The sequence below is a fragment of the Indicator indicator genome, chromosome 3 (assembly GCF_027791375.1).
Source record: "Indicator indicator isolate 239-I01 chromosome 3, UM_Iind_1.1, whole genome shotgun sequence".
Lineage (NCBI taxonomy): Eukaryota > Metazoa > Chordata > Aves > Piciformes > Indicatoridae > Indicator > Indicator indicator.
This window is the reverse complement of record NC_072012.1, coordinates 15,213,225-15,285,313: the sequence shown is the minus strand read 5'-3', so window position 1 is coordinate 15,285,313 and position 72,089 is coordinate 15,213,225.

The window sequence follows — 72,089 nt, the reverse complement described above, 5'->3', positions numbered from 1 at the left end:
TATCTTCTTAGAGAGATTATCAATGATTTCCATTTTCTTTGATGTCAATTTGAAAAGGGACAATGAGTTTACAGGCAACTATCATTTCAGCCATTTTGATGACATGCCTTGCCCTTTGACCAGCTTTGCAATCATCTGACCCTTCTTCATGACCTTCGTATAATTACCTATCCAATTTCCTTATCACCATTCTCCTTTTCAGTTCCTAAAAGCAATATAGCTGTGGTCATTGTCAAAGTCATGGTGACCTTGTTAGGACTCTTTGTATAGCCCTAACAAGATAACCAATTAATGACTCATTTCTTTATCTCAAGGTCAAGTAATTTCTAAAATTCCTGTTATGTCTTCTTTTTTTCTTTGACTTAGTGTTAATTAACTTGACCAACTTTTCCTCTTTTATGTTCATCCATTATTTAAAACATAATAAAATATATCTGAATAGATTTGTTCCTACATTTCCTCCTAGTATTCAGAAAATCCAGTTACTTTCCAGACTCATTTTCTTGCCCTATTGTGGACTCCTTAAATAAATAAAAAGTCTCAGGAAACTGAGAAAGTTCTTCCACAAATCATTCCCAAGAATGAATATCAGGTCTTTTCTAGAAAAAAAGGTTTCCACTTCAGCTTGTTTTCAAGATAAGGTTAGGGCATATTCTACCTGCTTTCCCTACTGATTTCCTAAGTCTTTGAAAGACTCCAGGAGACACAGATGTAACAATCCTGAAATCCATTAGAAAAACTTATAACTGGCAAAAAAAATTATAATTTCACTTACAGATTTGCTTTTTTGCCATCCATAATTTCTTTCTCTGCTTCTAAAACTTGCAGAAACTAGAATATATGCTCCATACTTCCCCAAGAAAGCTGCCTTCATACAGAAGTTGCCCCAGTTGAAAATTGCCAAAGACCAAGGCAAAATGGAGACAGGAAAGAAATGATGGGCTTAAAAATAAATAAATAAACAAACAACAACAACAAAAAACCCCAAACAAACAAATAAATAAAAATCTGTCAAGTCCATATAAGTGCAGTAGAGGGGTTTAAGGTGAACTTCATGCCCAGACAATATAAGCTGCTGCTGTATAGCATCAGTCCAGGTACCTACAGCCAAAGCCATGTTTAAGCTGTTTTCAGCTTGAGTTAATAAGCTTTATAAACACACACATACAACTGGCTCAATTAAAGTCAACTCAGATGTCTCTGGTCTGCATTCCCCTCTCAGGTCTGATTCCAGGGGTAACTTGTGAGGAGCCAGCTCAGGTGTATGCAGCCACAGGATACATACGCCTCAGGAGAAGTTGAATCAAGCTGGGAGTACAGGATCCAGCATGTTGTTTAAGGATATCAGGCAAGCTGGCTTTCAGAGAAAAAGAAGTCATGGAAAGCAACAGATTCCAGAGGATGTCAGGTGAGACAGGCATCCTCTACTCCTTTCATCTCAGTCCCAGACAAGCCATTACAGTGAATAACTGAAGTGAAAACATTTGATAGATATATAAATTTTGAGGTCAAAAAGGACTATTCTGATTATCTACTCTGATCTATGAATAGCAGTGTTATGAATTCTTATTACTCTCCTGTGAGACTATTTGCCATCCAAGAATGTGTGCCTTGTAAGAGGTAAGGTCTCACCCACAGAGTTTCTCTGCAGCATGTTCTCCTAAGTTTTCCACAAATCTCTAATAAAACCGCACATAAAGAGACGTTAAAATGTATGATCAATAGGCAAAGGCTGTAACTGAACAGCAATTCATCTCTCCTTCAAAACTGACATGTTCATGGAGGGAATCAGTGCCAAAACACATATAAGCAAAGCAATAGCCTGGAAATACTTTAAACGTATTATTTGAATTCTCAGAAGTATCATTTTTAACTTAAAGTAAACATTGGCATCCAAACCTAACTGTGCGTAATCCAGTCTTGAAGTGTAACTTTATTTGTTATGGGGATTTGCTCAAGGAAAGGAGGAGGGAGGGTGAGGAGGAAAAATAAAATAAAAGCACCCCTCCTTCCAAAAAAACCCTCTTCCTCTACTACTACAAAGAGGAACCAGTTGTTTCTGCAATGCTGCAGACATTTTACAAGGTCATGGAAGTGACTGTCTCAAACTGCTGTAGTAATTTGGGAGGAAGGAGGAATTGAATTGTTTTGCAGTTGGATGTTCATTTGGCACACTGGGATGGGGAGACTTTGTCACTGTTTTAATAGGAGTCAGAGGCTAGGATGTGCCAGACAGATTTCTACCCTCACATGTGCAGGCACTGGGAGCTGTGGGATTGCTCTTATGTGAGGAAGGAAGGGCCATAAGCCTCCCTCTCTGGGATTCTCTTATGTCATGTTGCAGTACCTCAGGGTTTTTTTCTGAAATAGTGCCTGCTTCTGGCAATCTCCAAATAAAGTCTTCGAGTAACAGGGAAGCAAAACTCTCTGAAGATTCTAGCTGGAATGTGATATTAAAGGGAAGATGCTGTGAACACCTTTTCCAGCTGTGAGAAGCGAGGAGAAACATACTGGTAATATTTTAACAAGAGAGAGTTGGTAAAACAGCCCTCTCTTGCTTGGGATCACAGTTCTATGCACTATGGAAGAAACCAAAATCTTCCTGATTTGTCCCATCTAAATACTAACCAATAACCTTAATTAACTAATCAAGTAGTTGAGTCTTCTTGGCTTTACATGCATCAGGTCTCCATCTCAATGGAGTTATCTGATTTTCAGGGCTCAGTATTCCTTGACCTAGCTGCCATTTGACTGTATTATCTTCATTAAAAAGCTAATACTATCAAACTTAATATCATGCCTATTTTCACACTGATATGCCTTTTGTATTTACTACCTAAAAAAACAGAGGGTGACACTGTCAAAGTCTAGTCATTTTAAAGAAAATTGAGTCTCATCTCCATTAACTATATATATCTAAAATTGAAATGTCTAGGTGAAGTTTATTATCTAGATTTTCTCTCTGGACAAAGAACTAGAAACTGTCTGTGAAGAGATTCATTCCATCCTGAGTATCCTTTAAGAAACTGGGTAACATAAACCACTTTCAATAAGTATCCAGCACTTCTAGGTGAAAGAAAGAAGGGTCCTTGCAGACCAGCTTAACCAATACCTTGATTTTTAGTTGACCAATGATGATGTGGCAAACTTGACCCATAAAGACTCATTTTATGCAGAAGGTCTTGTTGGAACAGGCAGTATCATTGTCATTTACCAATGGGAAAGCAATCTGACAGCATATATGACAGATTACATACCCCACAATAGATGCCTGCTTTCATATGCTGCTTCACATGGAAAACTGAGGAGAATTTGTCTCCACTTGTTATTAGATAATTAAATATTCATTGGAACACAGAGACAACCTGGTTAAGTAGTTAATGCTTTTGTATAGATCATATGGAAGATCATACTTTAAGTCTGTGTCCTAATGATGGTTTAATTATTTAGAAAAAGTGGAGGCACTTCAGCAGGAAGTTCTGAGACACCCCTAAGTCCCTACATTCACTGTCACAGGAACTCAGCCAATCCTCTGTTTGCAGCACTTATCTAGACTGTGAAAGCAGGAGGCTGTGTTCTGGACCTAACAGGAGAAGGACTTGAAGTTAGATTCTTTCTAAGCACATCTCAGAAGCCATTGCACATTGTCAAGATGGACATCTATAATTTTTCAAAACACTTGTCCTAATGTAAAATGGTTGTGTGTGTGTGTGCACATAGAAGTCAAAGCCAGAAATGAGAGTTATATTCAGTGTTTTTCACATCCTGGAAGCCACAAGCTTTTAATGTGAGTTTCTCAACTACTTTTCTACTGCAACAAATTTTTGTAGTCGGAATGCAGCCTCACAAAGTACTGATTGACCAGACCCAGCTACTCTGACTAACCAAAAAACTGCAGACACTGTTATTGAAAGAAAAGGGAGGTGGGGGTGGGGTGGGAAATAATCCAAACCCCTCTCCTCTTCCCTACTTTCTTTGAAGGAAAAAAAAAAACAAGGCAAATTAAAAAAAAAAAGTATAAAACAAAAACTCAGTATAACTGAAAGCCAACTCACCTCAGGAAAATAATTTGGCATCAGCCTTTATCGACAGCTGCACTACAGCACCTGTGTATATCATTTCAAGTGATGAATGACTGGGGAGGCTGTTTTGTATTAAAGAAACACGTTGTGGCAAAGCATATATTTATATTTATAAGATGAGTTTGAGCTGAACCTCTTTTATGAGACTCAGAACATGGTGGTGAAGGTGGGATGTATTGGCTGTGTTTATATTATTAGACTTAGGAGTACCTTCAAATTCTGAGTATAAACGTTGGCCATGTCCCAACCTGGTGTTAAGACCATCTCCACCATATCCCAAAATCCTGATTTTCTTTCAAAGTTAACAACATTTCATTAGACAGAAGCATTGCATCACTATCTGCTCTGTGATCATGATGATCATTTAGCTAAAATCCCATGGCATTTCATTTTTCACAAGAAGGAAATCAAGATTTAGCTGTAGCAACACACAAAAAGAAAGCTTTAATGCAAGGGGATACAGAAAAATAAACTGCAAAACCAAACTTAATGCATAAGGAATTGAAATTTTGTAACTTGTTTGAGACAACAGGTTAACAAATACTGAGGTGACTTCAGAGAAAAGCATTGGACACAACAATTTTACTATGTTATCAAGCATTATGTCTATGTGAAGTATGGAAATATATATGTTAAACAGAAACTTTATTCAGTAATAAACTTCTGCAGAAATTAAAACCATTAATGGCATTTGGTGCAAATTTAGAAATAATTCCAACTAGGATAAGGCTGGGGACTGGAAAGAGAGCTAAAGGAAAATCTTGTCAGAGTAAGTGATCTCACTATTGTGTTTCAAAATGTTGCTTTCACAGAGAGATTAACTTGCATCAGGGAAGAATCTTAAAGTAAGGTTAGACAATAAACAAGCCAAACATTTCACAAGGCACTGGACAAAATATTTGTCCACTAAAACTAAAGGACTGTTTCACACACAAAAGAGAAAAGGAATTGTTTTGGATTGGTACAAGCTGGAAAAGTTTCTTTTTCCTGAAGATTTCTGTTGTTTGGTTTGTTTTTTTGGGTTTTTGTTTGTTTGTTTGGGTTTTTAATTTTCTTGTATTTTAGTTTTGTTGTTGTTGTGGGGTTTTTTTTCTCATTAAATTGGAAGCTCTTCTTTGTACTGCTTAAAGATACTTATTTCCAGAAGTTAACTTCAAATGCCATTAAAATCAGCAAAAGACTATCAGGTGACATCAAGTGTTAATTTGAACCTTATGAAGATTCTGTAAAAGAACAGTGCTCTCAAAATCAGGGGGTGTTCTTGTTCTCATTCTTCTTTTTCTTAATAAACATTTCATTTCAGAGAGATTGTATATATTAGTTGTTTAAAGTGCCTTATTAAAAGACAAAACAACCCAAAGCTTTCTTCTTTTCTCTCAGTAGCACTTTTTCTTTTTTTTTTTTTTATATATATATATATATGTATGTATTTGGTATAACATACTGAATTCCCAAATGGATTCTGAAATGATGGAAATTGCAACAATCTAGTTGATGGATCAACATCAGTTTGTACTTCTGAAAAGTCTGCCCCACAACTTCTTCCAAGTCAGACAGCCACAGCACACAGAACAGGCTGCAGCAGGACAGAGTAACGTTTGCTTCATCTAGCAGACGCTGGTTCCAGGAATCAGGAATACATTTGCTATGCATTAGTTTTTTTACCCAAGCGGTTTGCCTAGATATCAATGTTTAGGTAATGCAACATTTACAGTGGGAAAATGTAATCATTGATTAACTGGTATTTACTTTTACTCTTCTGTTACTGAGGATTTAGGTTATAAAATATATATCAGTAGAGTATCAGTACCACCTCCAATAGCTACTGTACTTTTCTCAGTTGCTGACTACTATTAAAAATGATCATATATTAGCTATCAAATAAGAATTAAGGAATTCTAAAAATCTAAAGTCCAGAGGGCATTGTAGTCTTTCACATGCACTAAACTGTCTCAAACTCATCCTGACCTCCACTTATCCTCCATTTTACTCAGCTGACTTGGACAGCTCAGCTTGTCTGTTTCAGAATTTTCTAATGTGCTCCTTGGGATTTGAAAGCTGAGAAATTCTAGCAAAGCACTTTTAACCTCAACCAAAACTTATTTGGGTCCCTTTTGTCTTGTTGCAAAATACTATTAATCATGAAGCAATTAAAGTTCTTGATGACAAGAAAAATCTCAGGTTCCTTAAGAGATAATGTCCTGGTCTATCAGCAAAGCTTTAGGGTTATGCATCTTCCAGGGTACAATGCAATTCTGCCTATGATAAACTAGCTGACATCAGAATCAGGATAGTCACACAGAAGAGTAAGCTAATTTGACCTTAAAAAGATACTTTATGCACATGAGGACATCTTTTTTTTTCTGTCACTGGAATTATTTCCCCAACTTTATGTCCCTCAAGCATGTATACACCTACATACACTCAAAGGTATTTTAACTAGAAATGGTAAAGACTGATGAAGTTATTTTAGATAAGGAAGAAATGGCTTTTTCTGATCTAGAAAGAAAAACCCTCTGGAAAAAAAATATATTTAAAGCTGATCAAAAATTGATTTTTACACTTTATATTATATTGGGTACTTATTAAACATATAATGGCAAGAAAAGAAAATTATTCAGGAATGGTAAAATCCAACAGTTTATATTGTCAGAAAAACATTTATTAAAAAAAATAATTTATGGTGAACTTCATTCTAGTCTGTGAATCATTTTTCAGTTGAAAGGACTGCTTAAGATGGAGTTACTGTTATCAAATACAGTTCTCTCCATTGACCTCAAATTTATATATTCTTGAATAACATATTGCAGTTATAATTTTTTGTCATTATGCCTTAAGATGAAAATTGAAACATTTGAAAATTAAAACAGAATATATTCTCATTAATTATAGCACTATTATTTTTACAAATGGTCTTTGATTTTGTCCATTTTTCAAGGTAATTCCATGTGTTACCCAAACAATTCCTTAGGAGAATGAGATGCATTTGCCTAATTACTACAGGTGCGATATTCTCAAATGAAACAATTGCTTTTAAATGAGTTTGATGCATGCCATTGGTGTCAAGGGGATTATCTATTTGCCTAGATCTAATTATGCTGGAGGGAATCTCAAATGCAATTAGCTGCTTCTCCCTCTTTCACACAGCAAGAGAAAATTAGCTGCTTAATTAATAATGAAAGCTTCTTGATTTTACCAATGGAAATTAAAAGTGTCTGTTGATATTTTAAATAATGACAATATTTGAAGATTGGTTGAAGTTTACTTGCTTGCAGAGTTGCAGTTGCTTTTATTAAAAGCCTTTTAGTCCAGTCTACTCATCAGACATTCTTTTGCAGTCAAAGAAGACAGGCAAGAAATGATGGTGTCAATGGCTCCTGTGCTCTGTTTACAGGATGCATACAGAATGATACTTAACTATGAATTAAATGGGCTTGGGAATGATTTGGACATATTATTTTCACAGATTTGAACTTTAGTTATAGTTAGTGAGGGCAGCTGCATAGTCAAATCTGAAGGACCAATATGTTCTCCATCTGAGCCTCTTCTGGCCACCAAAGAACATTAGCTGAATTGTGATTTTGCTTCATTGTAGGTCACCAGGGAAACTAAGATTCACATAACCTAACTCATGTCAAATCTTCTCTGGAAAAGACGTGAAATCTGATAACACTCATCTACAACATGAGAGAGAAATACAGACTGAGAGGCAACCACTCAGGTCTTATTCTGTGACTTTTTTTTGTGACAGGCATTCAGGGGCTGAAATGCAGCATCTGCTGCATGTGAGACAGAAGGCTTGACAAAGTGATTCTGGTTTCTAACTACATGGTTACTCACAGCACCTTCCTCCCTCTCTGAGAAAGCAATCATGACAATAGTGCTGTTAATATAACTTTGTCTAAAAAAACTGACTTATTTTAACAGTAGTTTTACAGGATTTTCCTCCTCCACATCCTTCCTCGAGACTGTGAACTGCTTGCAGCAGTACTTCTCTGTCCATCACACTAGGAGCTTTTTCTCTTTTTCCCTACATACATTTTCTCCTCATACATTTCCTCTATGTTTTTCTCTTTGGCATGTACACAAGGCTATTATGCTACTAACTTTCATAGTTTGCAATTTTTAACCCTTTTAATGGTACTTCATAAATTTGCCTTGTTTTCAAGCTGTGATACCAAGTCCTCAGGTCATCTTTTAAATTAAAACCTTGACATCTGTCTACTGAAACATCACAACTACTTTCAAATCTCACATAAACAGGACTTCCTCTGGATTACTCTTGAAGATGTAAATAATTTTAGTGGCTAGTTACTGACTCTCAACCGTTCTCTTTTGAAGGGTTCAGTGGAGTATTAGAGTCACAAGATTTCTGCTAAGACCATGTCCTGTGTTCTAGTTACAGGCTTTAAGCAACAGAAAGTCAAGAATCAGTATATACTTTCAAAACCTCAGTCTATCAAGGACACAGTGTACATATGTTTTGAAAAAACATCCACATTATTTCTCTAAGATGTGTCTGTATGAAGAGAACCCTTTCTCTCCTGCTTTACTTCTATCAGATAGGTATAAGAAGACTTTCATTCATACGTTTCAAAGAAAAAAGCCCTGTGTATTCTGCTATTGTGTGTATTTTGCCTGCAAGGGGGATACAGGAGTGAAAAAGTTTCATTACTTGGAATACAGGCTGCACATTGCTCCCAGTCAGTCTTTCTCTTCTGAGGTGTCCAAGTTTGCAAAGTAAGGAAGCCATGTAGGCACAACGTGTAACATGGGAAGCATACTTTGAAACTTACACTAAACTTCACAACCCTGGAATCTGATTAACCTCTCAAAAGAGCTTTTAACATGTCCAGGGTTTACCAAATTTATACAGATTTAGCATATTTTCCTGGAACTAAAGTTATATCTCTTTCACTGCTGCCAGGAATTAGTATTTAAAAGAAGCACATACCACTATCTAACACAATTGCCAGTTTTTCTGATGAAACCAATTTATCTAAAAGCAATAAAACAATCAGAAATAAAAAGCCATCTTGATACATATATCTGGTACACATCATGTGCATATTTCTGTGTTATAATTTCTTTTTTCCGTTTCTTCTGCTTCATCTTCACTCCAGCCCCTTTTGTATTAATTTTCAATTTACTTCACACATTCCCTTAGGAATCTTTCTCTGTGTCATCTTATTTATTCCTTTCTTAATAGACTAATTATGTTCAACTTCAAGATGTATATCCAGTCCTTTAATGGCTCAATATATTTTCAAGAAGACAAAACAATATTGTTTACTGTTACTATTATACCATTATTTTAGTGATTATTTGAGGACATTTACTATGCTGCATAAAATATTAATCTGTTAGTATTTTACTTTTAGAATTGCATTGTCCATCAAGGTTGTTTGCCTTTCCAAGAGACTAGGCAAGCTGCAAATAGGTATGACTCAAGCTGGTTAAACCAGGCAATGTTCTTTGGGATTCTGTAGTTTGTTAAAGAAAACTTTTTAAAAATCCTCCATACCCTGGAGGTAGAATTTGTCAAGATGCTCCCTTAATTGAAATTTTCTATGGCTGTTAAGAACCAGGAGAATAGTAGTTCTTCCCTCCAAATGAAATCTCACTGCCAGATTTGTATGACATTTCATGAGCCAAGCTTAATTTGTTATACATTGTTCCCAGAAGGTGAGATGAGATTACATGGAGCCATATATTAGTTAGAAGATTTATTTTACACTTACCCACTCAAAGTTCCTTTCTAGTTATTCAAACAGAATAGAGCAATCTTGATTAGTTAATCTTTCTACATCAGCATTTTTTTCCATAGAGCACTTCACAGAAATGTTTTAAAATTTCACCACAATTAAAAAAGCAATTAAAAAGGATTATCAAAATCAAAGTTGATCTTTAATTACTGCCTATATCTAGATCTTTATTCCATGATATACCAGATAAAATACTCTTAAAAATGCTTTGTTAATAGCTTTTTATTACTGAGAACATAAGAAATTTCAGTCTTTTGAGGCGCAACCCTTTTTAGATCAACTTCATTTTCAGGGTGTCATCTAAAACTTTATTTCCATCAATCTTGCCTTGCTATAGCTGAGTAAGACATTCCCTTATCTTCTGTCCAGCTTAAGAACTGGCCAACTTGCTATGACTTCAGTAGCATGGTCAAAGTACAGCTGCAATTTCTCCAGTGAAAAATTGCTCTCTTCCTCCGTCTTGGTGAGCAAATCTCTTCTGGCATCCATTCAGTCAGGTCTGTCTATGTGAATGCCAGCAATCAATTTTTGGTCATTTGGACTTTTAGAAACAATCAGGGCCTCACTGCTCTTTTTTCTTTAGACCAGTGCTGGCATAATGGTGTGCTAAATATCTTTGCAGCTTTGCTGTTCTTGCTGTAAATAGATGTTGTTGAGTCAAAGCAACATCACAGGATCATAGAATGTTTTGGATTGGAATGGACCTTTAAAGGTCATGTAGTCCAAAACCCTGCAGTGAGAAGAGACATCCTTGACTAGATCAGGTTGTTCAGAGCTATAGCAGAATAGCAGAAACTTCTCCAATGATGATTTCACCTTGACTAGCTGTATGCAGTATTTGGATGAAGAGCAGAGAAGAGGAAAACAAAAAAGCTGGTACTCTGGACTGTTCTCTTTTGGAACATATTCACATTTAAGATTGTATCGACAGTAAAAAATTCTTCAGCTTTTCATTGCCTTTCCTCTGTTAGGAATAATGGTGCAGGATTCATAAAGGATGTGCCTTTTAATCCATGTTGCTTAATCCACAGAAAGCTATTTTTATCCCTATGGCATTAAAACAGCATTAGAGGACGCTGGTAAAAACATCCAGTACCTGCATTAAAGGCTTTTTGTCTTTGTGCTTGACAATAGCATTGCATCATCACAGAAAAAAATTATCCACCTAACATTTAATGAAGATGTTTTACTTATTAGGTTTTCTTTCACTGAGCCTTTTTTAGAACAGAAGAGCAAACTGACAGCAAAGAAGGATTTTCCATCAGATTAGCCAGACCTCCCCAGTTAAGTAGAATTCAGATGAGAATAACCTAGATCTTACTATTTAACATGTTTCTGATGACTGGCATCATTACAAAACTAGTAATGTGGAAGAACGGGATAGAAAAGAGAAGAAGACAAAAAATTTTCTTACTATTTATACTTCAGGGGAAGCTAGAGGTCCCAAATAATACACAGGATACGATCCTGTGCATAGAGAAAATTATTTTGTCCTGGACAATGCTAAACTCAGCTATAAGTCTCTCACTCTGTACATTCTCTTTACATACTTCATGATGAACATTTACTTCTTTTGAAACTACCACTGATGAGGATTCCCACTGCCATTTTCCAGTACTTACTTATCCTTACATGTAGGAAATTCTTCCTCCCCAATATTTAGTCTTCCTTACATGTAGGAAATTCTTCTTCCCCAATATTTAGTCTAAGTCTTATTTGGTAAAATTTAAGCCCATTACCTCTGATCATAGTGGACATGGAGAACAAGCTATTCCCTTTCTTATTATTGTTTGTTTGTTTTTGAATTGTGGATCACATTGTTTCCAGAACTTGCTTGGTTGGTTTTTGTCCTTTTTTTGAGTAAAGTGTATAAAGACTAGTTCTCTCAGTGTTTTATCAAAAGTTAGATTTCTTTTCTTCTTTTTAACCACACATGATACTCCTGTTCTTGTTGACCTTCAATAACTTCAAAAAGATAATTCCTCAGTTCTGGACCTTGCTTCAACCAATTCCAGAAGTAGCCCAACAGTTTGAACTTCCTGAGGTCCAACTAATTTGAAAAGATGCATGTACTCCCTAACCTGTTTTTTCCTTACTTATTCTCAGTTATTTTATACTCTGTTAGTGGTATTAACTACATTAGCTGCTTCATTATCATTCATCATTTTAATTCAGATGTGAAAAATACTCTGATGTTCTCAGCATCATCTGTCTATTGTTTTCATTCTTTACTGAATTTCAGATGAACTTTCTTTAGTTTGATTGCTGTAGTTAGTGATCTTATAGAACATTGCCTTCTGCTTACTCTTTATATCTTTGCCAGCAATATCTCAGTCTGTCACTCACTTTTTCTAATTTTACCCTTACACAGTCAATTCTTTTATTCCTGTCCAACTCCTCAGCAAAGCAGGACCACTTAGGACAGGTCACACAGAAGCATGTTCAAGCAGTTTTTGAAGATCTCAAACTTAAAGGACAATAAAAATATTGTGGGTTTGATTTTCTTTTTTTCTGAATTGCAGTGTAGCAGTGTTTGTACACAAGGTCTTGTAAAGGTGATGCTTATAAGGATCACATTTGCACTTTTTAATTAAAACTCTATGAACATATGGGTATGTCTAGATAAATGTAGCTCCAGCTTTGTGGCAGCCAGCACATCCATCTTTCTGGAATCATTCCAGTACCCCTCCGTTTGATGAGAATGTTGGACCAAACAGCCCCTCTGGATTCCCTGTTAAGTCTATGCCAAGTGTATTGAGGACAATTTTAGAAGGTATACTTTATAATGTATTCTTTTGTCAAAGTCACTAAGTATTCAGCTAACAAAATGTAAGAGAAACCTCAGCTGCTCCTGACGAGTCAATGAGAAATAGAAAGTGATTCAAACCACTAGAATGCTAAATAGAGGTATTTTATTCTGAATTTTGGGTAAAACTTCATGTAATCCGTGCTGTAATGGGATAATAGGGAACAAATCGAAGCTTTCAAATGTGGAAAAATTAGTTGTGGCTCCTAGTTTGGGAAGAGTTGTGTTTGAACTTTGAGATAAATGTTTGATGTGTATTAAAAGAGTACATCCTTCACCAAAAAAAAAAAAAAAAAAAAAAGATGCATTTATTTAGACGTAAAAGAAACTCCTGGACTTCATGAATTTTAAAACTAGCCTTCTGAAAAAATATTTCATCTACATTTAGGATTATTTTTATGCCAAATTATCTCAGTCACAAAATATTAATATTTGAATCACATGGATCTCAAATATGAGTTAGTTAAGGTTAGTTTTAATTATTTTTAATTATTTTAGGACAAAATATTATTTTCTTATTTTTTTCTTCCACTCTAAAAATTTGTTCTTCATCAGCAATTGAGAAAATTGTTTATTCTGAACAATTCTTTGGAGAATTTCTGCAATGGATTAAAGCCTTCATGACGCTCAGTAGAACTGATGTATCAAGAAATGATGCAACCATTTCCTTACAGGTCATCTTCTGACTGTTTGACAGGACAGTTGGCCATCATGTCATCGGAGTGAACACTGGCTTCACTCTTGTCAGGAATAGAAGCTAAAACAGCCACTTTCAAAACCCTGTCTACAGATTCTAAGAGAATGTCTAATGTCCAATAAAAAAGCGTGCTTGAGTCTAGGATGCCTGATTCTTGAGTTAATGGCTCCATGACATAAGTTGGATTTCTAATTTCACAATAATTTCTTTCCTGAAAGCGGGCCTTCATTATGTTTTATCCTAATACTATTCAAGATAATTTAATTTTATTTTCAATTAAACACGGTCATTTTCAATTTTACATGTGACATCACTATAACTCTAGTGTATGTATTATGTAGAAATATTTATATACCTAAACACATATATATTTACACAGTTAATTCTAAGTGAACACGTTAAATACTTTAAGAGTGTGTGTGTATATATATATATATATATATATATAAAATATCCAGTTGTTTATTGTGAATAATAAAAGAAAGTTTCTGAGTAGAAAAAAAAATATTAAAACCCTAAAACATAAGGATGTAACTTGAGTGAAATTCCTTCTTCATTCAATTAAGGATTTTTGTTGTTGGTTAACCTCTAATTGTCAATAAATTCTGGTATTAAAAGCAAACAAACAAACAAGCAGATTACACACCTCTTGTGTGAAAGATAGTGATGGTGATTTCAAAACACAATACTGGGCATGTGGTCTAATCTGTCATCTACTCACATGCCTCAGTGTGTCACCTGAATCTCTCTTGGTATTTAGTATCTACCTGGCTTCCAATTGTTTCTCTACAGACATATCTCTTGCATGTCCTGTATCCCACCTACCAGCCTCATGTGGATATTTCAGATGTATGGGGGGCTTCCAGCTGGCACTAGACACTTACTTCAGGCAACCTAAATGCATGCTTTGATTCCAAAATATCTCTGGCAAAGTTGTACCAAAGATGTAAAGTCATGAGTTGTTTTATCTGAATCAAGTATTCACATGCCAGATCCCCTAAATTTTAGATGCCTATACATACAAACTTTAATGTGAGGTAAATCTCAGAGGTCGGTGAAAAGTTAGATAAATGCCAGGGAAAAGAGCAGAAACAAGGTCACTATATAATCATGAGTATAATTGTATTGAAACTTTTCTGAACTTTTTCAGAATGGAAAAGACAAAGAGAGTAATTATTCTCAAATCCCCTCCCACCCATTTTGAGACACTAAAAAAATCCCTGATTCATTACATTATACTACATCCTAGTACACTGAAGATCAAAAGCTCAACTTTTGCCCTGCAGCCCTTGGAGTTTGTGGGACCCTGAACCCAAGTCGTTTGCACTAGTGCAAATTGATATATCTAAATCAATAAATCTCTTGTTGGCCTCTTTAACTCCATCTGAACTCATTCAGATCCCCACCACACTGAACCCTTACCAAGAGAGTGTAAGCATAAGGCAAGTAACAAATCTCAGGGCCAGGTGAGGCTTTTCTGAAGTGACAGTTGAGTGAGGACTTTGTCAAGGAGCTTTATTAAAGTCATGCTTCTTTTCAGCAAAAGTGCTAGTCCATCAAGCAGGGCTCTCACTCTCAAATGAGAATTTTATACTGCAGTAAGACCTGAAATCCTAATGTTCTCAAAATCTTTCTTTTTTAGTATCTGGATTCTTTCCTAACTATTTTAGATTAATTTCCAGCTAATACATAAGGATGAAATTTGGCGCATGACCTATAACCCTAAGCATGTTGTAATTCTGTTGCCAATCTCCTGATTTCATGGGGGGCTTAACAAGCACCATATGTGAAACACTGGCCTCCTCTGCATTAATACTGCCTAGCAATCCAGGGGATCTCTCTGCTACTTACTATCCCACTTACTCACACTGTCAGCAGCTGAACAACGGCAATGTGGAGGTCTGACAAAACATTTTTTTTCCCATGTCAGTGTCCTCAAGGCTGCAAAGGTCCCTAAGGCACCACATAGCCATGCACAAAACTGTCCAGGGCATGCTTAAACTGAACTATGTTGAGCAGGATAGTGGAAGGAGCAGGAAAGGACTTCAGTTCTACAACTCAGTGTCCTGTTGACTGCCTCCTTTCAACCAAGGCTCTGGATCCACAAGATTTTTGTGTTAGTACTCAACCTCTTACACACCCTACCACATTTTCTCTTATTTACTTCATGCTCCCACCTCTGGGACACTGTATGGCAATGTAGTGAAGCTGACCACACTTAAAGCTAGTGAAGTTTAAAGTGGAAAACTGAAATGTTGGGGGTTTGATTAAAATGAAGGTATCTTTAGGTCTACTTCATAAAGTGTCTGTGGTAACCATTATGTTATTGTGGGGTTAGGCTTGTCTGCCTCTTGTTGCTGCCTCTCCTCAGATGATGCACAAAGTAGATTTCATTTGCTCTTAATCCTGGTGATCACTATGGCTGCACAGGTCAAATCAGACATAACTAAACCTCGGCACAACAGCAACAAATTTGCCCTGAACTGGCTCACACTGGAGAGGACAAAAGACACTCATGGGACCAGTTTGGAGATTAGAGCTTCTCAGCTCTGTTACTGGTTCTGATTTAAGACAGGAATTATTAAGATCTGTAATGAAGAGGTCAACATGTGATATCTTGTCAATGGGGAGAACACATCAGGCATGTTAGCATTTGAGTCAAAATAAAAGATCAGCATTTAGAGCTGAACTGTCTACTGATCCAGACACCTCTTTGAACCTAAACCCAGAGATGTTCTTAGGAGCATTTCTACCAGCTTCGGTAGGCTTTGCGGAATACACCTGATGGGCATGAAACATTTCAAATGCTGGAAGATAGTTTGGTCTCATGCAGTAGAAATGGCTATTAAATCACAGATTATTGCTCCAATGGATGTTTAAAAAGTGTCCCAAATAAGCTCTGCTCTTTCCTGAATCTGTTCCCTCCTTCAGGAAGGACTCCATTTTCCATGCTTGCACCATAGAAGAACTTATTTCCCCTCTCCTCTTTCCCATTTTACCAGATGTCCTCCTGCTAATCTCCTGTCCCTGACATCAACCTATAAAACTCTGCCACCTTAACTATCCCACTAACGTTCTCTTAAAACCGTATATGCAACAGCTTTCAGAAACTGCCACGGATCTAGAGTATTGTCTGAAAATGAGCTTCAAATCTAAAGGTCTGCAAGCTTGTGGGGGAGAAAAGCCATTATATTTGATAGCTCTCTGCAAATGTGGGCAATTACAGACAGAAAAATCCTCCTTAGCACCACTGAAACTCTCTGTGATCAGCTGCATTCACAGTTTCAGCCTATAGACTGTAGGACTGAAAGGCTTCATTAATGATTTCTACATTGGACCAAATGATATCCTTGACAATAATGTAATCCCAAGAATCCTCACTCACTTCCAGTTGTCACCATCGGGGCCAGAGGCATGCACAGATCAGCCAGCACACTCCTCCAGACCTGCACTTCTGTTTCAATAATAAAAACCCAAATGCAGAACATTTTTCTCCCTCTCCTCCCTCCCAAATGCTACTGATCATCCTATTACCATGGCAACCAACTCCTGCTGGCATGATCAAGAAAAAACCTGATTTGGGATTTTAATTAATTGCTTGGAAATGGAAATGTAACAGTGACTGGCAGTTCAACTAAGCACGTTTGCAAAGTGAATAAAAATAGAGTTTCTGAAATACTTGAAATTGTTTCACTGGATGTAACCCACATTTTTTACGAGACACCTTAATTTATTCTGCTTCATAAAATAAATCTGCCAAATGTACTAAGCCATTTTGTCAACACAAATCATTTTGGCAAATACTTTAATCCTTCTTCTTAACAAAATGTATTGTATTTAAAAAAAAAAAAAGAAAGAAAGAAAGAAAGATAGAAAGAAAGAAAGAAAGAAAAAATCTAGCCCATCAGTAAAAACCCATAGGTTTCATCTGAACACATGCCTTTTTCACCAGTAGGTCATATTTATAAAAGGCTTTCATCTTGCCTTCACAAAAGAGGATGTGTTTCTTTCAAGGCATGTGATGGCTCATCAACATTTGTGGCAGCTACACCCCATATTCAGCAGAGGATGGAATAGAAATGGCTCTCGATCGATTTTTATGACCTCAAATCTCCCTATTTCCAAAGAAAATTAAGTAGTTATTGTTTGCATATGCAACTACCCTCTCATGGGTGCTGCTAGCACCTCTTAGGTGGGTGTTGTAAGTCCTGTGTTGCTCAGACAAGAAATAGCTCAATTTCTTTCCTGATTTTTAGGAACAAGAGGATCAGGAAGATGCCCTTGTTGTCTTTGTGCAGTTCTGGCTGCCCAGTTTTCAGCATCATGCTGGTATTTTAGGTCTTCTGGTTTCACAATATTCGTTACATTTATATGCGTGTGAATGGATTCACATACCACTTTTTTGTTTAAGAAATTATTAGAGGTTCTGACAGATTCAAAAGCCCTACATCACGCCTGAAACTAGAAGTAAACATCCTTAGTTTTTTCAGGGCCTTCAAGTAGCTCTTTGCCTTGAAATACTGGCTTGGTGAGAAACCTACACAGCATAAACATCATTGTACTGTTAACATTGACATGGACAATTCTCAGTAACAGCATACGGCAGTACTATATAGATACAAAAAACATTCCATGATATCATTCAAGGACCTCCCTGTTCACAAGAAAGGGTCAGGTTACCTGATTGCAAGCAGAAGCCTTCACCACCAATCTCTCCTACCTTCTTCCTTTCAGATTATAGCTGACAATTAAAGGTAAGTGTGAGCAATTCTGTGTTAACTTTTTTTTATTTTCACATTTTCCTCCAAGCAGTTTTTGTCAGGCTTCCAGATTTAAAATACCCTGCAGGTCCCACTGCCAGCTTGGGATCATATCACTGACCCAGAAGATACCAAACTTCCTTACTCACAGGTTTAATTACATTTGAGAGGTGACTGTTCCTTCCAGTTTTCACAGGTTTTCAGTGTCACTCTTTAGTGAATGTTATTCACTCATCTCCTGAACTGTACTGCAATTCATGGTAGACAAGCTCGTGAGCAGAGAGCTGTACTGGATGATCTGAATTGAGTTTAATGAACTATGTTTAAGGATTATGCATCACACAGTTGGAGGAGATCCTGGAGAGGTCATCTCACTTTCACTCTTGGACAGTATTTATTCACCATACTCCGCTGCTTTTCCTTTCTCCCATGACATCCTTAAAATGTGGGTAATAATTTCCATTAAAGGACATATTTTAGGAGCTAAGTGTCATTAAACCAGTAGAAATTGTGATGCAAAATGAAAACACCAAGAATCTGGTGGTTATCCATCTCCCCAACTCTCTATCATCTATTGGTATTTCTAAGGCAACTATCTCTGTGTTATCTAACACTGTAATATAATACAATCACTTGCAAGTTATACCAAGTGCAATGGGTTTTACTTATTAATAACGTAGCACTTATCTTCAAAGTGCTTCACAAACTAATTAATGCTGACAGCACCTTCTCCCTGTCAGGCAGGTGAGACAACAGTTATTCCCATTATACTTATCATTACGATTATTACTTGAGGAAACAAGGTTAAGTTACTCATTCTATCTCCCCAAAGAGGCAGAGTGTTAGAAAGAATGCCTGAGCTCAGTTATTAGGGAGCAAGGTTTCCTGACCTGTTTTGAGAGACCACCTCATTGTGCCTCATGCCTGGGCAACATGACTGGTAACAAAATAGTCATTAAACATTAGCATGACAAAACATGAGAGGATTCTTTGTCTGAGACTGAATTCTCCTTTCTTTTTTTTTTTTCTTTTTTTTTTTTTTACCAAGATCCTAAACAACCAGCCTGCTCCATGCTATTGCATGAGTCATCCAGATTTATCAGGCTTGTGAAATGACTTACTGACGTGGCTGCTTCAATTTCACGTGCTTCATTGTGTTGGCATTATTCCTCAGACAAGTAATTGCTGCACTCAAGTTTCTGCATCTTCAAGTCAAGGAAGACAAACAGGAAGGAGATTTAACCATCATGGAAAATTAAAAAATGAAAATAATAGAGCCTACTCATTCAACCATTCTGATTATTTCATAGTGCAAAGGCATTTCTGCCTCATCAGACCACTTACAACTCTATCTCTTAAGTTTATCTGAAGGTATTGACATCTAATTCCATGTGAATATGCATGTAAGAATGAATACCACTCCTCCCAGCTTCAATGGTTAGCTGGGATTTAAGATCATCCCCAGGGATATTGCATAACCATTGGTAATAACTAATGACATTCATTATATGAGGTAGTTAGAGGAGGTAAACAAAGATAAAGGCATAACAGTTGCCCAAGCAAAGGAGGGTTTTTATTAATTAGCCCCATACTACAAACTAGCCTTATCAAGCTGAAGGATGGCCTGTAAGCTACTTAGGCTCCCACTTGTTGTGTAATGATTATACAGTGGGCAGAAATTTACCAGCTGCCTCCTCATAGGAGAGTAGCTTCTCTGGGGTATCTGCCAACAAAAACATTATGCACCAGGATTAAAATGCATTTTCATTATTTGCTGAAGGTCAGCATGATGGTGTAGCCATTAACTATACACATGCACACACACAAGGACACACATAACTTTATTCCTCTAGAATTAAAAATATGAGAAACTGGATATTGGCACACCTGTGATCTATAAGGATGAGGAGAGAACTTCAAAAGGTTGGTTTGAGTTTCAGGAAAGCACTCCAAGTCTTTGAGGTAAAATTCATCTGCCCTAACTTGGACATCTTAAAACTAAACAACTAAGTCTGAGCTCGTCACCCCAAGCTCCCTTCATGGAGAGAAATGGTCACCTCTGGAGTGTTATTCATCTTATCCCATCACAGGTGTTTGCCATAGATTGGATGACTCACTCCCTGGAGGTGCCCACTTGTCTCTGTTGATTCTGAAGTGAATTTAGCTCAGATTTAGACATTTAACTTTTCGATACAAAACATGAATCGCACACTTGTATCCTCTGCTCAGATTTTGTTTAAAGCCTTTCACAGTTGGTGTGAACAGGGAAATGTAGAACAGGGTCAAATTGGGGGATTTTAGCTACTTTTCTCTCTAGGTATGACAGAGTTTCAGAAAAAATGGTACAGGAAGAGGAAGGAAAAAAAAATACATTCTCAAAAGAGTCAGGCAGAGTTTGTGACATTCTGTAGTTTAATAAATGAGGGACTTACTGGCAGGATGCTCTCCATGTGAGATTTCTTTACTGAACCACAATATGCAGACCTCTATTTTAACAGGTGAGTAATATATTTGACTCCAGGAAGATCACATGGTCAGTGAAAGTTGAGTACATATATAAATATTTTCAGGATCAGGCACACATAAATTAATTAGAATTACATATTTAAATACTTTTGTGGATCTTGGCCTTTGTTCACAACCTTCCTCAGTTAATGCTTGATTCTGTAACCTTCACAGAATGATACCAGACTTACATTTTCTGTTTGGTATAGCTAATGCTGAGGTGGAGGGGAGAGGGCAGGAGGACAGGTTTACAGTTTTAGCTGGACAGTGTGACCATGATTTATTGACACAAGGCTGTTTATTTCAGGGGAAAAAAAACCCAACCCAAACCAAACAAACCCAAAAAAACCCACAAACAAACAAACAAAAAACCCCAGTAGTAAGTATTTGCCAGAGGAGGTCTGAGCCTTGAAATGAGATGAAGGTACTCTTTGCATTTCTATGCATTTTTTGAATAAAGACACAGAAACCAGCAGAGGGAATGATGACTTTCAGCCTATTTTTACTCAAGCTGCTAAGTCACTTCTGAATCTGCTTTAACTGTACAGAATCAGCTTTGCATAGAATTTTCATGTAAAGACTGTCTTTCTGTTCTGTGTTTGCACAGCACTTAGAACAAAAATAATAAAAACAAGAGCATAATTTAAAAAAAAGTCTGTGCCCAAATCAGTCTCCAAAATAACTCATCCGTATTCATCTCAGGGCAAACTTTTCTTCACATTTCAGAAGAATCAGGACTTGGAAAGAGTCCTCCATTACCACTTTATTATATCTCACTTTTAAAATGAGAACTTCAAGGCCAGTGGAAAGCAACAACATAAAAGCAAACACTTCTTGTTAATGTTGCCTGGAATAGTGGGTGGGCCATCTCTCAGGTGAGAGAAGGCAAGCTGCAAAGCAAATACCTGAGGTGACTTCTGCTTGTTTGAGTCTATTACCCTTAGGGCTGTGTTCTTTTGGCTAGGGATATCTGTTGATCTTACCTCTTAACAGTAATTATGCCAGACAGCTTTTTGGCTTTCAGTACTGCTCTATAGGTAACATAAATCATACAAATTATTGCCACTATTCTAAACTATAATTACCCACAGACCCTGACATGCCAAAATGTCTATTAATTTGATAATATAATAAATACTTTACTGCATAAAACTATAATTATTACTTCAAAATTGACACTTAAAACAGCTTGATTTTTATTTTTTCCAGCAGGCAACTCAATTGTCTATTGACCAATACCAGACATTATATTTAAATTCAATGATAGGCATTAGAATGTAAATTGGAAGCATGTGGAGGGTGTTTCTTAAAAGAAAATGTTACTAGAATTAGGTTGGGGTTGGGAAATTACAATTCCATAAAGGAATAAATTACTTAGCAGTTTAAGAGGAAAGACACATCTCAAAATTAGCCCAGGAAATGGGAACAATATCAACAAAAATCTGAATGTTAGCCCAGAAAATGGGAACTCAACATCAACAAAAGATCTGAAATATTACCAATGGTGAAAATAGTTCACAGATCAGCGTAGTAAAACCATCCTTACTTATGTTGCTTCAGATGTTATTAGGAAAAAAAAAAAAAAAAGTTACTAACACTATAGGAGAAAGTACCACTTTTTTTAAGTGAAAGGACCAGCTAACCATATCTGTGGGAAAGACTGCAACTCCCTGGGTGTGGACAACTCCTGGCACAACTCCCAGGTTTGTTTTATTCAGTGACTGCTGAATGCAAAATACATAAACAAGCTTGGGAACAGAGGTCTTAATCCAGACCTGTTCCTTCTCTGGTAGGCAGCCTAACTGCTGTAAGATTAAGTTAAGATCCTGTTTCCTTTTTTATATATATATTTTTTCTTCTTCCACATTGTCAATACAAACTTGTGAGAAGTGTTAGACATAGGAACCTTCTTAAACTCAGGGAAGAGATGAGCTCCCTTCTCCCTCCTTCTGATTGACCAGGTTGCTGTACAGAAATCACCTCTACTGGGCTGTATTTATACTTACATACATACAGAGTGTTTTCATGACAGTTGGCTTCAGTTTCTTATTAGTATTTTTAAACTGTAGCTAGCAATAGAAATCTTCTTAAGTGTTTGTTTCCTACTTTTCTTGAAAAAACTGAATGCTGATGATTTTTCACCCCCTTCCCTCATTTTTTTCCCCATTTTTGCTTTGACTTGCAAAAGAAGGGTTAAGGGGTGGGGGTGAGACATGGGGAGTGGAGGGGGGAAGTATCAAAGTAAAAAAGGATATCTAATTTATTTCAAGTTTTCATTCCTGGGTGGTATTGCTATCATTAAACTTCACATATTTACACTTAGATGTTTGAGTGTGAACCATGTTGGCATAGGCATACTCTGTATTCAAAGGACAGTTATAGGTGTCTTTGGAAGAGATGGCAGCTAAATCATAAGATCTTCTTTTTGCAGGTGCTTCCACTAGGAATAAGGGAGATTACAATGACTAACTCAGCATCAGAGCAAATGAATCTCATCCAGAGTTTGTGTTTATTTCCATTGCCAAAACAGAAATAAAAGGAAGGAAAGAATTACTCAGAAGGAAGACCTAAACCTAAAAAACTAACTTGATTAGCCTGTTAGCCTCTTAGTGAATGGCTACTGCACACTGTCCAATGCGAGTCTGAAAGTGAACTTCTTTCTAATAATTTTCCAAAGTTAAGGTAGATAAATATGGATTTTTAACTAATTTCTTTCATTCCTTCTGCCTAGAGATAATCTTGATCTCAACAAATGGCTTGTTTGAATGCATATGATGACAGTAAATATGGTAAGTAACTGAAAGTCTAAACCTATTTACTTATCTATCTTAGGTTTTTCCTATGTAGATGATTATGGCTGTCACTTTGATGTATCTTACTCTTTGATGGAAATAATCACCAAAATACAGAACTGGAAATTTGTTTTCCTATTATGGCACTTTTGGGGAAGAAAATTTAAAAAGTAGTTGTGATTACATAATTTTTTCCTTTTAATAACATGGTAGACAGTCAGCAATGACAATGTGATTCATTACTTGCCTATAATGTTAATTATACATTATTAGCTGTTTCACAGTGTGATAGCTGGCAATGGTGATATGATTCATCGAGTGCCATTGTTAAACAGATCTGCAAATCTATTTGATTTAGGTGAAAAGAAAGGGCGATAGGTCATAAGTTAAAAAAAAAACAGCTAGAAGAAAGAAAAGACAGACATAATTTGCGGTTCTATTTTTATATGAACAACAAGGTTTACAGTGAAGAGCTGTTGGATACAGTTTCGGTGAGCAAGGATTTTGCAGAGAGATTAGATCAGTTACAAATTGCTAAATCTGATGACTTAGATAAAAATTTAACCAGAGGCTTTGAAAGAGGTAGAACATGTTTCTGTGGAGAAATGATTGCCCCGTACTTCCGAGATAGAGCTAATCACAGCAGGCCGCACTGACTCTACCCATAGTAAAAACTAAAAAGGGAAGAAGTCATTCATTTGAGCATGGAGATCACTTGCTCCTGTAACAGACTGAAAACTATACTTTACTTTGCAAATGCACCCTATAATTTGGGGAACTCTGGGAAGTCAGTCTCTCAAGTGTACTGTAATATGCTGCCTCTAAATGTAGCTCTATCGTATCAGTGTTACCAGCTGAATACATTGAGTTATTTACCATGATATTTGTAAGATTCCAAAACCTTTTCCCGTTTTCACAAAAAAAAAAAAAAAAAAAAAAACAACCAAAACCAAAAAACACACCAACCTTAACCAAACACTTAAAAATGAAAGGCAACGGATTTTGCCTAGAGATTGCAAATACTCTCAAGGTGAAATGTTCATTCCAGACTAGTTCATATCTGCACTGTATCTGAGCTAGGAAAGAGAACCGAACCTTCATTGTCCTTGCTCCAGCATACAATGACTTGTTCAGAGTAGACCTCATCCTTTCACTCATGTAAATCAAAACTGAACTATAGATCTGAATTTCTATATTCCAGTAAGTGTACTGCCCATACAGGCAGATCTGACAATCATATTTAGTTTGAAGAAGTCCTGAGTGAGCAGACCTTTTTTTTTTTTTTTAAAGAAACAAACAAGCAAAAGAAAAAATAAACTACCCAAACAAATAGTTTTTATTTGTCAACTTTAATATGTCTTTAAATCTTAGGGGAAGGAGTAAAGATTGAAGTCACATCACCTTGTTTGTAAAGGGTTTTATGTCTTCTCCCACAAAACACTCTGAAGGCATAATACAAATGCCAACAACCACACACAGTTCTTTCAACCATCTCCTCATATAGTCAACTCATCTGTGCAGTGATAAAACTCATCCTAATTCATTCAGAGAAAGAAATCGAAATACCATGCAGTTGCATTAAAATACATGACCAAGAAATAGTTCATAGAAATCTTTAAAATCATGTCCTTTTTCTCAAGACAATGGTTTTGTGGGACAAAGACGGGCCTGGAGCTAGGAATTCCTGAGCACTGTCTTCAGCTCTGGCTTGACTGTCTATTGCCTACATATCACAGTGATTGGGTGATTTATTTATAAAACATAGATTAGATTAGCTCCAACAAGATTAAATTAGATAGAACAAGTCACTTAAACTTTCACTGTCTGTTTCCTCATCTGCAAAACAGTGATATCCATATTTACCTATTACATGGTGACTGTGAGGATTACTTAATCTCCCTAAAGAATGATCATGATTATCATTAATCTGGAACACACGAAACAAGTCCCGATAAGGAAACCATCTTGTGAATCAGCTGAGGTGGAGTAAAGGTACAAAAGCAATTCTTATGCTGATCTGATAGTGAAGCATTCTTGATAAAGGTATTGAGATGGCTTTATTCTATGCTGGGAATCTAAAAGTGTAATGTTTAGTATAAGATCATAGAATAATAGAATTATAGAATGGCTTAAGTTGGAAGGAACTTTAAAGATCATGTAGTTTCAAGCTCCCTGCCATGGGCAGGGAATTCTCCCACTAGACCAGGTTGCTCAAAGCCTCATCTAGCCTGGTCTTAAATACTTTGATGGATGAGGCATCCAAAACATCTCTGGGTAACCTGTTCTAGTATCTCAGTACCTTCATAGTAAAGAATTTCTTCCTAATGTCTAGTCTAAATCTACCCTGCTCTAGTAAAGCCAATGTCTCTTGTCCTGTTGCTACATGCCCTTATGAAAAGCACCTCTCCAGCTTTCTTGTAGGCCCCCTTCAGGTACTGGGAGGCTGCTATAATCTTCCCAAAGCCTTCTCTTCTCCAGGCTGAACAGACCAAACTCTCTCAGCCTGTCCATGTAGGAAAGGTGCTCCAGCCCTCTGGTCTCCTCTGTCTCTCTCTTCTGGACCTTCTCCAACATCTCCAACATCTCCAAGTTCCATTTGTAGACCAAACATCTAAATGGATAACATGCATTAAATAAATCAATAACCTCATGACTCTGGGATGAATTATCCTATGGATTTTCTTCTTTATCTGTAGAGAGAACCTGAACAACTGGACAAGTTGCATTTTAGATAGTGAGCATTATGTGAGACCAAACTGAAGGATTTAGCAACTCACTTGAAAGGCTACAGCCACGTGTCCTGTTCTTCCCAGGAGCAGAGTAAAGTAACGACCAATGCCTGTCTGCTCCTAAATGCTTGTCACTGCCTTCCCATGTCTTAAAAAATTGCCATTCCCTTTGAATAGTCAAAGAACAACTCCATTTTGTTTCAGTATTAATCTAAAGGCAGAAGATCTTGCCACTGTCAGGAGAAAGGAGCATTTCCCACTTCATCACACCGTCCCAGATCTGCTTAAAAGCAAGAGGTATTTCTCCTCCAGAACACATTAACAAACCCCAGTGAGGCAACAGCTGTCCTGACAGAATGTTTTTTGTGTACATTTTTGAGTGAGAAATGAGAAATGCCTTCTTGGTGCTGCAAGGGAGAGGACTGGAAGAAAACAGTGTATATAAGCACATGGGAGGAGGGTAAGGCTTACCCCCCCTTAGCAAGGCTAGGTTGCATAAAGGCTTTTAGGTTGGATCTAAAGCTTTTCTGAGTCAAGAAGAGAGCTTTTATGGATATAAATCAAAATACATGGGTGAAGAATGGGAAAGGAAAGTTCCTTATGAAGGGAAAAAAGAGCAAAAAAACCTACAAATATATATTTATGCAGTGAGAAGCTGTTTAAAAACTGTTTCTTCTTAAGGACTATGACAAAAAGAATAGTAGTACTGAGCAGACTTTAAGAAGTTTCAGAAATTTTAGAATTCAGAACATGGCTGGCCTTTAAATTGTTCTAATCTTAGAATAGGAGAGAAAATTTTCCTTTATAATCCTAACTTTTTTTTTCTTAGAAAAGGGAAAACTATTTCAGATAATGTAGAAATCACCCTGAAAAGCTATATAGAACTTGAAATTCACCCAGACTACCTGTGAGGAAGATCTACAAAGAAGAGTCTTGTGTCTTGTATGGAACTAAGCATGCTGTCAGAACTTAATAAATAGTGTTAATAATAATACTTCTTTTCACACACCTCTTCACTTCTTGGTACTGGCTGGGACTGTAAAGAGCAAAGCATGTCCAAATGGAAACAGAGTACTGAAAATCACATTTTGAAAACAAAACCCAAACAAACCAAAGTTGTGCTGAAATTTTTTAGTCCTTCAGTCCAACTTTGAAAACTCATTAGGGGTAGATAGTTGAGATAAAGTATGAATCCAGATGTGTCTATGTTTCTCTTCAGCAAAACAGAGTCCAAAATTTTGCTAAAGAAATGGCTAGGCTCCTAAATTTGAATTTAAACATGTAAGAAAAATGCCTCTATGAGCAAGAGCATGATCACATGAAGTTTTTCTTTACCTTAATGAGATACTCAACGTACTTAACACTTTTGAAAATCAGGCCACAATTTAGCAAAGCATTTCAACATGTGTTTAACATTAAACACATATTTAATCAGATTAAAGCATATAGTTAAGCACATTCCTGAACCAGGATCAATTTAAACATATGCTTATGATCTTTGCTAAATAAGTTTCTCACTTAAGTTTCTAAATATGGGTTTGGGAGCCTAAATTTAGTTTTTGCTTTTATAAAAATTTTCAATCTGTTCTGAATGAAACAAAACCTTAAGTTAAAGGGAAAACACTTGATGCCCTTATTTATTTTGCTGCTCACGTTCATCACTGCTTGACAACTAGGTAACTAAAACATATTTGAGTCAACTAAAAATGTTGTCTGATATTGATTCCTTAGAAGTTTTTTTTATGTCAGATAGTTTGACCCAATGTTATTAAAAATTAGAGATACAAAAGAAATTTCCCTGTGGTTTTATTTTTTTTTTTTTTTACTTTTTCCATAGAATTTCTACTGATACTATTGGCACAAAGAACAAAAGGGGTTTTCTTCCAGTTTTAATCTTTCTTTACTTCATTTTGCTTGTTCTTGTAACAGAACAAGCCACATTCTGTCCCTTTCTGTTAACACCTCTGCGCCCATTTGGATTATTATCAACCTCTCATCAATCTACCAGTTGTGCAATTACATCTGTTAAGACAAAACCCGTGTTGAATGCCACCATTTCGATTAGGGTAAGAGTGACTCACTGGGTCAGCAATGATCCAGAGCGTGTCTCTGCACACATTTGCATAGATGTAAGTCAGCCAAAGCAGCATACAGACATATAAGCAAGAATGTACTAGAAGGGTGAATTTGCAGTTTGTTAGCAGTTAGACACATGTTGGATGGCAACCACCCTCCCTCCATCCTCTTGGACATTCCTGCAAGACAGAGGACTGCAGTCCAAGCTCTGGGATAGTCCTTGCCCATGTATCTTCCCTTTTCTCTATTTCACATTGTACCTGAACGCTTTACAGTACTTAGTATGTGAGTGTTTTCATCCTGTGTTAAACAGGGTGGCAATGGGAGGTAGGTTATCTCTTCATGAAAATTAAGGGGTTTAGAGAGGAGGTGCTAAGGGATAAGTGCACTTAGCAGGTGCTGTGTAATCATTTGCAAGCTGTAAATTCATTTTCAAGCTTATGCTACTATTACTTGTATGCACATTCATAGCCTTGGTTAAAATAGAGCAAATCCCTGTATGGACACACTAATTTCAGTTTTAGGGTGGCTTATCTCAGTTTATCGTAAACTTGTTCTGAATCAGCTTATGTTGAACTGAAATAAGCTTAATTTAAAATTGAAATAAAAGGATTAGGATAAATTAAATTGGTGTAAAATCACACCTTTATTTAAGCCAATACTACTCTGTAGGCAGATAAAACCCTAGGCCATGTGTGTTTATGTAAAAGCGAATGTTAGAGAAAATAGAAAAAGACAATGAATGGGGCAAATATTTCCAACCTATGTTGAGAGGATATTAGTTGTTAACAAAGAGTTAAAAATAATGCAATTTGAAAAGAACTATTTTGAAATTGCCTAATCTCTATGGTTCAGAGCCTCTCCCATTCAGCCACATTAGACAGCAAGACCCTGCAGGCACTTAATAATACTTTTATATAGTAGCACTTTACATCTTCACTGTGCTGTGAATGTATTAACTAATTAATCTTCACAACAACCATGAGGCTGAGAAATAAGGACTAATATCCCTTTCTTAAAGATAAAGCAGATAAAATACCAGGCATGTCAAGGGCCCCTCATCCTGAGTATTATGTGTTTTGCTTTGCACGTGAGAAGGCCTCTGACACCAGATGTGATGGCATAAAGTTGGACACCCAGAGTTGCAGTCTCCTCCTTCCCATATGACAAGCTTGTTGAAAATTTGGCTTCAGATGTATTTTGCAGACTCCAATCTAGGAAGGTGCTTAAGTAGCATGTGAGTAGTACGTGAAAGCCAATATTCTTCTGTGAAAAATATGTATGTAGTTTAGTGCTTCAATGGCTCAAGTCCAGAAGCATAGATTTCAAAAGAGACTTAAGGGCCTATGTCTAACTGAGAAGGTGGAGATTCAAAATTTCAGACTCCTGGGTCTTAATTTCCAGAGCCTGATTAGAAATTCAGAAGATCCTGCTTCACATTTTAATTAGCAGAACTTGGACCCTATGAACTCCTATGGCAGAAGGAGGGATCCACACAGGTCACAAACCAAGCACTCTAAGGTGCTGGAGATATTCTTAACCACCTTGAGGGATTCCTGCCATGAACCATTCCGTGGATCAAATTAGTGATTCAGCCTGCCCTACACAGTCTCCAAAATATGCACTCATAAAATAGTGAATTTTCATAAGCTAGTGGGTGGAATTTTTTTGTTTTTCTACCATAATATTTCTGTGAGCTCTCTGTAAGGACTTATTTCCCTGTACGCTTGCATTTCACTTAAGGAAAATGGACATTCTCACCATCAGACAACACCTGTCTCAAAATCTAACAGCTGATGGTTCATATGCTTCATAACCACAACTTCATGAGGTTCCCTTAGCTCAACTTTAAAACTAGGCAAACTGTATCTCTGGGCTATTATGACAGATACACCTCACTGGCCTTTGGTCAACTAGATGTTTAGTCAACTACTAAAAAGTAACTAAAATACTAAAGCAACTACTTGGTTAGGGTTCCTTTCTTGTCCTTAGAGACTGGCACCTCCAGTTAAACCAATTGAAGTCACTGTCTAGATAGCCAGCAAGGTGCCCGTCTCTCACTCTTTCTCTTACCTGTAGAAGAACTTTGCATAGCTAGTTTAGACTAAATATCCAAATTTAAGATAGCTAAAATTAGATCAAGGAAATATGGATATGAGTCATATATCATTTTGTGCTGTACGAGGCTAAAATAAACACTCCTTATAAACTGGCATGGTGGTTTCTAATGTTGCTTCTGGTGAGAATAAAAGGTTATATGGTTAAGCAGCTCCCAGTATCGTTTGGAGTAGGGCTAACACGAAATCTTGCTCTTCTTGGAAATAGGCACATATACGGATTATAATATACAGCCTCAGTTTAATCCTAGTATAGCATTCCAATTACTTCTCTGTGAACTTTGTCCTTGTCTTGGGTTGAATATTTATTTTAAAACATATTTCAGATACAAATTCTCATTTTGGTATCAGTTGAATATAACAGTAGCATCTTGTCTAGCAAAGTGAAGGTTGCTAAGGAGAGCTATGATCACGTTCTAGCATGCCAAATTGAGATTTTGGCTGGCACTAACAAGTGTTGCAACGTTTATTAATTCATTACTTGGGAAATTGTCTCACCCAATTTCTTCAGGCAGCACCTCACTCATTGCTACACATTTGGAGAATAAGTTGAAGATGCCTCATGTTATTTCAAAGTCTTAGTCACTGTTGTTTGGGTGTGGGCACTCCTTATCCTGGACTTCAGAAATTGAAAATAAATGAGAGGTGGAGGTACAGAAACTGTTCTCATCAAAACCAAAGTGAAATGAAGAAGCAGAACCTTCCAGTAACATGCAAAACTAAAATTGTCTTCTTAATTCACAATGTTTAAAAGGACCAATATTGGATAGTGAAAACACTAGATATATGTTATCCTGGGAGAGCTCAAGTAGTTATTGACATGTAAAGCAGTATAATACACATGGTATCTGAGATAAATCATATCATATAATCTGATATGGTTCAGTGTTTTGTCATTCTTTTCAATGTAGACCTTATGTACAGTGAAGAGACATGCCAACAGAAAGCATACAGACAGATTAGTAATAAGGCAGATTAGGCCTCCAAAAAGATGCAGAATGTTTTATTTTTCTGATGTTTATCTTGCGTGTCTTCTTCTCTTACCAGAGTCCAACAGATCTGGGAACTTTTTATCCAAGAATCTACCTCATCTTGAACTGCTGCAAGCTTTTTCAGTGGTTCACAGCCTTGACTTGTAAATGGCAATGTCTTAACTTAGGACAGATATGGTGGTTCCTATCATTCTTCTCTCCTCCCTATTATTCTCTGAAGATAACCTCCCTTTCATACTTCACTGCTGTTTGCTTCAGAGTCTGGTAACAAAGAACAGCAGTGCCTTCAGGTTCTTTTTATAAGCCAAGCCACAAATGGTGGCTCTGTAAACAGCTGAGACCTCTCTGAAACATTGCTGACAAGCAGGAGAAAGTGCTATATGGACAGATAGGGACAGGACCCACTGCAGCAGTTACAAGACATCCCCACCTGTAAGTCCTAGTCCTTCATTGTCCTTGCTCTGTGTTTTAGACAATAAAGGTATTGTGACTATAATTATGATGCTCTATAACAATAGCCAAGGCAAATTTAATAGCCTGAGTTATATAGAATGTTAAAATCTTGTTCTGAGTTGTCCTTGGCCTCTTACATCTTATGAAGCTATTTTTTTTCCTATGTGATTTTACAATATTAGTAAGATTTTGAAAGTCTGTTAACAAAATAAGTTGAGTACATGCAGAAATTATATTCTAACAGAAAAAAAATAGCAGCTAAAAATATAAATATAAATGGTTTTCTATAGCTAAACAGCACAGTATGTAAATTGCAGAACTAGCCTTAGTCTAGACTAGTCTATGTTAAAAATAAATTTTACGAAACTACACACATTGTTAATTTAGCATGAAGGCAAAAACATTGCTGAAAGATTACTGTAATGGAGTATAGTTAATTCAGTTCAATTCTTTTTCATGGTTTTTAAGGATAGGTCAAAAAAAATTATTAAATCCACAGGAGATTTATTGCTTCCTTGGAAAACCAATGTGCCGTGAATCAACATTAACATGAACTTTGGACATTCTGTACTTTTTTTTTTTCCCTGGGAATATTTTTCTGAGTCTGACTCTATCTGTTGAGATTTCGACCACAACTCATGAAAAGTTCTCTAGCATCATGCCAGCTAATTGTGATTAATACGGACCTGAGATCTGAGAACATTCTTAAGCAAGGTGGAGAATCGAGAGCTAAGCCTTGAATGCAGCTGAGGTTGGTCTAAACTGACTTGAAGTCATAGTCAAGATTGTGCAAGAGACTCAGACTTCACCAATGTGTTAAACATAGCCAACATTTGTAATGGAGACTGCCCCACCTGCCCAGCCTTTGCTACTATTGCAGATAATTATATGCCATCAATATTACCACCCTCCTTTTATCATATCTCCCTTTTCATCTTCTCTTTCTGCCTGTTGCCATCACTGATGGAAATTTTGCTTAGATGCTATCAGAACATAGGCTGGGTTTGTGTTGAATTCTTCAGCATTTTGTACAAGGTTGGCAGTCATTTTTAACCTGTTTGGACCAAAAGTCAGGAGATTTGGGCAATATTTCCTCTGGTGTACTCCCTGCCTGATTGATTAATGCTCCAAGTCTGATTTTGGTTCTATTTGTTTATTTGGCTGTTGTTTTTTTCTCCTGAAAAATCTACAGTTTTCTGTCAGAGGTCTTTTCAACACAAGGCCTCATTAGATATTATTCAGCTCCAGCTTCAGATACCTAAGTTTAAAAGTATAATTATGTGAACATAGACTTGAGTCAGTTGCCTATACAGGCATTTTGTGCTGTTTAAGACACCATTGCATGTTTGTAGGACTTGCTTATTTGTACATAGAAGGAACCCTAAATTTCTTTTAGGACTTCCCTGACATCCTGGGGTATCACAAATGCCAATAAAAGCCTTTGATTAAGTAACTGGATCGCATTCATACATTTAGTCAGCTGAATGCTTCTGATATGAATGAAAATAGGTATTCAAACACCATTGTTATAAGCAGATGAATGGAGGCATCTAACTTGGTTATGTGAGTCTGGAGTCAAGATATTTTTCATCTGGACTTCTTTCTTTTGCTTAAATAAAAATGTCTTGAGATATTCAAGGGTATCCCACCTGATGCCCTCCGTCCAGCCTGATATGTCACTCAGGTTATTGCCTCTCACAGATTCATTCGCATACCTGCTGTTCATCTGCCATCCACCTTGAACACTCTATGGCATCTCAAATATCAGTAGATATCTGTGTTTAGGAAACAGAGCTGTGTCTCTCCTGTCTTCAAGGCCCAGCTGTTACAATGCAGCTTTCCTGTCCCTCTGCCTTTCTCATCTTTTCCACGTGAGATATCAACACACACAGCATCTATCCTTGTTTCTATAATACATGGATAGGCAGCTTTCCAGACCCTAGGTAAGACCCATGTAGCCCACAGACCTTTTTATCATGCTTCAGGTGAGTGCTTTACAACTTTGCTCCGGCAGGAAGATTCTTGTTATCAGAGGTAATACCCTGCAAAGCATGATGAGGTTCCTGCAATAATCTCACTGTTGTATCTTGTTATACAGAAATGAATCATGTATAGGAATAGATCTACTTACAGGTGGAATGAATGAGGAGGAAGAGAGAGCAGAGAGATATTTAGCTCTTCTAACTAATGTCTCTTACTCACCCATCACACCACTGATCCCACTCATGTTCCTAATCCAGTGCAGCACCAAAGCTTTCAAACTCCTCAGACAGATGCAGGGAGCTAGGAGAAGGCTCATTACACAACAAACATGAAAGATCTGCCAGGGCAGCTGGAGGTTCAATCTCTCTCCAGCCGATGTCTTGGCCATCTCTTCCCCACTTGAATCTCTTCCTTTTCTAGGTATTTTCTGATTGTGAAAACCATGCCAAACTAGTTCAAAGGTTAACAAACTAATTATGAAACTGCTATTGGCTCGACTGAAACTGAATAGGAATAATTTAATCTATAACTAAATATAAACTGGAATGGAATTGAAAAATGCTTTAATAATCACTCTGGGGCAAGGTTTACCTCTCACTACTGCAACGTAAAGTCATACAACAATTAGCCTTCCAGGTGTGTCTATGTTGCTAGTAATGACCAAAATAATAAGTAAAATGGTGCTGATGTTGCTGATGAGAGTGTAATAACAACAATAGACAATATGATTACATTAATGTTGAGAAGACCAACTGCCTGAAAGTACAGAGCCTGACATTCAGGTATCATTTTTCTTTGTCAATGTAATTCAACAGTATTAAAATGACTATTGGCTTTTTAGTTATCCGTCAGCACATGGTGGGTGGAAATAACTTGAGGTGTGACTGATGGAACTAGCTCTTTTTTTTTTCTTTTCTTTTCTGTTTTGTTGTTTTGGATTGCCTTTTTTTTTTCCTGCTGAATTTCTTGATGTGTACGCTTTTCCATGCAGATGGCACCTTTGGCAACAGCCTGTTTGGCAGGATTTCAGGGCACCATTAATCTATCAAAGCAATGCTAATGAAGTTGGACTCTTAACAGTTTACTCACCATCTGCTTCTAACCGTCATCCTTCTCTGTGTTTTCCTTAATGCTTCCCTCGTGGAGGATGGGAACTCTGAACAACACTGATTAATGTTCCTTAGCCTGGTGCAGCTACTGACTTCCTATAACACTTTTGCTCAAAACCAATGCTAAAAAGTCAAAACCACAGCTACTGAAAAACTTTACAGAAGCCAAAGGCCATGTTTTAGGCCTCCAACACTGGCTGTTTTGCCCAGTCCATCAGTTTCTAACTTTCCTTGAGACTAGTTTACTTAACAAAAAGTTATAAAATTTAGAATAATCATTCTTTTCATTAAATTTTCCCAGGTTAATAGTAAACCTGAAAACATTTCTGGCTTTATTTGCCTAAAACAGCTATCTCTTTTTTTCCAGTGATATTGGTTACTTTAAATAAAGACATTGACTATCCACAAATCCACCTTACATTCTAACCCTAGTCCAGCAGATTTACTACAACTACCGTTCTTTCCTTAAAATCCCTTATACTTCTGCAGCAGTCTGGTCTTGCCAAGGTGTTACACTCTTCATTCCACCACAGATGGGGTTTGCAAACTAGGTGGTTTCCCTGACTATCTGGCCTGCAGGACCTAAGCCAGAAACATTTGCAGAGCAGAGAAATGCATCCAAGAAAATGAGATTTATAACCCTCTTGTTGACTCCGTTTTGTTCTAAAGTCTTATAGCTTTACCTGGAACAGCGCAGTCCCAGGTGCAAGTTTCTCTTGTTCCTGAGGGGATTTGAAACCACATCTCTATTTCTCTACCTCCCAGGAGAATACCCTAACCACCAAGAGATAGTCCAAGAGATTGTGGCTCTCACAATCTTTTCCAGTAAATCTGTTCTACTTTAATTAAATATTCATTGTGCTTATGGAAAAGATAATAACTGTAGACATAGACATAATGGTAAAACTTGGGGTCTAATCCCATATTTAACAGATATGCACATCATGATGCACTGGGTTTGTGAAACTAGTTTTTAGGAGATGCATGCCTTACTCTGTGTGTTTGCCTTAGGAGAATATAGAGTCCCTTTGAAGCTGCATACACAAGTCAGCAGTCAAAGTTAGACACAGCAGCAATGAACATTGTAGTGTTCTAGTTTTTCTGCATCTATAGTTGCTAACACATCACTATTTGAATTATTTCATTTTAATTAGAAAAAGGAAATAATAACAAGTCCTTAATGTCACAACTGTAGATACATGGTGATTTGTTAATAACAATTGCTTCATGCAGGCTACGCAACATAAGACAGTGAGTAAAACCATTAATTATAACCACTGCAACATTTATAAGACTAGTCAATGACAGTGACAGATGCAGCATTGCAATTTACATGATTATCAATAAAACAGTGAGAAAAATGGTAGGATTCTGACCCCAACATTGTTGCCATCCAAACAGCAAACCAAAGCTTGATGGTAGGTCGTGGAAATATTTGAGGCACAGAAAACGTGCTTATAAAGAAGCATGGATTAGAAAAGAAAGAGGATAAACAAACAAGAGGGATGTGATAGAGATCACGAAATTGGTTGTTCCAAATTACCCTGTTTCATAAAACAAGAATAATGAAACATCCTATGGAAGTGGATGGTAAGACATTCAGAAAGGATAAAGGGAAGACATTTTTTCACAATGGGTAATTGACCTGTGGAACTGATTGCCACATGATAGCTGCAAGTCCAAGAGCTTAGCAGGTTTTAAAAAGGATTAAACATGTATAGGGATAATTAGTTCATCCATTATTAAACAAGATAAGTTTTATTAGTCACTAGTTACATTAAACAAGATAAAGACCTTGTAGGAAACTTTAATTCTTACCCAGAAAGAAATTCCTGAATTTCAACTTTCAATGGAGTTTGCACAAAAAAAACCCCACCACCAATAACAAATACATAACAAAAAAAAAAACAAACAAAATTCTATAATTCTGTTCCTGTTCCATGTAAAAGTTTGAACTATAGTTCCAAAAAAGTCTGCCTCTGCCTTTTCTTTTTTTAATATAAATAGAAAATAATGTGATTTCATCTTGTCTTAAAGATAGATTAGCATTTGTATCTGCACTGAAGTATCCCTTATAAGATGAAATAGATATCATGGTTTTACCGAGGAAAAAAAAATACAACCAAAAATACCCAAACCAAACCAAACCAACCAAAAAAAAAAAAAAAAAAAGCCCACAACAAAATTTTTCAAGGTGTTCATCACTGAGATTAATTTCAATTTCCAGAAAACATTCTACCCTAAGAAAATCACATTCTAGATACTTTTACAGTGATTGGATGTTTGCGTTCTAGAGTGACAGCAGTCATCTGAGGACTCCACCTATGTGCAATTAGCCATCTTTATTTCTTACTCATTGTGAAAAATATTCCTTTTTCTTGGCCTGGGTTCCATCCTGCTCTTGGAATTTACCAGAAGCATCTACAGGAAAACATTCCTCCTCAGCTTTCTAGACAATCAGTTGACACAGTTACTATATCAGGATGGCAGTTTGAAGAATCACAGGATCACAGAGAACTTCAAGTTAAAAGTGGCTTTTGGAGGCCATCAGGACACAGCAGGGCTAACCATGAAATTAGATCAGGGTTTGTAGGTGTTTTTAAAATCTGAATCACTCTATGGAATCATCAGTATCTCTTCTCCTGTAGGAAACTCTGTGGTGACTACAGAGGGAACCCACAAGAAGCCTACATGAATACCTCAGTGTAAATGAGTAAACTCCAGCCACCACATTAAACTTCTCGTATTTGCTCCTTCTCTCCTCAAATCATATCTTTCCACACTCATCGTTTATTCATCCAGATGTCTCATTGGGCACTCAACTGGTAATTCCCAGTAGTTAGAGCAAAAGAAGTGCCCTGTCCTGAAATGGGTACCATCTATGACACCCTTGCTCTGTCTCCTGCTACTTCTGCAAATTCATTTCAGCTTATTCCTGAAATAAATCCTTTCCTTTGCCTTTCTCTCTTCCTGTCACTCAATCAGTTGCACTTTTCCCTCCCTTTATCTGACACTCTATTGCTCATAGCTGTGACATATCACTGAAATATGCAAAACAGATTTGGAAACAACTGGTACCAAAGATGTTCCTTACAAGAAATGTGGCAGCATTGAGAAACTGTATTTTATTTGATCATTTTCCTACCAAAGGAACATTTTTTCAGAACTATTCACTAGGCAATATCTTGCACAGATCTCTATGTTAAAGTGCACATATTGTTTGCCTGCTTAAAGCTAACACAGGCATCTCAACACTATGCTTGAAACTACAGTATAGACATACCTTATATATAGCTGCTGAATATATATGGCTATCCTGTCAAACCACTAGTGTGAAAAAAAAAAATCAAACACAACAAAACAACAACAAACAAACCAAAAACCAGAATCCCATTCCAAGAATGTGTGAGATTGACATCAAATTATTTCCTTCATTTGGCTTTTGATTATTGCACCCTCAGGGGTTTTCAGGTACAGGCACATTATCAAGCTTCATTTCATTTTTCCTGTCTTAATAATTTATTTTTTATGGTAGTCAAGTATGCAACAGATTATTGGAGCACTACATGTTTTTGAATGTATTTATCTTCACATCATTCGTATGAGGAAATCAAGTACACTCATTCCCATTTCACAGATTGGGAACTGAAGCACAGAAAGGAAAAACAATTTGCTGAAGGATCATGTCCATGGAAGATCAAGAACTTGAAAAACCAAAACCATCTTCATATCAGAGATTCATTCTTTCTTTCGCACTGAAAACTGAGATCCTTCCATAATCCCATGCTTCTGGGAGCTGAGACTTTGTGATGGTTCAAAACTGCCTTTTTAAATTTTCTTCTCAAAGTTCAAGCAGAGAAGGTTAGAGAATGTAAATAAATCACTATTGGGTGTAAGAAGGCAAAATAATGATTAGTTTAAACACTTCTATTGGAGAGATAGAAATGTTTAGGAATCACTACTCAAAACAAGGTTGGGGAGTTGGGCAGTTCGCAGCTTGCTGGGCTTCTGTCTGGCTGCTGCTGCTTCTTTTCTGGCTGAAGATAACACATTGACCTTGACGAGCTAAGTCTAACAGCCTCTCTGCTTCTTGACTCTTTGCCTTCTGCCAGGGGGGTCTGGGGGATTCTGTCTGGGGGAGGAAAAGCCCCTTGGGGGAAGGAAAGGGAACTTGGTTGTGCTTTTCTGTTGACTGTACATATTTGTAAATGTTGTGAATAGTGTATATTTGTACATATTCATTGCATTTCATCCTAAAATGTAGATTTGTTTGTAAATACAGCCTTCATTTGCTTCCAGACTGAGCTAGCCTGGTTATTGTTGGTGGGGGGGGATTTCATCTCTCACACTGTTACAATGTGACAAAACTCAAACCTCAACAACAATTCCTCTGAAAAAGAATTTACAGCTGAGACATCCTTCTTCTTCAATTTTCTTTTTGGTCCAGCTCAGTATTCCCTTTTAAGAACTGAATGCCACATATCTATCCCCAAGACGCCAACAACAAAACTTACATCTTGCTCTAAAATATGCCTCTGTACCTCAGAGTGTCACTCTCCCTAATCCTTAGAGGGGCAGCTCATTTTCCCAGAGTTGTGCCTCTTATTCATTCTTACTGCTTTATCCCAATGAGCCATATCAACCACATTCCTCATGCTCACTTTCCTGTTCCAGTTTTGGGGGATCTTTTTTTATAGAATCATAGAATGGCCCAGGCCAGAAGGTAACTCCAGAGTTCACCTAGCCTGACCTCCCCGCAGTCAGCAGGGACATCCCCAGCTAGATGAGGCTGCCCAGGGCCTCATCGAGTCTTATGTTGAATATCTCCAGGGAAGGGGCCTCAACCATCTCCCTGGGCAGCCTGTTCCAGTGTTCCTCCACCCTCATAGTGAAGAACGTCTTCCTGCTATCCAATCTAAATCTGCCCTTCTCTAGTTTGAAGCCATTGTCCCTCATTCTGTCATTGCAGGCCTTTGTAAACAGTCTCTCCCCATCCTTCCTGTAGGTCCCCTTTAGGTACTGGAAGGCTGCTATTAGGTCTCCCCGCAGCCTCCTCTTCTCCAGCTCCAGGGGGAGCTGAACCCCAGCTCCCTCAGCCTGTCCTCGTTGCAGAAATGATCAAAGCCCCTGATCATTTTTGTGGCCTTCCTCTTTTCGTTGTTGTTCATGGTTTTTTTTTTTTTTTTTATCTCACAGTGCTGTTAGCTATTCTCCCAAGCTCTGGAAAGATCTGTCATACATTACAGGATATTTGAGCAAATCAGCCAGAATGTAGAGCAGCAGCTCTAGAATAAATAATGATGTGTTCCTGAAACACCTGTTAAATCTTTCCAAAACGTTTGGAGAGCTTGCTACAGTACCCAGAGACCTTTTAAGACACATGCTTACCTAGGAACTTCTTGGTATCAATGCTGTGACTTTCAAAAGTAATAACCAGCTCTTTGCAATGCTAGTCTTTATCTCTGAATGCTCCAACAATGACGTACAATACTAAAGAAAAAAAGAAAAAGATGAAAAATCCTGAATTCTGTTGTTTAGTTTTAAATTATTTTTTACAATAGATGGGTTGTGAATAGGTGCATTAATCTGGAGATATCTCCAGGCAGTTGGTAATACCAGTTTAGCATGGCTCTGTCTGCATTTTATCTGAGTTGAAATCCTAAATTAAACACGTATTTAAAAATAATGGCATCTGAACTGGGCGTCTCATTCAATTTTAGCTGGCTGTAGTGTTTTGTTATGTTTGCATGTTACTCTGTAAATGTTTGTGTTCCTTATCCTGATTGCAGATGCAATTTTACAGCCTGTTTATTGATTTTAAAACTTTAGAATACCATTGACATCAGCCATAAGGAACCCCATTTGTCTGGCAAGAGATTGCAGAAAGAATTCTAAACCTGATTAATTTGGTCTTGTGTTGCTTTTCCACTTGAACTTGTAATAGGAAGTCTACATATTCATTGTATTGTTTGTATTTCTAAAAAGCCAATGCATCACATTGGTGTATTTAAACACATGCAAGATTTTTTTTTCTTTCTTATTCGTTTTAGTTATCTTGTATAAACAGTTTGAAATAAATAAGTGTACACATGGAAATAGATAAGAATTCACAAGGTTCTGTTAAAGGAAAACACACAACTAAATATGTTCTGTATTTCTCACTGTAAATAACAAACCCAAATAATACTGCATTTTTTATATTCAGTCATAACCACAGACATTAAGTCAGTTTAAATTTCACCTAAGTAAAGAGTTCATGATCTGACCTAAGAATTACCATAATATTTAGCACTAACAGCATTTTTTAAAAAAGAGGCTTCTTCAAGGACACCTCTCAAGCTGGAGACAGAGACAAGAATAACAACTGATTTAGGCTTCACAGCAAACCCGTGAACTAAGGAGCATCCCACTTTACAAAGACGAGAGCTAAAGCCCCATGGCTAAAAGACTCCTTAGACAACACCTATAAAATCATCGTTACCATTGAATAAATGAAGAATTCACACATGGTTTACAGGGACCACAAAAGCAGCAAACATCATGTCACAGCCAAGAAAATTGGTCCAATCCTGAATTGTCATTGAAGGGTATTTGGTATGATGCATGACAAATAAACATGCGTCTGGAAAACTTTTATGTTACATTAATCCCATTATTTTCCAAACCACAGCTTGGACTGCATCAGTATTACAGACAGTTACAGATGGAAATCCGTAGGGGCAGGGGTGTATGGAATGTGCAAGATCTCTTGGCTATCTAGTGCTAGAAAAGTTCTCCTGCGGATGATAACACTTTGGGAACACCATTACTGATAAAATACAGTGGATTAGATATTTCCCCAAATTTTCTTAGACAAAACTCTGTGATATTTAAAATATTTTGTATTGATTCTGCACAATATGGCTAACTGCACTTGGCCAGAGGAAGAAAAATAGATCATAGAGTCATAGAATGCACTGGGTTGGCAAGGACCCTAGAAAGTCATCACCCCCACTACAATGAGCAGGGACATCTCCAACTAGATCAGGATAATGTAAATAGTATGAACTCTAGTAAAAGACTGGCAATATTTTCAATCAGTATTACCCTAGAAATATTTAAAATCATTGTATGAAAACATAACAACACTGATATTCAGTTATCATTAAGAGAAATTAAAACTTTCTGAAGGAAAAGGGGAAAACGAGAGCGAATTATTTCAGAAGGTAAATTTGCTGTAGGAATTACTGCAATAACTTTCTCTATAATCTGAGAAAAATTATGATTTCTGTGATGTCATTCTAGAACTTAGTCTAAAAGGGACTGACATTTCAAAGGAAAAGTAAAATTTATTACTTTGTAAATGGAGTGTTTTCTTTGACTATAACCAAGACATATGTAGATGACACCAAACTGGGTGGGAGTGTTGATCTGCTCAAAGGTAGGAAGGCTCTCCAGAGTGATCTGGACAAGTTGGATCAATGGGCCAAGATCAATTGTATGAGGTTTAACAAAGCCAAGTATCAGGTCCTGCTCTTGGGTCACAACAACCCCATGCAACACTACAGGCTTCAAGAAGAGTGGTTGGAAAGCTGACTAGCAGAAAAGGATTTGGGGGGACTGATTGACAGTTGCTTGAACATGAGCCAGCAGTGTGCTCAGGTAGCCAAGGAACTCAACAGCCTCCTGGCCTGTATCAGGAATACAGTGGCCAGCAGGGCTAGAGAGGTGATTGCCCTTGGCTTTGGTGAGACTGCACCTTGAATACTGAGTTCGGTTTTGGGCTCCTCACTACGAGAAGGACATTGAGTTTCTGTAGCATATCCAGAGAGGGGCAAAAAAGCTGACAAAGAATCTGGAGAACAGTTCTTGTGAGAGGCAGCTCAGAAAATTGGGATTGCTTAGTCTGGACAAGACAAAGCTGGAGGGACACCTTAATGCCACTCCCTGAAAGGAGATTGTAGTGAATCACAGAATGAACTGGGTTGGAAGGGACTTCTAGATGTCATCTAGTGAGATGAGTGATGGTCTCCTCCTAGTATCAAGTGACAGAATGAGAGGAAATGGCCCAAAATTGTGCCAGAGAAGGTTTAGATTGGATATTAGGAAAAAATTCTTTACTGAAAGAATGGTCAAGCACTGGAACAGGCTGCCCAGGGAAGTGGATAAATCACCTTCTTTTAACACCTCAAGGCGTTTAAAAGACACAGCTGTGTGGTGATGAGGGACATGGTTTAGCACCAGACATAGCAGTTATATAATGTTTGGATTAGGTGTCTTTTCCAACCTAAACGACTCTGTGATTCCATGAGTCTGTGATGAGGTAGGATTCCATCTTAACCAAGTCTTAGAGAAATTAAAATCAATGTATTGATCAGCAATCACAGAATCTCCTAATTACAAAATATTAGAGGCTGGAAGGCACCTCAGAGATCATCAAGTCCAACCCCCTTGCCAAAAGCAGGATCACCTAGGGTAGTCCTCACAGGAATGCATTCAGGCAGGTTTTGAAAGTCTCCAGAGAAGGAGACTCCACAACCTCTCTGGGCAGCCTGTTCCAGTGCCCTGTCATCCTCACTGTAAAGAAGTTTCTCCTCATGTTGAGGTGAAACCTTCTATGTTCAAGTTTGTATCCATATTTCCTTGTCTTATTACAGAGCACGACCAAAAAGAGGTTGGCCCCATCCACTTGACACCCAATCCAATACGCCTCTTCATCAAAGATGAGAAAACAGGTTTGACCATTTAAAGATGTGTTTTGAAAATCATCTTACCTGATTAAATCAGTAACTAACTGAGCCTTCCATAAAGTCCAGCTGCACAGTAGTATGAAGTGATCAGCTCTGTGCAAAGAGAAATGTAAGAATGACAGTGTATCTACTTTCCAACACCTAGATGTGCACTTGATCTAGAAACAAATACATCACCATGTACTGATTTTCAAATGGTTACATGCTTAAGTGACAGCTTTAATGAAGGACATAATGTGACATTTTGGGGATAGCTGAAAGTCAGTATTCTCAATTTATCAACAATTTCTTTTTAGAGAAGGGTTCATGTATCACCCTTATCTTGAGCAAAGACCATTTTGAGTCATATGAGAAAATTATTAGGCTATAAATGAGGGGTCATTGAGGCAGTCCGGGGGGAAAAAAAACTACAAAACAAAACAAAACAAAACAAAACAAAAAAAAAAAAAGAAAACAAACCAAAACCAAAACCAGATGAAATTACTTCAGAGGGAAAAGAGGAAGTACCACAGAGAGTGATGGGAAAGAATAAAATGATAAATAGAGCATAGATTACTCAAACCTAAAACTAAACTAAAAACTGTCTTGGGTGAAGCACTGGGCAGAGTAGAGCAGTGAGCAGAGGAATCATTCATATTTTGAGGTATTTTAGGAGCCTAGAGAACAACAGACACCAGCAGAAATATGTAGCATTTGGGTTCAGGGCACCCAAGGTCAAAACCCATAGTCAAAATAGAACACAGTCAAAAGGGATCCAATGGTTGCAGAGCCTTCATCTTTGGAGATATTAAAAACCTGAACGGACAAGGCCCTCAGTAATCTCTAACTGATTCTGTTCTGAAAATGAAGATGAATACAGTCATTTCCAGAGGCCCTTTCTAACCTCAGCCACTGTTTGATTCTGCAACTGATCTGTTAAGTAGAAATGTGATATTTCTATTTTGTTTATCATCAAGATCAGTCTTGCCACACTGAAGACCTCCATTCTTTTTGGACCAAAATGTCCATCTGCCTTTAAATGTATGACCAGGAGGTGTGTCCTTTAAAAGTCCTGCAAAATGTATATAGATTTACAGTTTGCTTGTAAAAAAACTCTGGAAATTGGTCAAGGTATTCTATAAGCAAACTTGGCTTCATTCTGTTCTGTGGATGTAAAATGATAAAAGTGACACCAGTAGATCAGTATCAGGCTTGGCATGTTTTCAGATAGTCTGTAAACCAAACTTCCTCCTGGTATAACTTCAATGAGATCAATTATTTATATAATACACAATCCTGTGGGGCAGAGTCTCAAAAATCTTCGTGTGACTTAATCTTTCTGATAACAGGAATTAAAAGAAATGGGTCCAGCTTCATACAGAGAACTTCCCCACTGCAATCACAGAAGATATTTCTTTGAAGATGGGCTAAGACACTTCCCCCCCAGAAACGCTCATGGTCTGTAGTGACAGTTCAGTTCTCAAATGAGACACAAAATAATGTCACTGTCATGACATATTTACTGTTCTGGTGTTCGAATATCAGATCATTTCAAAAAGGAGATACTGCTACATTCCACATGATGGCAGGAGATCTGTTTTTTCTTATTTCAAAGCCAGAGCTTACAGTTTAAGATTGTCCTATTAAATATAGCAAGATAAGCAATCTCCCGTATTCTCCAAGCTGTTTTATAATAATGCATTTTCAAGACATACTCAAAAGGCACAATTCTTCTTTCTAGATATTAAAAAAAAAAAAACCAAACATGCTGAAGTAGTTTTGCAAAGTTTGCCTAGATGATAAAATAAGTGCCTTGTAAAATAATACAGACAGGTAAACTGGTATTTCAGGGCAGATTTACAATGTTTACTTTGGTTTTGTTGAACATATTTAGGTTTAGTACAGAGCTTTTTTAGAATGTAGATTTTGGGTTTTATGCCTGCTTTTTCTTAGTAGAAAGGGACTTTCAAGCAGAATTTGACTGTTTTAGTTTGTTGTTTTGGTTTGTTTGTTTTTTGTTTGTTTGTTTTATCCAGTACTTATCTGCTTATATTTGCAACTGAAGAAATACTAGAAACATTAGGGCTGTCTTCTCCTCAAGGTTGAGGGGTTTCAGCATGTCTTTTCATGGAGCACTTTAAATAAAAAATCAAACATGGGATTTCTTAAAAATATATAACAAGGATGTTCTGTGTCCAAGTGTTCAGCAGGTGGTGGAATGTAAATATATATATTTTTAATATTAATTTCAAATCTTTAACTGTCTGGAGTTTAATTATGTTAATTTTTTTTTAATTATTCTCTACTAGCCAGCTGTTATTTGAATAAAGGAAAAAATGATAACTAGATTTGTATATTTGACACGTTTCATTATTTACTGCTACATCAAAACAAACAGAGCAGGAGAAAAACTCACATGATTTCTTGTTTTTCTCCTGTATGTAGCTCATCTTTAAGCAATATACATGAATCATTAAATACTTATGCAAGAGTATGTTCTGCTAAAACAGTGCACCGAGTTCATCCTGTGTTGTTCTCTACCAGGGAGTGCCCAATTCTTCTGGAAAGCTTGTCTTTATTATCTTGGGTCAGAAAACAATCCTAACACAATATCCTGATATCACTTCAGGCTTCCGTTACCCACACTGCACTTTTTCCAAGATAGTGAATGGCACAACAAAATTAAATGATGGGCAGCTGTTGGCAGAAATTACTTAGACATTAAAGACACTAAAAAATACATGCTAAATACATGAATTCTATCCCTTTTAAGCATGAAATTGATTTTTATGGACATTTTTTTTCTCCATAAGCTTCCAAAGTCAACCCCATATGTGACTGAGCTCAAGTGGAGGATGCAGCCTGCAGGGCTGAGAGGCTGGAGGTTCCCCAGCTCCTTCTGATTCAACACAACAGAAGAGAAAGTCTGCAGATAGTGTCCAGGTGAAACACCCAGAGTCAATATCAGCAGCGGTTTGGACAGGGGTCACCAGGAGACAGACCCCAGCTTGGAAATCATGCTTAGCTCCATGTTGGTCAGGAGCTGCATGGTGGTCATTCTTTCCCTACAGTATCCTCAATTTTTCATCTATGGAAATGAATACAGTCCTGGGGATTATTTGGTGCTTGGGAAAATGTGCAGCCAACATGCTTAAAATTTAACTTTAATGGCTCTAAATCTATCCTTTAAAAACCAACAAAAGAGGAAATATTCCCCTTTGGTTTTATAATGCAGCCAGCAGAGAGTGAAGCACACTGCTTAAACTGTAAGTCCATCAAAGGCTGGCAGCTCCTTGTTTAATAAACGTTTCTCTTTGTGTATTTGACTTGTACTTGATCATTTTAACTGCATTTTAGTAGTGTTAGCTCTGGGGAGACAACTCAGCTTTTGGCTCAGATATCAGGAATGGAACTGTAGGGTAATTTTCAATTATAATATCTCTCTTATTGATGATGAATGATTCTCAAGAAAGAAAAACAAAAATCCGAGCATGATAACCTAGTTTTACCTTGTAATCTAAATAGATGTGATCTGTGAACTTTGAGACTTGATAACAATGGAATGTCATATTTTTATTTTCCAATAATTTCTGAAGAAAAGTTTCCCTGAATGAGTGCTGATGAGAATTTTAAAACAAACAAACAAACAAACAACAAACTCCTAACCAACCAAACACTTCTACATTGATCAGTGTTTAAAACACAGTATCAGGCCAAAAAAAAAAAAAAATTTACTTTGTAATTCTTCCTTGTTTGGTACTCTCTAGCTTCTTTTCATCATGTCTTTATTCCGGACAAAACCCAGAATGATTATTTTCATTTTAGTTTCTAGCCCATTTTATGTCCCAGCACTCATAAGCCTCTACAAAATTGCTATGATTAACTTGTAAACACCTGAAGGGATTTTTTAATTATGAGCTTCATTTCTCATTTCATCTCCTTTTTTTATATATCTTATCTATATTTGCTTTTGAAAAATTGCACCAAAAACTCCTTAACAAATACTTTGAGCAAAAGTAGATGCATCTCTGCCCCTTTAATAAAAGGGGGGTGGTGAATTTTGGAGAACCTGAAAAAGCTGCTTTGTTGTTTGTTTTGTTGTTTCAGTGTGGGTTTTTTTTCAGTACAAATGTGAACTTGAAAATCCACAAATCAAAATGCTTATCTTGTGCTGGTGCCAGCACATAACGCATGACTCCTTGGTAGATGAATGTCTACCCTTAAAATGCATTATTAGTCTATTTAGCTTTGCGTGCTGTGCTGACCTACTTTAACTTATTCTTAATAATGCACAGCACTGGAGCAATATTGACTCATATACTCATTTCTCATTTACTATGAAACATTAATAATGCATTGCATTTTTTTCTTCCAAAGTGAAGATATGGTTAAATCACATGGATCTTAATGTGAACATCAACAAATGAAACAGATTGGCTCTTGTACAAGCAAAATGGCTTTTTATAAGGAAAGTATTTCATTTTGCTTCCCCTGACAAATGTTTCCTTAAATATGCCATTGCTATTTTTATGGTGGGCAAGGTGGGGTTTCTGGTTTTGTTAGGTTTAGTATAACATTTTACAGTGGTTTTTCTTCCTTGCATCTACAAAAACAAACAGTTGAGTGTGTTTTAAAAAGCATTGATAAAATCCTCCAAGAGAGAACTTACCAAAATCCTTTTAAAGGAAGTAAAGTTAAAAGGGAATTATATTAGAAACAGAAGCAGAGTCTGACAATACAAGCAAAAATCAGTAATAATTATTAAATTCTTTCAGGAGTTTGACACCTCCTCAGCCTTAATGAAACTAAATTCCTGGTGAGGGAAACTAAAAAGAGACCAATTAATATAGTGAAAATTTTGTTATTGTTACTTGTGGCCAACTACAGGACAAATATTTTTCCATATTTAAGACTTGCCTGTGAGCTTGAACATTACAAGTCAAAATCCCAGACCACTGCATTATTATTTCCAGGATGAACCAACAGGTTCTAGTTGATGACTGGACACATTGCAGCACAGAAATGCTAGAAATCAGATAGTTTCTCTTTTCCCTCAGTATGGGGATAACTTGCATCCAAAGAACAACAGCAATATATACTATCAGTTCCTGGACCTGCAAATACAAATATTTAGCATATAACATTCCACTTATGAATTTGTAATTTCAAAGAAGCTATGCTTCTTTTCAAGAAATACACTGCAAATGTCATTAGCTGCTCTATTTCTACTGCGAAACTCAGACCTAAGAAGTTATATTAGCATCCTTAGGTCCAATCATTTTAGTATTTTTATAATTGTGAGGCACAATTAACTCAGGTGAAACAGCAGTTTTACACTGTTTTCATTATTTTAAAATAAGGATGCATAGGACAAGAACCAACTGAGATAATCTATGTTTATATTGGCTTATTTAAAACTACTGACTGCTTTATGACTGGGTACAACAGCTCCACCATACTGAAATAATTAATAAACTCTGTTAAGTGTTAATAATTTGGCCTTTTTTTTAATATATGAAGCTTCCCCAAATTTTCAGCTTTAAGCCTTGAATAATACTTCAATTTGCTATGGAGTTTTAAGAAAATTAGTTAATTAGTTTTCCAGAGATCTAATCAGTTCAATATTGCCCTTCAGAAATCTTTGTACATGCAATATCTTGACTTTTAAATTTCCACCTGTTTTAAAAGCTAACAATAGCACAGAGCATTTTTTTTTTCCAAATACCAGAAGTACTTCTTCCTGGAATATGGGAATAATTTCTTAATATGGAAAAGTTTCTAGGATTAATTGAATATGTACTTCTCAAACAAAGGAAAATGAATTTGACCGTTTTTTCCAGCCCACCATAAAGAAATGTTTTGAATAGTTTTAATTTTTTTTTCCTTAGGAGGAAAACAAAAAGCGTTTGGCATTTTCCTGCACCAATGCTTAAAAATATAAAAAATAGGTTTGGATGATTTTTAGGAAATTCCAAAGGATAGGACAGAATCTTCGTCCATTAATTGTTTGTGTTTTTTTTTTTTTCTTTTCAAGACTGAGCTTTTGACTAAAATTCCCTGTCACAGAATTAATGATGCAGAAATAATTGATACCTTTGTGCTTGCACATCCTTGCCAAATACTGTAGTGATCTGTGTAACCGGAAGGGAGGCACCCAGATCACAGGGAGAAAAGGTGTGCTGGAAAGCCTGTCTATGTGTATGTGACTTGCACGGCACCTTCAGCATCTCTATAATTAATTTTTTCCTGCCTTTTTTTTTTTTTTATCTCCAAACATAAAAGCATTTTGGTTTTTCTTCCATGTGGTAAAGTCAGTGAAAGAACCAGGTTCTTTGAGATAAATCCTTTCCTTCGTGAAACATGACATTGCTCCCTTGTGGATTCAAAGAGAAAACCTTGGGAATAAAAAGCTTTTAGGCATTAGCTTTAATGTTAATTAAGCATGATCTATCATTGGGCAGTAGCAACCCCCAAATTCACCATTAATTCATGACATTTTTTCATAGATATTACAGTTTAAAGTCAATTATTGGAATAAAATGTGGCATACTATCTGAAAGTTTGTGTAGTTTTTTACTCCTGTGCAGAAAATATCAGGTTTAACACAGAGATTGAAAAGTCCACAAATGAAAGACAAAAAGCTACCAGAAATATATGTTTCCAGCCTGTTTTATTGTCCTCCCGTGCACAAACATGTCCACTAAGTAGACAACACTCATCCACTGAAAGTCTTGAGACTGGATGCCATGCTTCCCCTGCACCATGTCCTTACACAACTAGTGGACCAAAAAGTCAATAAAGGTATGTGAAGATCCTTGGGACTCAAGGAATGTCTGTCATGACACACTTACAGCTGCACAGAGAACAGGCATGGTCTCAATGGGAACAGGAGAAATTACTGAAGATCAGAAGACGTGGATTATACTAGGACTTGGTCACCTTCTAACATCCCATTAAATCTATTCTATGTCTGGTTTTAGATTAATTGTGTGGTATAACTATACGTCTTGTAGGATGCTTTGACCTGTATATGCTCACAGAAGCATATACTTATAGAAAGCTCCTTTTCCTAATATCATGTGAAAAATATTGGAAAATTCTTTTTTTGTGGTTTATTTCACAGCAGATGTCTTCAGGTTCCGTCTCTTTTATAAAAAGTTCTTGAAAACCTTTTGCTTTGTGAATCTCTTCGAGTTTTAGAAAAATCTGTGAATTTCATGGCAGGCACTCAAACAAGCATCTTCCAAGTTCATTGTTGTGAGTAGCATGCAATTGGCATTCTCCTTGCCCTACCCCATCCTCCCTTAGATTGATAATTCCTGTGACAAAAATAACTTCTCTGAAGAAACAAAGCACTTGTATGAGTTGGCACTTTTTGCACGGTAAAACAACCCATTAAAAAAATTCCTAAGCACCTCCCCCTATAGATGCAAGTGTTATCAGTACCTGTACACAGTTTATTTCATTGTACCATTATTGACATTGACAAAGAATTTCTTATCTCTAGCTTTCAAAGATCACCCAGACATCAACAGGATTTCTCTTCCATGAGACACACTAGAATATGATGAAATTAGGTTGCAGTACTGAGAGTTCATTAAAGGTGCTGTTGTAAGAAAGATATATAGCTATGGTTTCACTAGCTAATAAATTACACTGGATTTTTCAGTTATTGTATATTACATTTGGAATAGCTGCATAAATTGTGAGGACCCATTTTCATGTGATATAAGTATGTGCCCTCTTATTCTCCATTTCCAGCAGACAATATCTCCAGGTCACAGTGTATTACAGGATCTCACAGTTTCAATATCCTTTGAGGTTGATATAATCTACCTTTCTCGCCATCATGATCTGCAGCAGAAAACGCAGGATGTGCTGACTCCAGGTTTTCACAAACCAAAGCAAATGGCATTGATAAAGAAGAGTTTTAAGCAAAAGCTACAGGATCAGGCCCATTCTGGTTCATACGACCATAAATGGGTGCATCAGGGATGGATTTAAATAGGTACGGAGACAACTGTATGGTTATTCCATATTGTGTGTCCCAGAGCATATGCAAGTGCCTTGTTCCCCTCTCTGCAACAGTCTGAACTTGAATTTACATAATCTTCTAAACAAAACCAAAATAAAATACTGATGAGAGAGGCATCCACACTCTCATTGCTCTAAGTTCTACCTACAACTCAATCGCATAATGATCAAGAAAATTCTCCAATATAATAACTAAATTAATTTTTCCTTCCTTGAACTAAACACAGTTACTAAAGCCAGAAGGAGGGCAATTCCTCCGAGCTTGCACTGTAAACTAAAAATGGAGTTATCATTACACGATCAATTAATGTTCTCAATGCCCAGATACAGGATAGATTTACCTTCCACATGAATAACTTACATATAATATTGCTGTGGCACACTTTATGCTCTTGTAGTTCAAGTGCACATCACTAGCTCAACACATCGATAACCTTAGTGTCAGTACAGCTATAAAACCTGATTCTCCTTGAATTTTGCAGTTTTCCATGTATTCATCTGAAAATGGGTCCTCACTGATGTTATGAAAGTGGCACAAAAATCGGAAGAGATGGATGATATAATCTCATCTAAATCAGATTTTTTTGGGGGGGAAGGAGGGATGTGGGGTTTTTTTGCTTTTTTGATTTGTTGTTTTTTTTTGTTGGCCTTCTTTCATCTTGCTGAACAACAGACTTGAGAAGTATTAAAGAATTTTGGACATCCAAATGCAAACAATTGCTTTCACTTTTCACTGCTTGGAATTCTTCCTCTCTTGGCTGAACCAGTGACTTCCCAACTCATGTCAGGCTTTTATTAGGTTCAGTGTGACATGACTGGACTGAAGACAGAATATTAATTATTAAATTAACATATATATATATATATGTATGATGTTATCATATAACATTATGCTTAAGATATAATGTAAACTGCTAACATTAAAAACTAGTGGGTTTAGAAAAGAGAAGAGAAGAGAAGAGAAGAGAAGAGAAGAGAAGAGAAGAGAAGAGAAGAGAAGAGAAGAGAAGAGAAGAGAAGAGAAGAGAAGAGAAGAGAAGAGAGAAGAGAAGAGAAGAGAAGAGAAGAGAGAAGAGAAGAGAAGAGAAGAGAAGAGAAGAGAAGAGAAGAGAAGAGAAGAGAAGAGAAGAGAAGAGAAGAGAAGAGAAGAGAAGAGAAGAGAAGAGAAGAGAAGAGAAGAGAAGAGAAGAGAAGAGAAGAGAAGAGAAGAGAAGAGAAGAGAAGAGAAGAGAAGAGAAGAGAATAAGAGTATTTCATTTGGAAGAGACCTGCAACGAACATTAGCCCAACTGCTATTATTATCTTCCATTTTAGTTCAAATGGCTAGAAACAGTGCAATGATTAGTGCACAACCCCTCAGAGAGCTATTTTTTTCCCTAAGGTGATAAAAGTGTGATTTGAATGCTTTGGAGAGCACTCTAAAGACTAGTGAAGAGACTTGGGATGGAGATGAAGAGGGTCAGAGGTGGCTCTGACATGGTTTGCTTAGTGTCAATAACAGTGATTTTATATTTACAGGTTTGAAATTAATTATTTCCTTTTTTATTTATTTGTTTGTTTATTTTTGTCCTAAAGTGGACAATATTTTACCACTAAGGAATCTCATGAGTAGATTTCATGATTTCTATGGAGAAAGAAGGAAGACATGAATGTGCCTCTAGCTCTAGTTACATGGTAATATTGCACCAGCATAATCTTTCAAATATTTGGAGCTAAGTGCAGTGAAACTGGTATGTCATCAAATTCAGTTCTACATTTGAGCAACCTCCTTTCCTGGGAAGCTACAATGTCATATAATTTGAAAAAAAAAATTATAACACCAGCTTTAAGGAAATTGGTGTTAATAAATTTAGGAAACCTTTTTGCTTTCCTAGTAGCATATTGTGGTACTTATTTGATTTGTAAAATACATAGGTTACAGTATGAACGGTGTTCTTTTACTAAAAGCAAACAAACAACAACCCTCCCCACCAAACCACTAAAATATAGCATATTCCAAGTAAATAACGAATGTTAAGGCTATAATGATATCTCATTTTTATATATGAGACACCGAGGAACAGAGAAATAGAATATGATTCATTTCAGCAAATTTCAGACATACATGTGCATTTTTTGATCTCTGTAAGTGAGTGTTTCTTCTCTGGCTCCCCTGACATTTAGGGGAGAAAAACAAGCACAACTAGTCATGATTCATTTGACCTAATTGAGAATATTTGAGAATGTGGTGTATAGTGCTCTGAACTTCACAAGATATGTCAACCAGATTTCCCACTCCAGAAAAACTGGAGTGACTTGCAGAGACATAGATATCTTCTCTGTCAACATCTATACTTGCTCAGATCAATCCTATCCATTTTGAGTCCACAATAAAACAGTTTGCCCTGGGTCAAAGTCCTGACCACCTTCCAGAAATCTGAAATGCAGTTTTTGACAAAGGTCCCTCCATACCTCCCAGTCTTTACCTTAGAATCATTCAGTTTGGGAAAGATGTCCAACTGTTAACCCAGCACTGCCAAGTCTACCACTAAACTAAGCACCACATCTACACATCTTTTAAATACCTCCAGCTATCGCACCTGTCTTATGACCCTCAGCAGGAGTGCTAAAATAATAAATGAATGCTGACCTGCAAACTTGCATTATTCACTACTTAACCAGTAAGGTTGCTGTACCACTTGTTGAATGCTTACAAGAGCAACAAATCCCATTGTCACAGTCCTTATGCTGAAAGCTGAGCATAAAGAGTGCAAAACCAACTCTGGCTCATGTCAGATTCTTCCTCTACATGCACTTAATCTCTGTTGAAATCAGCATGAATCATTGTTATGCATTTGGTCCACGCTGTGCATGAAGCAGCTAGACAAGGATGTTCAAGTTTTGACTCTTGAGTCACATGTGGCTCATCTATGACACTTTGTACCAGGACACTGTCATGGCTGAGGAACAAACTGCACATGGAGCACACTTTCCAAGCTAAGCCATAATCTTGGGTATGGGAGGAAGTTAGGCACAGCTGCTAAGGTAGGATCACTCAGTCCACATTCATTAGACAACAGCATGAATTTGTCAAGAGCTGTGGTTCTTTTGGCTGTGAGATACATCAGGAATTCCCTCCATCACTGCCACCCCATGATCTCTACCTCTCTCCCCAGTATGAAGATTATAAAATGAGACCCACAGAAACAAAAAGGTAGGATGGGAACAACAGTATCCAAAGAACATGGATAATTACTTGCAATTAATACTGACAATTGCACAATGACATGTGAAAGAGTTATATTACACAATCTCTTACATAACACCCAGTCTTAACCTAATTCTGCTCCACTATGTATGCCTTATACTAAACTATTGTTGTCATTTAGGAGGAACAATATGCCTTTATAATTAAAACTAAAAACTCAGTGTTACAGCTCTTGAATCATTCAAGAATCTGGTGTGGGAAAAAAAATAACCAAAACATTCCTGGTTATACTGAGTTTGATTTTTATTTAAGACATTTTTGCCACAAAATCATATGCTATCTTAACTCCTGGGATGCTGATGTAGATTATTAAATTGTGCCTGAAGTAATTTCTAGTGGTTCTAAAAGAATTAAAAAATGAGCTCCTTAACAGAAAATGACAGTACATTTTCCTTGGTGTAGTCTTTGATTTTCTTTTTCAACAAGATATTCCCAAGTGACTTAAAGGCATTTTATATTTCAACAGGCGTTTTTCCCAGTCTCAGCAACCCCAAGGGTAGTCTTACCGCCGCACTTTTAAATGTTTTCATGAGCCCCAAATTTTGTGTCACTAAGACACAATTGTGTGCTTTAACAGAATTAAATGTCTTTTAAGAGAAAAAAAAAAATCTGTCTGGGTCAGTTTCTGATTCCTGATATTATTATTATTGTTGAACATAACTGTTAAAATGCATTATTCACATTTCACAAGCACTCATTCCCTTAAGAACTGGAACCACTTATCTGTTCCTAATGTGTATCATGCTTTTTAATGGAATCCAAGGTCCTCTCTGCCTTCTGGTGACAATTTATCAATAAGAGAAGATTACGAGGAGGACAGATGGGCTCCCTAAGAAATTGCCCATATATCTCACTAAAGAGGTAGCTGTGGAAAGAGATTTGACCATGGTCAGATTTAGCTGAACTTCTGCTGAAAAGTCAGTTTGTAATTGTGACGTCTAAAGCTCATCACCTGAAAAGTGCAACCCAGAAGAATCTGACAGTATCTTCCTGAAGAGTCCTGCAATATCCAACTTCTGCTCTAGAGTTTAGAGGAGTTGCTCACAGAGATGTAACATTTTTGTCATCCAGGAAACTGTAAACAGTCACTTCATTGCTCTTGTCACAGGACAATAAGCATGAAGGCTTGGTGTAATATGGCCTCAGTGTTTGTCAGGCTTCTTGTTGACTGCTCTAACAAGTTAAACATCTCTCTAGCTATCGTTAGATATAATGTAGTCTAGAAGTGATAACAAGGTAAGTCTTTGTGGCTGGAGCATCCTCTTCCTTTCAGTGTTAGAAACATAATATATCATCCACCGAGGCTCAAAAAATCTATGGAAGTACTCAATCAAGTAGCACTCTATCTTGGAAAAGAGACTGCTGAGGATTCTTATGATTATTTACTAACTGTGTGCTTCCTTAACATGAGGAAAATATATTTTCTTCATGCTACTGTAGAACTTATTTCCACAGAATGCTTAGTTGTAAAGAAAAAAGGAAGAAAATAATCAAATTAACAGAATAGTTTATCAAAGTTGTCACACATCATGATACAGATAGTTTCAGATAAAGACGCTGTAAATCACTGATTACCAAAGGATGATTTATTCCTATTCTCTTTTCCACAGTGTCTTCAATCAGTCATTGCTAAAAACTGGAACCTGAGAGAGATTGATTTTGATTTGACCTGAAACGCTGGGCTCATGTTCCTGTACTTCAGATTACTGCCAGTATCTGAGAAGATGTCAGCAAACAGAGAGGAGTCCTGCATACTGGAGAGAAGTTAGATCAGGATTCTCCTGCAAGGGAGAGTGCACCTCAAAAAAAAAAAAAAAAAGAATGTACAATTCTTCCATTTTAGTGCCAGCCAGAATTTGACTTGTGTTTAGAAAAGACATACGAGCCTGGAATGCTGAAATGGATTTTACTGTGAAAAAAGGAGTCTTATATCACAGAATCACAGAACTGCAGAATTTTAGGGGTTGGAAGGAATTTCTAAAGATCATCAAGTCCAATCCCCCTGCCAAAGCAGAAACATTTAGGGCAGGCTTCACAGGAAAGCATCCAGTTGTGTTTTGAAAGTCTTCAGTGAAGGAGACTCAATATTTCTGGGCAGCCTGTTCCAGTGTTCCATCACCCTCACCATAAAGAAGTGTCTCTTGTTAAGGTGGAACCACCTGTGTTCTAGCTGGTACTCACTCTCCCTTGTCCTATCACTGGGCACCATCAAAAAGAAACTATTACCTTCATCTCAATGTCCACTTCTCAGATATTTATAGACATTGATAAGATCCCCTCTCAGCATTCTCTGCTCAAGACTTAACAGCCCCAGTTCTCTCAAGTGTTTCTTCACAGGAGAGACATTCAAGTCCTGCAACCACCCTTGTACCTCTCTGTTGGACTCTCTCCAGCAGATCCCTGCCTCTCTTGAATTGGGGAGCACAAAACTGGACACAGTATTCTAGGTGTGATCTCAGTTATTGAGTGTGTCAACTCTATTTTACCTGGCTCTTCTCAGCTGAAGGTGTGCCAAAAGACTACTAGTTCTTCAACGTCCTTTTCTAGCCACCACCATTTCCCTCATGTTTTTGCAGCTACAGCTGGCATCTTCGTAAGCATCCGACAGCATCTACTAGAAACCTCCATATTCCCCTGAGCTAAAAGCAATAAGGATTCCTGTACCAGTAATTTACCAGTAACAGCTTCATCACTGTTTACTTATTGGAGGGCTGTAAAGTACCCCAGACATTTCTTGGTTAAATGTACATTCTGTGACTTAATGTGAATACATCTTAATTTAGTTTCATGTTGTATGAATTTATGTAATTCAACTACAGTAGCAAAACAGGCTTGGGTTAAGAAAAGAGGAAAAAAATAAAGCATTGGGACAGCAGCTATCAAAAGACACATGCACTATCACTGTGCCTTGTAGCTTATTCTAACATAAAGGCAGGCTTCAATTAGCTCAGCACGATATTCAGGTCATAACTGTCATAATGAAAGAATGAATCATTTTCCATTTCAGGAGAGAGGGTAACAAAAAGTGGCTATAGTCAGTGACGTAAGTTTAACTTGTTGATATACTGAGAAGGAATTTTGATTGAATTGTTTAGGTTTATATCAGCTTTATTACTTTACTAATCAGGCTAAATCAAAGTTATTACTCTCTTAAATCATTTAAGTTCTCTTGGTACCTGTTGAGGGACTCATGTGAGAGGAAGGAAGGTGATAATTCTAATATTATTTTTTTTCACCGAGTCCTGAAATTATCCTAATCATGTTGCCAAGCACTGGAAACTTGAATTCCCAGTTTTTCAAGAAAAGGTGGCCCTGTTTCAACTGTAGGACTGTATGAGGACTCTTTCCATGACATTGTATTTTATACCATTTGGCAAGAGTAATCATACACCATTTCCCTTTACACAGCAGAAGGAAGGGGAATACATGTAACTCAGAATTAAACCCTGTGATTCCCTTTGTGAAGCCTAGCAGAAAAATACTCCTTGTCAGCATTCAGAAAAGCTCATCTTGCATTGAGGTGCTTCACCTGCCACCTGTGATTAATTTCCCATTCTGTCCAATGTCTCACTTTTATTATTAAAGATAATGCTCTGATTGATGATGAGTGCCTGCTAAACACACTATTGCCAAACAGGCAACAACACTCTTGTCCGAACAGATACATGGTGAAGGGGAGCAGTGCAACAGGCAGATGAGCCCATAGCTTCTTAGGCAAGGGCTTGGATCCAGGTCATACTGGGATTTCTACCTCTCAGCAGATATATCTGTGGTAGTACCTTTGGAATGGGCTATTAATTCCTCACAATAAGCAGGAAAGCTCATCTTGAAAGTCAGTCTGTGTGGTAAAGTTCATGGAATATCAGACCAAGAAAACAGCCCTCTGTTCCCTATTTGAAACATTCCACCATTGTCACCAGTGAATAGCTAACACATGTTAATTTTCCCATCCCAAGACAATGGTGGGACCAAACATATTAATTTTATCTTATGTTAACCAAGGCGAGGTCAACCCCCAGCTGCAGGGAAGGGAGGGGCAAAAGCTTAAAGTGCTGACCTCATTTAACTACTTTGCAGAAAAAAAACAACAGGTGTCTACTTTCCAATCAGATTTTACATTATGATGATCATTATCATATGTTAATTATATCAGTATTAACAAACAAAATATGTTTGAAAGGTTCCTATCCTAAAGCTAATCAGTTTCTTACTATTATCTCTGCTTATCACTGATGTTCATTACTCTTTTTACTTTTATTTTTACGAAAGAGCCTAGAAGTCTAAACTGGGTTGTATTTAGACATTGTACAACACACAAAGAGTAAACAACGTACCTGTCCCAAACAACTTGCAATCTAAAAGGCAAGATGCAACAGGTGGGTGAAGCAAAGAAGCAGGTGGGAGTGGGAAAATCATAATGATAGGATGTGTTAACACTAGTACCATTCACAGATGAATCATCAAAATAGTTGGTTAGAACTATCTTTCTGTAGTATAAGACAAATCTTGGAATTGTCATTGAGGTTTTTTTTTTTCTGGGCTTTGTTCAGGCAAAAAGTCCTGTACACTTCAAAAGTAGATTAATCTAAACGACGCCTAAGCCTGTCCAAGGAATCAAAAATGGGATACTTGAAACAGAGTCAAGTCCAAACCCAAGACTTCTAGAACTTCCTAATTCATCTGCCTCCATACAAGGATTCTATTGATTAATTACTCAGCACCAATTTGGTGAAGAGATGTACAGTGATCTGAAATGGAAACCCAAAACATGGCAAATCTTAGAAGAAAGGGAATGTGAATAGCTCATACTTGCCTGATATCAGGTATATCTTTATATCAGACATACCTCAGTTTCATTAAATACTGCTACTAATTGCCCAGACATATAGTATACTGATCCAGAATAACCAGGAAGCAGAGAGAAGAATGCAAATAAATTCAGAGGACTGAAATAATGGTAGAAATAATGGTAGAACGGCAGAGGGAAGGGAAGGAAGGGAAGCTTTGGCAACTGAAGGACTTCTGAGGGGAAGACGTACTTGAGATTTTAAGAACCTGCCAAGGGAGATGTATTGGTGCCAAAATATGGCTCTGCACAGACATATTTGACTTCATACAAGAAAGATTTGATGTTGTCATGCCATTTTTTCTCAATATATGGAAAGTTTCTCAGTGCACCCATCTCCCTTTGCACCAAAAAACAGAACTTAATGATCCTGTCATAGACAGGATGATTATGATGCTAGTGCCTTTCAGAGTTACTGAACAAATGCCTAAAGCCAAAGTTCCCCTGATTTTTTAACCCTGACTATAGTGTTCAACTCACCTCAGGCTGGAAAATCACGCCTTGGTGTAGTTAATCCCATAATGTCGTAGAGTCCCTATTGCCCAAAGTCTATGAATCAAGATCTAAAATGATTGAAAACAAATTTCATTTTGACACAGTTGCAGGGTGAATTCTCCAGCTCATGCTATGCCTGGGGTAAAATCAGTTAGTCATCAGCAAGTGTTTTTTTCACACTTTGCATGGTAGGAATACAATCTGTTCCCATAAATAATGATTAAGCTGCGATGACTCCAGTAGCATAATCCATGAAGCAAAAGCTGATGCTTGCATTTGTTTTTTTTGTTGTACAGCTCAGTTCACAAGCAACATCTACAAATAAACCTGTAATAAATACTTAATTTAAACCTTATCACATCCCACATAAATAGTTGCAGTAGGAAATGGAGGAGAATTTGGACTGGAATTAAGAGGAGGACCCCTTGAGACAACAGGGTTAGATGCTGCTCACAACAGCACTCCCAAGCAGAGAAATCCCCAACACATTGTTCAGTGAAAAACGCTTTTAATTATGCTGTTGCAGATTATATTTTTGGGAATAAAATGCTCTATCTTCATGTTTTCATATTTCATAATGAACATGACCCATGTGAGAAAGCTGTAGGTTGTGGGCATGCATGTAATGAATGGTAGACAAATTAGAATTAAAAAATTAGTACCGCAAATCTCTCAGCAAGCCACAGAAACGCAAAAATACTTTTTAATAAACAAACCTTTTGTAGTCATGTGTTGCCTTAGAAGGAAATTACAGATGTCATCAGAATTTATAAATGCAGTGTTCAGAAATGGGTTGTAAGATTAGAGATAATTTTTGCATCTCAGAGGGAAAAAAAAAATTCTTTGAAACTAACCCACAACTTAGTCTTACTCTGATATTCATATTTTATCGACAATCTCACTTGACGCACATGTTTTTGCTTGGGATTTTGACAAAGATAGTTATCATTTTTGCAGCAGGCTTTGTAGATCTTCGTGGGTTTAATCTCAGTTTGACATCTTGTGCATTGAGAACATCTTTCTCTTTTGGGGCCTGAATAATCACATGTTTTGGAAGCAAAGCTCTAAACTGCATGGATACCAGGGGGCCAAATTAATTTGTATTAATAACTGAAGGTTAATTGTGAAGTACAGTCTGTCTGAAGTTTTAAGCAAACAATGCAGTTAAACTCTCTTGAATTCTTCAATGATACTGCCATCATTCCAGAGGCTATTGATAAGATTTTACTGTTGCACCTCATATTTCAAAAGTTAATTTCCAAATATCTCAAAATTATGAGGAATGCTGGTAAAGCCTTAGAATGCCCTAAGGAGATAAGAACTGTATTGGTCTCTCTTCAGAGCTGCCTAAAAGACTGGTTGTGTGTTATTTACAGGAAAAACATGAGGAGAAATCATTGTGCCTGTTGTACAGGTGGGGAAAAGCAAAAGAAAAGTGAAAAAGTTGGCACAGTAAAAGTGAGGGAAAAGTGAAAACATGCATCACAGGATTATTAAATTAAACTGGAAAAGATGAATGTCACAATAAGCTGTTACGAACATTTATCATTTCTTGCTGGGAGACTCTGAAGGACTTTGTGATCCCACATGAGAAATGCTCAAGTAAAATGCAGTTAGTTTCTCTGGAGACATCTCAGGTGTGTTTTTCAGAAGGACAGGCACTGAGGTGGGTTGTCACAACAAAACTGCTTTCTGTACATTAAGCCCTGGCTTGGAGACAACATGGTATACCTTCATGCTCCAAATCACTCCTAGATTTTCTGGGTCTTTTCAGGAAAAGGGATCATTCTACTTGAAAGGTTCACTTCTTCATAGAATTGTGGAAGCATAGAATGGTTTGGGTTGGGAGGGATCTTAAAGATAATCTAATTCCAACCCATCTGCCATGGGCAGGGCCACTTTTCAGACTAGATTGCTCACAACCTCATCCAACCTGGCCTTGAACACCTCTGGGGAGGGGGCATCCACGATCTCAGTGAGCAACATATTCTGGTCCTCCTTGTTTCTCACAGATATTTACTAAGCTATGAGTGTAAAAACCTGTAGCTCAAAGACTGCTCCAGCTTACCTGCCACTGAAGACTGTGGCAGTAAAGGTAATGAGCACTAGGCAGGTATCTCCAAGAGCCAAACCTACGTCCATGATCAGGCTGAACACAAGCGACATGTGAGAACAGCCTCCCCAGTTTGGTGTTGGAGGTACTAAAGAGGGTGTTTAGAGGTGTTCTAAACCCATTAGAATAAAATGTTGATATTTGTTTAATATAGTGAAAAGTCTAGGAAAAGGCTAACCAAACCAAAACCAGGTCTGCCTTTGAAAGCCAAACACTTTGTCTGAAAACAAGAAAACCATACCTAGCTTTTTTTCTTTTCCATTCTTCTTTTTTTCTTTTATTTTTCTTTTTTTTTTTTTCCTTTCTTCCTTTTTTTTTTTCTTATTCTTTATTCTTTATTATTTTTCTTTCTTTAATTTTTTGTTTTCTTGTTTGGGTTTTTTTGTTTGTTTCTTGTTGAAAAAAGCTATTGTCTAGTTATAAATGTCGCATTTGATCAGAATTTCTCTGAGTTTTGTCTCAAAAGAGACAAAAATAGAAGGCTTCACTTTTTGAAAACATGGTCTCTCACCTCTCAACAATTTTGTCATAATCTTTAAATGAGCTCTATTCTGGACAGTCAATCTTCTTGACTTTTCTGCATGTCAAAATTGTCACATAACCAAAGGCGAGCCAAGGTAGGTCAGAGAGGGACAACTGGGAGGTGACAACTACTCCCAAGCCTCCCACCTCTCCCTCCACTTTGGGACAGGGCTGAGACAGGTGAGTTGGTGCATCCTGGTACACCTTTCACTCAACAATACTGGCAGATCACTGTCTAATTTGCATAGATTACTTAAATCCCATGCATCATAGAACATATAAATAAAGGCCTGGTTTCAAGTATGTAGATTCCAACATAAATCTCATAGCAAACACTTTCCAAAAGACAAGCATGTTTTTACTCTTTCAACAGATTTTTATGAAATATATATCAATGGAAGAAACACCTAAATAGCAGCTTTTAGGTTTAAAAGTATGGAAGATGTTCATGGACAGGTTTATATTTTCAATTTAAAGCAACCTCCATATATATCCTGGCTACAACAGGACTAAAACTCTCAGATATAAGCTTTGTCAAGTGCAGGGGACAGCATAAATGACTGTTGATTCATATTCTTTTAGGTCTGTAAAGTTATAACTATGTAATATGAACACCGGCTCTTTAGCGTAGTTTGGAGCCAACCTGGAACCCTTCCAGCCTGAACCAAAGGAATTAATGGCATAGTTTTTATTTTCTGCTTAGTGCAGTGTACCATTAATTGAAGGTAATTGTCAAGAGGAGACAGGCTTTCAAAAACTACATAGCTCTCAACTGTTCTGGTGTAGAATGGATGCCCTGAGTTTAGGATCACATTTCCCCTGTGCTCTACATTACATTTGTCTTGTCACACAATTGTGTGATTGTATTCAACTAAATAGTTATTCCGTGCTATTACGGCATTTCAAAATGAGGACTCAAGTAACACTGCCGAGAAAGACAGAGGGAGAGCTAGATTTGTACTGGGATGAGGACTTGTCTGCTTTAGCTAAACAAAACCCTGAGAAGTATCACAGGTCCAAAGCATTTAATGGAGCAGCCCATTTGTTTTGCTGAAGAAAAAAGCCCTGAAGCATGAGAGAAGCAGCTTGCAGCAGTGTATGTTAAAGGGAAGAATCAGCTTGTTAGCAAAGAGGCTCGGCAGTCACAAAATGTACTGTGAGACCTGGCAGTGCTTCCTCGTTCCCAGGATGACGTGAACAAGAACCACTTCGCTACGTGCTCTGTTTTTCTTTACATGAGCTGCTCTCATGTAAACCTCTGCTCCTCTTTGCTTGAGGATAGAAGAAAATCAGGATGAGCTCCACCGTGTTCTCCAGGTTGGACAGTCAGAAGACCAAGACTGCAGCAGACTACCATATAGACACAAAGTTGACTTGCTGACTCTAATCTTACTGCTGTGCATGAATGAATTACTATAACTTTCTTAACTAGTATAATATTGCTATTTATTATCTCTATTGCAGTAATTCCTAGGAATCTCAGACATGATCCATGAACCACATCATGCCAGGCACTGCGCAAATAAAGAGAAAAGCCTTTGCTCCAGTCTGGAGGCCATTTGTATCTCAGGGTGTAACTTGGCCTCAAGCTTAGAACTTAATTAGCATTGATGTTGATGAGGTGTGAGGGAAAATGGAATCTGGTCCATCCTTCCACAGCTGCACTGGCTTTGCAATGTGAAAACCCAAGATGAGCCAAAAATGATTAAGAAATTATTTCTGTAACTGGAGTCAGCACATGTAACCGCAGTTAGACAACAGGGATCAGCAGATCTGCAGTGTAAGGAGGTTTGGGTCTTACATAGGTAATTTAAAAGTAAAGTTCCCCTGTGAAAGTCCCTTCTGATTTTATCAGCAAATTTATCACCAGCATCAGCTGAGAAGCCAAGGAGTGTGACCAGCCATGAACGAAGACCTGCTCTTTTGTTTCTTTTTTCTTAGATATCATTTATTTGGGTTTAGTAAAAAGCACTTTATTTCTCAGAGTCATTATTTGAATGAATACAGGGGTAGTCATTTGATTACAGAGAGAATAACTGCACCTGTTTTTACCAGAAATGCAACATGCCATAATTTAACCAAAAAATATGAGTGATCCCTATTATAAATATCACTGTGTAAGCATCATAGGTGGTCTCCATGCTTATGCATATACAGGTGGGCAAATCCTAAACATAACCAAAATGGAAATTCCAGCTGATGTTTTCAAATGCTGCCCAAGTGAGTGAGTGCTCTTTATAAGCCCAAACTTGCTGGGACATATAGAAAAAACTGTTTGTGAGTGTGTATATATAAATATATATAATTAGCTTTCAAGGGACTCATATATAGTTGATGCACAGTCTGTAATTCATTAGCAAATGAGTTCCCAAAGTTTCCAGTCAACTAATGATAGAAATAATACATTACCTGGTTAGGGCTATTGGGAATGGAAAGAAAGATCATTCGATTTTTTTTTTTTTAAAGGAAGAAAAAAGATCATGTTATGCTGGGTGAAATACAAGACTTCCCTGTGGTGGTTTCGTTGTTCCCTTCACTGGAGTCATGATCTCAGTCTCATTACAAAACCATCTGAAATGCTGTCCCAGGGTTCACCAAAACCCATTATTGATCAAATATGGAGAATCTATGCACACAAACAAAAGACTAAGGCATACTTACAATCATATATCCCTCTCAAATACAGGACACTTGTTAGCTTCAGAAGGCTTTCAGCTGCATTGGGTAAATTGTTGGACTCAGTTGAGCAGAGCCTGAAATGTTTTCTCAGTTCCTAAAGCTACAGCTCTCCATTGCTTTAATTTTATTACACTTTAATTGTTACATTCACATGGCACATGCCTTTGCTTTCACACTTGTGCCCTTTTACATGAGCAATGACTATAGGATCAAAATGAAAGCTCAATAGAGCCACACACAGCAGAGATCTTAAAATCAATAAGAAAGATTTTTATATTATTGTGTGTGTGCTTGCACACATAGGTAATAACATTTTGCTTTGTGTATGTGTTTGCATATAAACCAATATATTTTATAGATACATCCTGTAGTATTCTGAAAACGTGGCTGAAATGATACATTAAAAACCATTCTGACTACTTGCTTCCATGATACTGAAGAGCTGTATGTGAAAAGAGAAGAGCTCACCTATACAATAACTTATTTAATGCAGCCTCATAAATCATCAGTGATTGGAAGAAGTTGAACTGATTCTGGTATATGTTTTAACGACTAATAAAAACAAATCTCCATTTCCTTTGGTGCCCTCAACCAAAACAAATGGTGCCAACCAGCAGCTTTTAGTAATGTTTACAGTTGACTATCACTTGGGTTCTTTGGGTGATTAATCGGAGATACTGAAGTAGGTAAACACAATGCTATTAGCTTGTCTTCACTGTATTCTGATATAGACCAAGTTTTGTATAGCCCAAAGGACATGAAACTCAGAGGACAGTAATAGCTCTAATGTGTTTTGCCATTTGCCAGGTACTTTTGTGGAAAACGTACCTGGAAAAATCCATTGAGAAAAAAAAGAATATGCAAGAATTCAAGACAGGAGAGAAGAGGATTCTTTTATAAGGATAATAATCGTTACAACCTTTTATTCCTATAACTAAGAGAAAAGGAAAAAAAAGGCAAAAAGAGGTAAAATGTTTTATCAAAATGTTGCAATGTTATTCTGACATCCTCATCTGGTGCGTTGAAACATTAATGAGTTTACGAAAAATAAAGGTTATGAAAATAAAAACTCTCTTGCAAGTCTTCCTAGATGATTCATTTAGTGTTTCTAAAGAAACTGCAATTTATTTCCGGATCATGTAGTCAATTTATAGAACGTTTCCACATTTGTAACCTACCAGCCTGTTTCTTTGATGGAAATGTATATGTGAAAAGAGAGAGTTGAAAGCAATGGAGGAGACTCAGAAAAGATGTCAGTAAAAGAATCAAACTAAGAAACAGAGAAAATGCACATTTATCCATTTAGCTGTAAAGAAGCAAGTGTATACATATAGATATAAACGGTCCTTTCATTATGGTTCTTTTTGAAACAAAGTGGACATATCTAGAGATTTGTTCTGATATCCTAGTTTTGCTGAGCTTTCCTCACAAGCCAGTGTTGCAGTACTTCAGAAGTTAGCATACAGACTGCACATATTTCTTTCTCCTGATGTCCACATGATCAGCTACTGGCCAAGCCCTGGACCAGTACATTGAAAAATAGGTCTATATCCCTAGCTCTTCTCTTTCGTGACCATGGAGCAGCATCTTTACACACCATGGTCAACACTTTCACTAGTAAAAGTTCTATGTGTTGATTAAAACTTTCTGTACTCTGTGACAAATAAAGCAGAATTTACCTTTATTGGGATGTTGTCTGGGGCCTCTAGACACTGCCTTAATGCAAATAATGCTGTTTTGTAATGGGGAGAGCAAAAACGTTCTTCCGCCCAGACTACAGATTATTGTCTGTGCCCGGATAAGCATTTAGAAAAGATAAGATTTTGTTTGATATCCATTGCAGTATATTACTAAGCAAGCCTAATTATCAAACTGGTAAGATAAAGATATTTAAAACAAAAACAAAAAAAAAGGAAAAATATGAGCATGTATCTGTAAAACAATTAAAACAGTGTAATAAAAGTAACATAAAGCTATAAATTGGAAGTATATAAATGATACTCCAGAAACTGATGATGGTCTTATTGGTCTACATCGAATATTGTAGTAAGTTATGCTTATACTTCAGCATTCTACTAGTCATAGCCTAACATTCCCAATATGGTTGGTAGTGAAAATAAATATAAACAATTTCAAATACATTACTGAATTTGACTGCATTTGATGAAGCATGGAGAAATTGTAGTAATGGAAAAACTGACTCAACAACTAGCAATATCAACAAGAGAGCCTAAAATAAACAAATATCTAGATGTAGGGTTTCCGTTTGCTTCATTCTCAGAAAAGATGCGTGCTAACACAAAGTTCTTCGAATTTTGATGTGAGGCCTATTGTAGGGATCAGTCATTGTCAGCTGGGCTAAGTGGGAACATTTCCATTGTTTTTCATAGTCTTTGGACAAAGAGTTAAACGGTAGTGTGTGAATATGGGATGAAACGTTGCTCAGGCAAAATTTTTGCTGTCCAAGAAAAGAACTGAATAGAAAAAATGTAACGAATACCAGCTAAGAAAGAATCTAGTTAGCCAAAAGAATTGTGTATCTTGTTAAGAAAAATATACTGAACAACATCCCTGGAGAGCTTTTCAAGCAGCTTTAAAGAACAGTAATTAAGTCTATGCAGAATTTCCAGTGAAATATATCTTTAAGAGAAAATAAAAAGCATCTGGTACATTTCTGATATTACAGTCATATTGAAGAAAAATGGCTGTGAACTAGGGCCTGTTGTCAACTTAATGTGGATGTATGACTCCCATTGGTGATAAACAGAACTTCACACGCACGCCAAAAGGAAATCAATGGCTGTTCCAGCTATTAAATATGCAACGGTCCATCTGAATCCATGCAACAGGAATAAATATATGGAAAAAAAGTCTCCTGATATTTCTGATATCATTAGATCAAAAATATCTTTGTAGATTCAATGTAACATTTTCTGATTTATTAATAACGACTTGATTCAGTAGAGTACCTGAGATGTGTACTTGTCTGTAACAAAAAGTACACTGGGAGAAAGAATTTAAGAGTATCACAATATCTCTGCGTGGAGTTATTCTTCAAGTACCACAAATGTTGATAAAAATATATTTTGATGTCATATGATTTATTATTATTAGTGTGCACAAATACTAGTTTAGCATTCCAAGGTCAGCATTAACTAGCACTTTGAAGTAACTCTATACTAAAAACTAACATCAGAAACCGTGATTCAATTAAGTTGGCACAGGGTGAGCTCCAAAAAGTTAATTATTCAACACACAGAAGTTTTCCTCAAGTGATTCATTATGACAAATTCTCCTCAGTGAACTGAGAATCTAAATTTCACCCTATGTGTGGCAACACAAAACAGAAGAAAGACTACTAAAGTCAATACTCATCCTTTACAAATGAACTGCTGCTCTTCCCCCCATCTTAGGAGTGCAAAATAACTGTGTTTCTACTGTCTGGGTGGATAAAACTAAAAACTAAATTCAAATTTTTTTTAATAATTCAAGTACACATCATTTTGAAGTTTCAGAAGAGAGTTTTAAAAACAACCAACCTAAAAAAAAGAAGCCAAAATCACAAACAAACCAAGAAACTTCAGATGATCCCAGCCTGTATAGAGTAATTGAGAACCAAGGAGAAACATTATTAAAATTGCAGATGAAAACAAATCACAACCCAAATATAATCTTGAACCTAAACATAAAGCAATTGTTTCCAAATAGCACTTCTTCATTGTTTCCCTAAAAATTAATACAAATCTTGTCTGGTTTATAGCTGATTTTCCCATTCCAATACTTACTGCAGGAAGAAAATGCAATATATGTGAGCAAGAGTAAGATGAGTATTATCAAAATATATTATTCTTATTCAAGGACTAAACTTGTATCCAACATGCTATCTTTTGTGGTCTTTTCCACACACATTTTTTTCTTTCACTGAGTTTGGGGGTTTTGTTTGTTTGTTGCTTGCATGTTGGGATTTTTTGTTTGTTTGGTTGGGGGTTTGGTTTTGTTTAGTTGGCTTTTTGTTTTTAACAGGGGCTGTGTTTTCAGCATAGCTGTACTTCATACCTACCAGAAAAGTCTTTCCCTCACTGCTCAGTGTCTCTGCTTGGAATTCAAAAGGACAGCAAAAATCATTTCTTAAGGAAAACTGCAGGGAGACTTGCTGCTTGAGAACAAAGGAAGATGATCACTCATGACATGAACCAGGTAGGAAATGAAACAGGAAAACTATCAGATCCAGACTTCCTCTATGAATAGAGGTTACAAAAAAAAAAAAAAAAAAAACGGAAATCATTGACAGTTGGTCAATCAGGACAGAACTGGCTGGAGTTGTTCCGGGCAGGGGCTGAACTGCTGTGACTCAGACAACCAGGCAGGAAAGTTGCTGAGGGCCAAATGCCAGCAAAAACATAGGAAATGTGTTATTTCAGTAAGGTTAAGGAAACTTCCCTTCCTCCCTCCCTCCCTCCCTTTGGCTGCTCCCCTCTACCTGGTGAATCTAGACTTTAGCAGTTACAGAACTCTTCAGGTGGCTCCTACTAAAGCTCTCAGTTTCCACTCCCACATGATTGTCCGTTTCCATTCCATCAGTTTTACTCCTTCTTGGAAAAATTAACAAAAAAAAAAACATTAAAAATATTTTTTTAGATATTATGACTGCTTTCCACCATGGCCATATGTAGGAAATCTTGCCTTAGCCCCTTTCTCCTCAACTGTGTCTCCACAACTGTAGTGGCATTTCTAAGACCTTTAATGGTACAAATTAGTCAAAGGGGGAATAAAAGGCCAGGCCAGAGTGTGAATTTCACCTGAAGATGTTAACACCCACAAGGACAATTATCATCACTTCATCTAACTCCCTCCTTGTGCTGTCTCATCACTTTCAACAGTGATAAGTTTGCTGAGTCCCTCGACTTGTCTTGAAACCTGAGGGTATTTTTCATAATGGTATTTAGTTCAGATTTTTAAAGTGTAAGTGGCTGAGACTTTACTCCTCTTGGTAAACTGCAAAAAATCCTAATTACATTAAAAAAAAAAATCTCTACACATGCCCTTGCATGGCTTATTTGAGGAATTTTGGAGATCTGAATCTCACGTGATGTTGTTTCAGCGTAATTGCCTTAATCCTAAAAAACATTTGTGGATTATTTAAAGTTTCTCTGTTGCAGAATCCAGTTTGTATCTCATTCTTAAATTCCTTGTCAAATAAATCATTATTTTGTGACCATAGTTTTATACAACCAGCACCAGGTTGTATAAAGGTTGTACAGATCAGTTACATTCTCGCTTTCTTCACCACGTAGTTTGTTTTATGGAAGTTATAGTATTATTAATGCCTTTATAACTATACATTAATATGTTAAATTAATATAATGTTTATAATGTTTTCACACCAGTTAGCATCGAGGTGTTACAACTGAGGGTCTCAGAAAAAAATCAGAAATGTGAAGTAAAATGAATTTTGATGCAATCAGTCTAGTATTGACAAATCTGAAGCTGTAACACTTTACTGAAATTGATTCAGATATGAAAATACATACATGAGACTAAGAATGTATGTGTTTGGTAGAGAAAGAACACTTTTTATCTTCTCTGTAACTATGGTTTAACATAGTCATTGACTCACACTTTCCTATATAGGCATTTAAGATCCTAATCCTTAAAAGTGGAATGAAACTGGAGAAGGGAATCAGGTGAAATGCATGAATTGCTATCCTGAGTACATGTTATGCATAAGCTTATTCACAATAAAGGGAGTATACAAGCATGAGATAGATGCATAGATACACAAACAGATAAAAATGGATTCTTGCTTGCAGAGCTCCTCAAATAAGCGTATTATTTAGTTCTCTTTTATTTATTGTCAGGGGAAAAAATGTCTAACTCATTTCCTTTCAGAGTTTAACTCTTTCTCCAAATTTGTCACATGAGCTGAAATTTGCCAAAGGGTTCACAGGTTACTAAATTGAAATGTCTCTTCTTGCAGTGTCAGTATTGCCTTTTGTCCTTTTTTTAGCACACAATAGTGTGGGGTCATCTTTCTATAAGTCAGCCTGGTCCCTATCTTCTAAAGAAACCTCGTTCTCTCTTCCTCAGTTGTGCAAGTTCCTATGTATAAAATTACAAGACAGAAATGCAGACCCAACATATCACACTAGAGGCTTGCTTGAAAATGTTCTAAGCAGATGTTGTGTGCTGGTCCTGTGATACAGGAGAAGAGGACATTCATTATGCTTCTCTCAAGGAGTGTCCTTTCTAATGAGGATCTCCCAAATACAGGATCCTGCTATGTGCTATTGCACCAATTCTTGCCACCGAAACTGTCTCACACAGAGGGCAGATGATGGGGTGTAGGCAGGTGTTAGAAAGGAGACAGTCTGTGAGACTGAACAAATTCACCTCAGAAGCATAATCACCTTCGTGTAAATCAGAGTAATACCTACACTACTGCTGTTCTTCATAGAAGGTGACCTGGTCCATGCTGTTTGAGCCATTTCATGACATGCTCTTTGAAACAAGTCAGTAAAACATGGCTAGTGTGAGGTTGTTCAGAAAAGTTCAAAGACGATGGAATAGCTCTTGTACTCC